At 53.3% G+C, this 69,882-nt stretch overlaps 2 protein-coding genes across 2 annotated transcripts; both read right to left on the bottom strand.

Annotated features, from left to right (window-relative positions):
- Positions 1 to 10,062: 10,062 nt before the first annotated feature.
- On the bottom strand, positions 10,063 to 27,177 carry ZNF316 (zinc finger protein 316). The gene is made up of 6 exons (XM_039226087.1): positions 27,074 to 27,177; positions 22,550 to 22,929; positions 22,191 to 22,321; positions 21,244 to 21,370; positions 20,546 to 20,659; positions 10,063 to 13,902 (listed from the first exon to the last, which is right to left on the bottom strand). The coding sequence occupies exons 2-6, from the start codon at positions 22,899 to 22,901 to the stop codon at positions 11,594 to 11,596; spliced, it is 3,033 nt and encodes a 1,010-aa protein (XP_039082018.1). The 5' UTR covers positions 22,902 to 22,929; positions 27,074 to 27,177; the 3' UTR covers positions 10,063 to 11,593.
- Positions 27,178 to 45,010: 17,833 nt separating this feature from the next.
- On the bottom strand, positions 45,011 to 51,628 carry ZNF853 (zinc finger protein 853). Its single transcript, XM_039226120.1, has 6 exons — positions 51,336 to 51,628; positions 50,489 to 50,606; positions 47,495 to 47,832; positions 47,021 to 47,263; positions 46,757 to 46,936; positions 45,011 to 46,108 (listed from the first exon to the last, which is right to left on the bottom strand). Exons 1-6 carry the CDS (start codon positions 51,345 to 51,347, stop codon positions 45,011 to 45,013), a joined length of 1,989 nt encoding a protein of 662 aa, XP_039082051.1. The 5' UTR covers positions 51,348 to 51,628.
- Positions 51,629 to 69,882: the final 18,254 nt, after the last annotated feature.

The raw sequence follows: 69,882 nt of genomic DNA on the forward strand, positions 1-69,882 counted from the left end.
GCAGCCATCCAGAAGGGAGAGGCCAGCTGACTCAGGCAACGAAACAGCCCAGCAGTCGTGATGTCTTCTTTCTTCCCTCTTCTTCCACCTAAGACACGAGAACAGAAACTGTTACAGACCGTTGCATTTGCACCCCTCGCCTTCTCTCATCTTTAAGGAGGAGAGGAAAATGCGGTCATTCCAGGAGGAAATCCACTGAGATCACTCCCAGGGACCCCTCTCTCCCTCCATCCTGATAAAGCTCCTCCACATTCATGGAATAAGCTGGGTCTCGGCCCAAAGGTTCGGTAATTGTGAGCGACCCTTCCCAGGGGAGTCCTGAGGATACTGGAAAGGGCAGAAATTCAGAACCAGAAGAAAAGCACCCATCCTCCCCGACAGGAGCTGAGTCGTGGGTGCCAGGAGGAAGGAAACAAGAAGGCAGCCGAAAGAAGGGGGGAAGAGTTTCACTGACTTAGCCAATCCCAAGGGAGCAGTTTGAGAAGTGGAAATCCTGTTTTAGCCAATCCCGAGAGAGTAGGGAGCGTGGAAAGCCAGTCTTAGCCAATCCTAAGGGAGCAGCCCCTTGTGCCAGCCAATCCCCTAAGGAAAAGAGGGCGTATTGGGTGAACCCTTCAGCCAATTAGGGAGCGTCATTCATCCCACCAACGTCTCTTTGCGGGAACCGTATTAGACCGTGGGAAGTTTTCTTTGGGGTTGCGGAAGTTGGTTTACGGAGCTTGGTTTAGGAAATGTAAGTTCTCAACTATTAATGTGAAACAGTAATATCGTCTGCACCAGAAGGACGCTTCTTTCTCATCCACACACCTGGGGACTCTCTCAGGATTCTCCAGAAGATTTAAACTATCACAAAATAAAAATTTTAAGGAATTTAAAAAATTATCATGCAAGCATAAGTAGTCAACACCTGAAGTTAGAATTGGTTTGGCTATCGATTGGATTTTTTGACTATTTGCATTTTTAAAGATAAACTTTTTTTAGAAATTAAAAAAAATCCAGGAAAACTAAGTAACAAATTTTACCTTTAGTTGCAAGGCATTTGATTCCTGTACTATTTTCCTTCCCATGTAGGAGGTAACATTTCCTGCTTAGTAGGAAATAAATAGCTTTCTTGTAACTCTCTTCTGAGCCATTGTGTTTGTTACAACACCAAGAAACAATGCTTTGTGAGAAATTATGCTAGGGTCAGAAGCTGTTTTAAGGTTTCCACTCATCTAATTCTCAGGTAGCCCTTGTGTTGAGATAACAGAAGTACAGTTTTATTGGGGGTAATAAGTGACATAGAGTGAACTGAACATGTGTGAAGTTTACGATTGGACAAGTTTTGGTGTATGAATATACCATAACTCCATCACCACAAGCAAGATAATGAACCTATTATACCCCCCAAAGTTTTCCCATGCTCCTTTAAAATCCCTGTCTCCCACTTCTTGCCCCCCCCCTAACTTCCAGGCAGTGCTTTCTGTCACTGTAGATGAGTTTGCATTTTCTAGAATTTTAGACTTTTACATAAAGCAAATTACATTCCTTTTGAATGGCTTCTTTAGGCCAAGGTAACTATTCTGAGAATCATCCATGATGTTGAGCGTATCAATACTGTTTTCCTTTTTATTGCCAAGTAGTGCATTGCATGAACAAATCATTTTTTGTTTACCCATGTTACTGGACATTTGGGTAGCTTCCAGTTCATTCCTTTTAGGTAAATACCTAGGAGTTGAATAGCTGAGTGAAGGGTAGATGTATATTTAACATTTTAAGAAATTTCCAAACTGGTTGACTGTTTTTCGTTCCCACCATCAATGAATGGGAGTTTAAGTAGTTTCCTGTGTTTGCCAACATTTGGGATGGTCAGTTTGTTTAAATATTTACAGTCATTTAAAATAGGTGTGTAGTATGTAGTAGAACCCTATCATGGCTTTAATTTGTTTTTCCCTTAGAATGATGGTGCTGAGTTCCTCTCTTGTACTCAGTTCCCATCAATATATCTACTTTAGTCATGTGTCCAAATATTTCGCCCATTTTTTTAAAAAAACTGGGGTTCTTTGTTATCTTACTATTGAACTTTCAGAGTTTTTCATGTTTTCTGGATACAACCCCTTTATCAGGTATGTGATTTGTATTATTTTCTTTCAGTCTTTTCATTTTCTTTACAGTGTCTTTTGAATTTCTTAATTTTAATAAAGCCTAATTTGTAATTTTTTCTTTTATGGATCTAGTTGTATCTCAAAAAACCCTATGCAGGTTCTTTGAAAATTTTTAGTTAAAACAAGGGCATTCGGTTTTACTCATCTGGTTGCCAAAGATCAAGAGGTTTGATAATACACACTGTTGGCGGTTCTGTTGGGAAATAGGGGCCCGTGTTGTTGATGAGTGTCCAGTGTTAGAAGGACTTCTGCAAAACTAAAAATCAGTATACCCTTTGACAGAGAAATTCCACTCTAGGAATTGGTCATACTAATCATATTAGCAGGTGTGTGCAAAGGGCATATATGCCTTCCCACACTGGTTGTAGTAGCAAAAAACAGAGAGCATCTAAATTGGAGAAACAGGAAGCATCTAAAATTTCCATTGGAGGGGAGCTGAGTGAATAAATATAACATTCATACAATGCAACTCTGTAGCATTAAAATGAAGAGGTAGATCCCCTTATACTGATATGAAAGTAACTTCAGGATACAAGGTTAAGAAGATGAAAAGCATCCTGTTTGGTATTCCAGCATTTGTTTAAAAAGAAGGTAGGGATACATATACATTTGAATATGTATATAGTTTCTCTGGGACACAAGAGATTAATAACAGCAGGTGCCTTTCAGGAAGGGAATAGCAAGTGGGTGTGACTCTGAGTAGGTATGAGAAAAAGAATCAACCTTTTTTTTTTTTCACTCTAAACTGAACCATTCTAATACATTTGAATTTGTAGAATATGTATTAATTTCTTTGAACAGATAAAAACATTTGTTTTTAAAAACAATGGTATTTTAATGTCCTTGTAATTCTTTTGTCTTGCTTTATCTCAGCAGCTGTTTCCAAAAAGGCAGTCTGTAGTTGCTTCTTTGAAGCTGAGGAGGTATGAGGCTTTGAAAGATTAAGAGGGGTAGAGGGGCTCCCCAACTCAATAGCAAATTGTCACTAGCTAGGGACCACGCCAGACCTGGTGTCTTTATGTCTAGATGTCACCTTTCACCCCTTTGCTTTCCCCCAAGCACATTTATTGCACAGATTCTTTTTATAGGCTCTGTGCTAGTCAGAGGAAGGGAACGAAATAAGCTGTCCCCGCCTTGTTGGATTGTACTGGCCCATGGAGGAGTCCGTCATTAAACCAGGAACACATGTAATCCTGTAATTTGTGCTGAGAACCATGAAAGACAGAAATGGGCATTGCTATAAGAGGGTGGAACAGGGAAATCTACATTAAATTAGGGGAGCAGAAGACCTGTCTAACAAGTGGACGGTTATGCTGGAGCTTTGCCACTTAGGACTCTTTCCGGTGCAAGTGCAGAAATCCAGTTCAAGTGAGCTTTAAGCCCAAAACAGAAAACTATTGTCTACAAGTAACCGAAGTGTCTAGGATAGACTCAGGGGAGGGAGCGTCACGAGTGACTATTCATGGAGCCACAAAAATGTTTGGGAACTCAGCAGAGGTGCTGGGTATACAACACCGGAAATGTACCAAGTGCCACTGAACCGGACACTTCAAAATAGTTAATTTCGTATCACTTATGTTTCACCTCAATAAAAAAAAAAAAAAGGAAAGAGTCTGCATGTGATTCTTCTACGGCAAGGATCCTGGAGCATTAGGAACAGCCTCTGTGGGTGAAGTAGTTAGTAGCATCCAGTGGGAGAAGGACAGATGTCTTCTGACCCCGTTCACTAAGGTTCCTTAATGCTCGGATGACACTCTAAGTCAGATACAGGAATGATGCACCCCTAGTCTCCTGAGATGACTCACGAAAACAGAGCAGAGCCATCTAGTTACCACCTTCTGTGTATGGAAGTCACGGTCTTTGGCAGATAGCTTCATCTGTGATCTGTGCCTGGCTGACACATTACAACATCGGGACCAGGCAGTGACAACCCACAAATCCTGGTGTGGGCAGGTAGCTTCCTGTGGGGTTCCCTGTTGATGGCAGGGCTTAACGATACGGTGAGTGGGCATGGGTACCCATTCTCATTTCCTTTGAAGTGTGCTTGCTGGGGCTGGAATGGCTGACTGCTGCATTTCCCAGGCTTCCTTGCTTCTAGGGTTCTGGACTCAAATTAGGCCCTTCCAGTTAGAGGCACTTGTCTAAAATTTGGCAGATGGAGGAAAGGAGGGCTCTTCTTCCTGATGCTTTGCATATTGTCAGCAAAAGCACTGGGTTTTTTGTTTGTTTCTTTTTGTTTGCTTTTTGTTTTTTATAGGCCGTCCAATGCCCAGATCCATAAAGGAGTGTAACACGTGGAAATAGGGACACCTGGGTGGCTTAGTTGGTTAAGCTTCCAACTTCTGATTTCGGTTCAGGTCACCATCTCACAGTTTGGAGGATCAAGCCCTGTGTTGGGCTCTGTACTGACAGCTCGAAGCCTGCTTGGAATTCCCTCTCTCTCCCTCTCTGTCTCTCCCCCTCCCCAGCTTGTGATCTCTCTCTCTCTCTCTCAAAATAAATAAGCATTAAAAAACACAAGTGGTGGGGCGCCTGGGTGGCTTAGTCGGTTAAGCGTCCGACTTTCGCTTAGGTCATGATCTCACGGTTCGTGGGTTCGAGCCACGCGTTGGGCTCTGTGCTGACTGCCAGCTCAGAGCCTGGAGCCTGTTTCAGAGTCTGTGACTCCCTCTCTCTCTGACCCTCCCCTGCTCACGCTGTCTCTCTCTCTCCTAGAAATAAATAAAAAATATTAAAAAAAAAAAAACACAAGTGGAAATAAAGCAAATTCACATTTTTGTCACCTGTCCTGCATGCTGTCATCTCTGCCTGGAAAGAAGCCCTAAAGGAGACAGGACACGAGGATCAGCATCTTGGCACAGTGATTCAGGGAGGCCCAGCCACTCCTAGGACTGTTCTCAGCTGACTAGGGGGGTGACACCTGGCCCATACCCTCTAAGAATGGGCTGATCATTTGGAAAGGAAATCATTGAAGGAACACTACAGCCAGGCCTGTGTGCATTGAGTGTTGTAAAGGGCTAGGTTTGGGATGGGAGCTGGGGACAGATGGCGAGATGAGATGGAGATAGAGCCCAGGGTGCCTCCAGCCAGGATCAAAGAAAGGAAGTTCCCCAGGATTTGCACAATAGCGACTGGATAATGGAGAATTTTAAAAAGCCTGGAAAGGCAGGATGCCTGCCCAGACCAGAACCCATCCCTGTGTTCTCTTTTGCATCCACTCTGGTAGTAGATAAAAAAAAAAGAGCCACAGCTCACCTGGTCAAGGGGAGGGATACTGGCCAAAGACCTCCCAATCTATCAGTTACTACAGGAGCACAGTGGATGTTATCCATGGTTTTTTGAGTCTCCAGGGAGGAATCCTTTGTGTGGGGCTCAGTGGGAGGCAGTGCCTGTGTCCCATTGTAGATGCCAAGGGGGCCAGGGATTCTCAACCTCCTGGTACCTGGGAAACGTCCCTGACCCAAGCTCAGCCAATCACATGCTTTCTTCCTTCTGGGATTTTGAATCTTCAGGAAATAATGCAAGTACAGAGGGTCTATTGAGAAATTACTTCTGGCAGCAGCAGCAGCAGCTGCTGGTCATCCCAACTGGAAAGTTCCTGGGGCAGGACCTTGGCTACATCTCCACTGCCCAGCCGACCTTGATCTGGCTCTTGGAGACCCCAGGCTCTGGCTGCTTTTCTGCTCAGCCATTCTCAGCGTGTGGCTGCCACCCTTGAAGTGACTTCATTTTCTCAAGATGACAGCTGAGCCGTACTCATCACATCTGCATTTCAGATACAAGAAAAGGGGAACCAAAAGGCAAAAAGGTATATACCTCCCAGCTGAATCATGCTCTTTTAAAGAACTTTCCTGGAAGCCCCCCATAATTATCTTTTCCTTACATTTTAATTGGGCACTTCTATCTACAAAGGAGGCTGGGAAATGTCGTTGGGGCACATCAACCCTCTTAGAGCAAAGGAAGAAGAGGATGGATACAGAGGGGACAACTAGGGGAGATAAAGGGAATAAAATTAAGGGGAAGTAATAAAAGTGACATTGATCTGGGTGAGGTAGCATAGCCAATCCTCAGTCAACACACTCCTTGTTTTGATCACATAGCAATGAAGGACAACATTTGTCAACAGATAATGAAAAAGACAGAGCCAGGATCCAAAAGCAGGGCAAACATCTCTTTGAACCAAAAAATGAGCAGAAACAATGTGAGTGGTGAGAGAAAAGGCCTCATGGGCTCTAGGTTTGGAGACTCAGCTCTGGGGGGAAAGGACACTTTAAGGGCTTTTGGTGAGAAAAGGACCCAAGGCAGGTTCACTAGGTGAAACAGAGCCTCGAACAAGGGCTGCCCACCTGTGGATTACAGGGAGCTGAGGGCACATTTCTTACCTCCATGGTAACCAACAAGTGGTGGACTCCTGGACAGGAAGGGGAGAGGGGGAGAGAGAGAGAGTGAGAGAGAGTGAGAGAGGGAGGGAGGAAGTCTGGAACCCAAATACTGGTCAAAGAAACAAACAAAAACCCTCCTACTCAAAATGAAACTGCCTGCAAAGTACGCTTCCAAAATTGGAAGAAATCTGCTCCTGGGTGGCTCAGTGGGTTGAGCATCCTGCTTTGGCTCAAGTCATGATCTTGCGGTCTGTGAAATCAAGCCCAGCATCAAGCTCTGTGCTGACAGCTCCCAACCAAAATTGGAAGAAATCTAATGCCAAGGAAAAGTCGACAGATTTACTAATCAAAGCATGATGTGAATTAAGCTTATGGAACAATAGGACAAAAACCTAAATAAGTAGGTCCAGGGTGGTCAGATATAAATAAAGACATAACTGCAAAATTGAAAAGCAAATTACAAAGCAAAAATTGCACGGAGACTTACAGTGGCAACTGCAGCCACCAGTTATGGGAAGTAGCATCGGCATTCAGTGTGTGTCTCCAGGTGGAAGCAAGACCCTGGTTCTTCCCCGACCCAAATCTTGCCTGGAGAGTTTACTTCATGGCCTGTGATGCGCCATGCTGGCTTTCCCAACCAAGGACCCTTCTTCTCCTCTGGCCTGACTTTCATCCACAGCCGCGGTCTTCCATGTCCAACGTCTCAGGCATATTTCTGACTCTACTGGTCTCACCCATTCCACAGAAACCTACTTCCTGAAGCTGTCCATCCTCATGCTCAGATTGGACCGATGCATAACTGTTGTCCTGGACAGCTCCTTCTCCCAGACTGGCTCCACTATTTCCTGCATCCCAGATCTTCCTCTTTCTAGGTTGATTCTTTCATTCTGTGACACACCTCCTAAGAATGGTTACAGGATGATCGATTTTCTGAATTCTTGCATACTAAAAATATCATTTGTTCTCATAGATGGAATAGTATGGCTGGATATAGAATTCTAAGCTGGAAAATTATTGTTTTCCTTAGGGAAAAAAAATCAGCCTCATAGCATTGAGCACCCCAGCACCAAATTGTGGTCCCTAAATATCATTTCCCACTAAAGGATTCCTGGCTCCTTGGAGAATTGGTTGATTACAGGTTTGGGGTAGGAAGTTTTCAAGGTAAACCTGAGAGATCTTGTCACACCAGAAAATAGGAAGGCTATCAACTTGGGCTGGGTGGGGATATTTTATAGTGACAGCCCAAGAAATACCTTAGCAAAGGCCATGAGTTGTTGTTTCTTTTAATAACCCATTTACATGTTTAAAAGAAATAAAAAATGCAAGCCATTCACCTCTATAAAATTAAGAGCAAAGATTAAAACAATCATGGATGCCCCGTGTTGGTGAGGCCATGGGCCAACAGCACTTTCTTCCTGCACTGGGAGAATATGCTGTTGGACTGCTTAGCCTTTCTCAGTGGCAATGTAGCTATATCCAAAATTTTAAACATACATACCTTTTGGCCCAGCAACATCACCTCTAGTACTTTTTCTCATTTGAACAGATAAAAATCTACAAAACTGCACAGAAATATGTACAAGAATCTACATTGCAGCATCATTTGTAATCGTGAGAAGGTGGAAACAACCAAATACCCATGTTGGAGATGTAGGTACATAAATGGTGGTGCGCCCACAAAGTGAAATGTTATGATGGACCAGTTAAAATGAGGTAGTTCTGTCCAGTAGGAAAGAAATGTCCTGATATGTTGTTAAATGAAAAAGGCAAGTTGCAAGGGGACACAAAGCAGTCCTCAGTTGTGAAACATTTTTGTGTACGCAGAAGAAATGTGTCCCCACACCCTCCTGCGTCAGCTGGTGCCTGATGGCGGGATGTAGTTGTGATGCTTTAGGAGATGAAATGTGTGCACATAACACACTTTGTACTGTTGGAATTGTGACAACTAGCATGTGTTTTATCATCAGGGAAAAAAAATAATGAACAAGGATCATAAAGCTTTATTTAATAAATATAACCAAAAATTTCAAAATACTTTATTCCATATGTGGCCAATTAGAGAAAGAAAAAAAGTTAGAGGGAAGTGTCTGAAGAGACCAAGTGGAAGGGTCAGGAGAAAGGAAGGACATTGGGGAAATGCAAGCAGTAGACAAACAGGAAAATAAAGGAAGGTGGAGGCCAGAGAGTTGCTCAGAGGCTCAAAATGCTCAGAGTACCCCCTTTCATGGGTCACATCTCATGGGGGCTTCCACTCCCTGGCAATGATTAAAGCTGATAAATTGATACTTAGGGGAATCGATCAGGGACTCCAGAAATCCAGAAATCCTCTCAAAACCAGAAGGGCTTTCTTTTCTTTTTTTCTACCACCGTCAGGATTGGGCCCCCACCCACCCATCCCCCAAATAAAAAAGAATTTGGCTGGATGTCTGTAAGCCCCTAATCAGGGAATAATTTACCTTTTCTGAATAGACTCCAAGATCCTCAAGGCTATCAATTTTTAACTTAGGTCTTAACATCCATTTGCCACTCAATGCTTTTTTTTTTTTTTAACTGAAATGTTGGGTTCGGTTCTGATGCTTCCAAATCACATATGAAAGAGAATCTACTTAATAGTTTATATTTTCCAAATGTGTGGGGGCGAGGGTGGGAGGTCAGAGCTGGTTGTGGGGACATCGTGTGGTGAGAAGGTGGTCAACAAATCAGCTCAGAGGAAGGTGTTTGGGGTCCTGGGGATGCATACTTCATCCTGACACAGACCAGGTGAGCCCGGATAAGCCCACGAAGCATTGGGGCCTCTGAGGAAATGTCTGTGATTCACTCGACTCACTCCTGGACCCCCAGGAAGGGGACATGGCCCCTCTCCTTTTACCACGGGAAGGCTGGAGCAAACAATCGTAAACACAAGAAGGTTCCAAGATAGGTGTATTACAGAGTATGTGGCAGTGTGGCTGGGGGACTCCCAGAAAGACGTGGCAGACACAGGCATCAGGGGCCAAAGCGCATCTTGAGCTGATTCCTCACGGACCAATTTTAGCTTCTGAAAGGAGAAACTCCTTTAAAAAAAACTTTTTTCTTCTTTTTCTGAGAAAAAAGGCCCAAGAGCTGCAGAGAGCCTCCCTGAGGGCAGCGAGGAGCGGCAACAACATGGAATCCAGTCAGAAAGCTCATGTCTCCACTCTTTATTAAAGCTAGGTCCTCCTGCCAATGGCTCCTCCGAGGCCAGGCAGAAGCAGCTGGGGCCCAGGAGGGGCTCCGCACGTACGTACTCTGAGGGGTGTGCAGGGAGGGCTGAGCCCGGAGCTGAACCCCGGCCATGCAGGGCTAGTCCGCCTCGCCCTTGGCCCCAGAGGCTCCCGTCCCACAAGGAGAGGAAAGAAACGGAGGGCAGGGAAGGCATCACCCAGCATTGCGGACGCCTCCTGGGACCCCTGCCCTCCTCGTCGCCCCGCCCCACCCCGTCACCTCCGCCAGCCAGGTGATCTCTTACCACCTCGGTCCACGCCCCCTCCCCACCCACCGACTACTGCGCCTCCTACCCCGCCCCCAGCCCCGGCAGCCTGGCCGCTGGCTCTCAGACCCCAAGGCCGTGCCTACACTAAAACAGAAGGAACTAGGTCTAAAAGGGAATGCAGTTGCTTCAGAGTCTGTTTTCTGGCCCCACTCACATTGGCCCAAAAGGCAAGATGGGAGAGAGGGATCTCACACGAGCCACACTTCAGCTGCCTGCCCAGTGGCTCCCAATGGCCCAACCCGGAGGGTGGGGGGCCCACCAGGTGCGGGCCTTGCATAGCTGGGTGCCTGGCTTGTCACTGAGCCACAGGCTCACGTCCACACCCCCCAGAGGTGGACTGCCACTGTGCAGACTGTCCATCTTGTGAAATGGGATTCTAAACTGAAACACTACTTGCTTCTAGTATAGAATAATGACAGAAGCAGAGTTAAAGGGCCCCAGGCCCAAAGGGATGTGAGAAATGATTTGCTGCCGACCTGTCGCTTTACAGTTGGTTATTAATTATAAAGAAGCATTGGGCTCAGAGGGCAGGGGCCCGTGTGTCCACTTGCCCCAGGGGAGGTGACAGCCCAGGCAGCTGAAGGCTGGGGCCGCAGCGACCATCAAAGAGCCCTGCAAGGATCTCTGAGTGTGCCGCCTCCGGGTGTCGGGGAGGGGGGACCAAAGGGCTCGAAGAGGAGGCTGAGACCAAAACCCACCCGGCAACACGAGTGCCTGCCTGATCTGGGTGCTCAAGTGGGGTGGGGAGAGTGGGTGACTCTCCCCCAGAACAAGGCTTCAAACTCCCTCAGGCCCCTGCGAACACCTGCAACCCCGCCTGGGGCCACAAATTTGGTTTCAGACGTTTTCTCCTCCCAGACTCTTCTGGCCACACAAGAGATGGAAATAAATATCCACAGTAGACAGAATAAAAGCTTTCCCAGCTGCATGTCTGCCTCCCGGGTAGGGAGGAACATCGTCCTCTGGAAACCCATAGGGCTTCCCCTTAGCCACGCGCAGTCCCTAAACCTTCCCGGACACACTCAAATGACCAGAAGGCCCTGAAGTCTCTCACTGAGGAATGGAAGAAGTCGTCAGCCAAACCCACGGGAGGAGGAGCCGGATGCTCTGCCTCGACCACCCCGCCCTCCCCTTGACGCAAGGGCATCCCCTCCCTCGCTGTACAACCCGCTCACAAACTCATCGGGCGCCGGTCCCCCGGGGCCACCCAAATCGGAATCCGAGTGAAATAAATAACATCGCCCGCCATCCCTACCGCTTGGCTTCACAGCACAGACCCAGGGATGCCGCAGTCTTGGTCGGGGTAGCCGCCCCCAGCCCTCGCCTCCTCCGCGCGCGGCTCTCCTCTCCCCGCGCGCCCCCTGCACGGCCGGACGGGCTTGGCGATCCGGTTTCCTCGGGGCCGGGCAGGAGGGGCGCCCAAGGCCGGGGTGGGGGCGGTGCGCCGGGGGCTGAGGGGAAGGCACCGCACCAGGACTGGGGCCCTCAGCACCCCGGGGACAGAGGAGCAAGGGGCCGGCGGCCCAGAGGGCTCCGCCTCCGTCGGCCTCGGCCCATCACAGGATGCTCTCCTCGTAGGCGCCCGAGGGCCCCGCGAAGGCGGCCGTGGGCTCGGAGCCGAAGCTCGTCCCGCCCGCGAACTCCAGCAGGGTGCTGCCGCGCTCCCCGGGCCCGCTGCCCGCCCCTGGCGGCCCCTTGGCGGGCGCCTCGGCCTTAGACGCGGGAGCCGCGCCCGCCGAGCCGGGCGCGCCCGCCGCGCTGCGGTGCGTCTTCATGTGGGTGAGCAGGTGCGAGCTCTGCGAGAAGCGGCGGCCGCAGTTGGCGCAGGCGTACGGCCGCTCGCCCGTGTGCGTGCGCTGGTGCGTGACGAGCACCGAGCGCTGCGAGAAGCGCTTGCCGCACTCGGGGCACGGGAAGGGCCGCTCGCCCGTGTGGCCGCGCCGGTGCTTGGCCAGGTTGGAGCGCTGCGCGAAGCCGCGGCCGCAGTCGGTGCAGCGGAAGGGCTTCTCGCCCGTGTGCGTGCGCCGGTGCCGCTTGAAGTCCGAGCTGTGGCCGAAGCCCTTGCCGCAGTCGGGGCAGCGGTGTGGCTTCTCCTCGGCGTGCGCCCACTGGTGCCGTGTCAGCGCCGCGCTCTGCCCGAAGCGGCGGCCGCACTCGCCGCACGCGTAGGGCCTCTCGCCCGTGTGCGCGCGCCCGTGCGCCGTCAGGTGCGCGCGCCGGCTGAAGCCCGCGCCGCACACGCCGCACACGAAGGGCTTTTCGCCCGTATGGCCGCGCACGTGCGCCGCCAGGTGCGAGCCGCGGGCAAAGCGCGCGCCGCACTCGGGGCACGGGAAGGGCCGCTCGCCGGTGTGAGTGCGGCGGTGGCGCGCCAGGTGCGAGCCGTATACGAAGCTCTTGCCGCAGTCCGCGCAGCGGTGCGGCCGCTCGCCCGCGTGGTAGCGCTGGTGCTTGGCCAGCGCCGCGCGGCGCCCGAAAGTCTTGCCGCAGTCGGAGCAGATCCACGGGCTCTCCTCCTCCGCCAGCGCGGCGGGTGCCGGCTCGGCCAGCAGTCCCCCGACGGCCGGCGCGAACGCGCGGAGCCCGCCGCCGCCGCCGCTCCCCGGCCCGCCGCCGCCGAAAGGGTCGCAGGCCAGCCCGGCGCTCTCCACCAAGGCGAGCCGGCCCCCCAGGGGTCCCGGCAGGGGGCGCCCGTCGCCCGACAGCCGGTCCCCGAAGTCCGGGAGGCCCAGGATCGGGAAGCCGTCCGGGTGGAGCCAGGACTTGGGGTGCACGGGAAAGTGGAAGCCAAGTGGGTGCGAGGAAGGGCCTTCGCCCTCCCCAAGGCCGTTGCCCAGCTCGAGGAACCGCCTGTCCGGCTCAGGGTCCTCCTTGCTCCCGGGGGTGGGCGCCACCGCCGCCGCCTCCTCTCTGGTCTCCACCTCGGCCTCTCCGTCCGCCTCGGCCTCCTCCGGCCCCTCCGGCCCGGCCTCGGCCTCCTCGGGCACCGCCGCAGGGACCGTGTCGCAGACCTCCCGCCGAGTGCCGTCGCCGCCGGGCTCCGTGCAACCGCCGCCGCGCCGGTGGCGCTGGAAGTCGGCGCGCAGGCGGAAGGCCTGGCCGCAGTCGGGGCAGCAGTGCGGCCGGTCGGCCGTGTGCACCGCCTGGTGCCTAGCGAGCGCCGAGCTCTGGCTGAAGCTGCGACCGCAGTGCGGGCACGGGTAGGGCCGCTCGCCGGTGTGCGTGCGCTGGTGCGTGACCAGGTAGGAGCGGCGCCCGAAGCCCGCACCGCAGAAGGCGCAGCGGTAGGGCCGCTCGCCAGTGTGGATGCGCCTGTGCGTGACCAGGTGCGACTTGTAGACGAAGCGCTTGCCGCAGTCCGGGCACGGGAAGGGCTTCTCGCCGGTGTGCGTGCGCTGGTGGATGGCCAGGTGCGAGCGGTACACGAAGCCCTTACCGCACTCGTCGCAGCCGAAGGGCTTGACGGCCGCGTGGTAGCGCTGGTGCTTGGCCAGCCGGGACCGGTGCGGGAACACTTTGCCGCAAACGTCGCACGTGGTCTCGGGCCGCCCTACTGGAGTGGCCACAGTAGCAGGGAAGGCCCAGGGTGCCAGCAGGTTCGCGCCAGGCTCCCGGCCCGGCAGGAAGGGCTTCGCCTCGGACCCCTCAGCCAGGACCCCGAGACCCCCAGGGTCGGGACCCCACCCCTCCGGAGTCTGTGCTGAATCCGAGTCATCGGGGCCCCAAGTCCCAGGCACGTCCCCCACGCCGTAGGCCGCTGACCAGAGCCCCGGGGGCTCGTTCTCCTCCTCGGCCACCTCCGCCAGGAAGTCCTCGTCGTCCTCCTCCTCGTGGTCCTCGATATCGTCGGTCCAGAACCAGGCCCCTGAAGGGGACAAAGGCCAGAAGAGGTGAGAGGCAGCTCCTTGCAGGCTCCTCCCCCTGAGAAATCGCGCGTTGGGCGGGACCCCAAGCTCCCCTCGCACTGAGCCTCCATCCCCGATCTGGGACAGGGTGCCTCCATTTCAGTAAAGCCACCACTTCCCCCGTGGGTGTCCCTCCTAGGGAAGCCGTGATTCCTTCACTTCTTGGACTGTTCTCAAATGGCATCAACTAATGCCCTTGCTCAGGAACAGGGATGCTCTACAAAGTTGGTGACCTTGCCTGCAGGTTCCTGTGAGAACATGACAGGGGGCCTGTGTTTAGAAAAACAGATTCCCGAGTTGTTTTCCCCAAAGCCCCTTGTGTTCTAGAGAATTCCACCCCCACCCTTGCTTGGCCCAAGGCAAGCAAGACTGTGGTGCCAGCACAGCCCCAGGCCCCTGACGCTGAGAACCTGCCCTCCTAAGCACCTAATAAGCTTTGCCTGGCGTCCCTTCCCCCTCTGAGTTCTTCACCAGCCTCAGGCTGGCCAGCAGCCACAGGTCTCGCACCCACACTCAAGGGCAGAACCAGAAAAGCTACCTTGAGTGAAGGAGACCCAGCTCTCTAAACTCATACTAACAGCCACCAGCAACTGTTCAGGTATAGCCCACGCTCCCCTGCTCAGCCTCCCCAAAGCTGGGGAACCATTCTCTGAGTGGCTGTGCATCTGGGAAACAGTCCCCAGTTGGCTAAGACTGGATGAACTGCAAACACTTTATCACAGAAGGCCAAGGACACCCCCAAGGTCCTGCAGTTCTGTACCTCCTCCACCAAACTGCACCTCGACCTCTCCCTTCAGTGCAGAGGATGATTATGGACTCAGGCCTGTAGAGTTTTCTGGTTTACATAATGGAGTCCTGATATACCTGCCATTGTGATACACCTGGGAGGGAACTAACACTTATGGAGCAGGCACGACATCACCAGGAGCAGAAGGGAAAAGCCTGACCCACGGTGGCCCCCGGTGTTCCAAAGTACCTGTGTGCCTACTTTCTCATGTATACTTTGCCTCATGAATGTCCACAGTGGCTGCACCCCATGCTGTAGCCCAGGTCAGAATCCTAGCATCTGGAAGGGTCAGACTCCGAGGCTGGTAATCTCTTCTTCTACTCCACCTGGGTCCACCACCAAAACTGTGGCCAGTGCCAGCCATCACCTGGCTGGATGAGTCAGATCACGAGTCCTGCCCCCCAGGGAAGGTCGGGGCCCCGGACGGCTGCCCACCCCGGCTCAGTCCTTGTTCTGTATTTCTGTATGCCACTCTACATGTATGGTGAGATGGTCACGCGGGCAAACCCAGCACAGCGCAGAGTGAAATAAAGCCAGACACAGGCATGATTTCAGCTGTGAAAAAAAACCACGCATCATGTAAAGGGATACAGAGATGGGTTATTTTATTTTTTCATAATTGGCAATCCTTTAGGTTTTCTACAGTTAGTAATATACTGTTGTAGTAAAAATAAGCTTTAAAATAAGAGACAAAAGTTCCCTGAACTAAGCTCAGTTTGCCTCCAGATGCCACCCAGAGCCATGAGGGGGTGCTGTGGAGTGGCCGGTGCCCTCAACAGCACAGAGCAGTACCCGCTCCTCACTGCGCGGCTGCAGCGCCCTTACGAGATCGGATTGTCCGTGGAAGGGTCAGGCAGGTGAGCTGAGATCACTTGGAAATTCTTTCCCTGAGTCTCAGAAGGAATTTTACCTCAAGACTCTGGCAAGGGTCTTGAGTAGTTTGAATGATAGACTCCCTAAGGCAGGGGGGAGTTCAAGCTGAGGAACAAGTGTGATGTCTCAGCGGGGTGCATGGGACCTAGACCCAGGGCAGCACTTGCTGGATCCAAAGCAGCCACTGAGGCCAAATGAGGGCTCACCAACAGGCGACCTCAGCCACTTAGAACTGGAAGGGGTGGGCCAGGTCCCAGTGACTCCCCCACCACACCTCTTCCTTGGGGTCCAGGAGCAGCAGAACGTTTCTGCTATGCACCCCAGGGGGTGCACCTCGAGCTTCTCTGAACAAGGCACTGCAGAGACCGTGATCATAGGAGGGACCTGGGGGACCTGGTCACTAGCCCTGGAGCTGGCACCGCCACTCATCCGAGAACGAGAGGACACTCAACACGCAGCCAGGTGGTGGAGAGCACCACTGACACCAAGTAAGGGACGGTAAGGGCAGCCACGTCCCTGGGCGGTCAGAGCCGGCTGCAGCCCGAGACAGGACCTCTGGAAGGCGTGGGCCACTGGAGGGACCCAGAGGAAGAGCAGCCTGCCCCGAGACTGGGCTTTGTTTCCTGGTCCTCCTGTCACCAAAGTGAGCCCTGGAATGGGGGTGTCCCATGTAAGGGTCATTCTGGGCTGCAATGGGGACAGGGTTCCCAGGGGGGTTGCTGGATCCAACTGAGCACCTGCCAGGTCTACTTGTGAGACAAGAGCCAGGGCAGAGAGGATGCTCTGACAGAGAGGGTGACAGGACATGTGCAACAGTGGCCTACGGGGTTAAGCACGGTTGCTTCTTCCAGAACCCACAGAGGGAGGGTAGAGGGGAAGACCCTGAGTGGAAGCTGGTGTTTGATCTCCTGGAGACATTTGCACCTAAGGAGTGTGCCCCTGGGTGATAAGCTAGGCTGGAACCAGCCCTTGGAGCCCAGTGATGATCCCAGGGGCTGACCAGTGGCCTCCTCAGCAGAGCCCCCAAGGAACTTCCAGGAAGTACCCTACCCAGGCCCTAATCGGAGGGCCTTGGGGAAGGTGAGGGCCTCTGGGCCACACACCTGGTGCCCTGCACCCCTGAGCTGCTCAGCGTGACCGACAAGACGCCCAGGGAACGGTGCCACCATTTTCTAGGACTCCTGCCCCCAAGCAGCCTCTGCCCTGTCCAGGGACCCAGTGGCCTGCCCCCAGGCCCGGCCCCACGGTAAGTCGGCCCTGGGTCTGCTCTGACTAAACACCTCTCTGCTGGGACCCTTGAGTAAAGTCATCACCTGCCCCTGACTCTCCCTCTAGACCCGGGGACTCAAGGTGGGTTTGGGGAGGGCCCCCCACCTGGGGACAGTTATCAGAGGAGAACGTGGACAAGGGCTGGTGTGCCCAAAGCTGCGGGTGGCTCCCTCCTCCAGGGCTGCTGGTCAGCTGTCCTGCCTGCCCCCTGAGCAGGAATTCAGTAATCAGGCCTATGCTTAAGTGTGGGGGAGGTGGCAGCTCCCACAAGGCCAGGTTTCTGAGCTGGGATCTGTCCTCCCATGAGGACACAGCCCACCACCCCCCACCCCCCATCGCTGGCCTCAATCTCCTCCTCTATACTGTGAGCTATAGTACCAAGGACCAGTTATTAGCAGGAGTTTGCGGCCGGGCTCCTTCCCCTTCTGCCCACACTGAGCCCCGGGGTCTGAGGCAAGATAGGACCTAAGTGCCTTCTCCATGGCTCAGACCAAAAAGGGGGATTCGGTGACATCCCAGGTCCCCTCGGAGGTGTGACAAAGGGAAGGCCCACACTGAGGACAGGCACCCCCTACCCCAGTTCTCCAGAGGACAGACAGGTGCTCATAGGCTGTGTGAGGTGGACACCACCTGCAGGCTGGCACCAGGATTGTGCCTCGGCTCCACAGGTGCTCTGCGTCTCTCCTCTCCAAAGACGCTGCCTGCGCTCACCCATTGTGGGAGTCACCCGCCTTAGTGTTGTACCTCTTACTGCTTTTAAATGTTATCTCTATCCTTTCCTGTGTCATCTTTAGGCAGGTTCAGCCCTGCACGCTGTACTCGTCTTTCACTTTCACGTGAGGGGCAGGAACAGCAGCCAAGGAGGGGGACCAGCAGCCGGCCCCGTGGGGTGCCAGGCCCGCCGGGTACCGTGGAGACAGCACAGGGTGGACAATACACAGTGCCAGCCCTCATGGAGCCTGCCAGAGGCAGCAGGCAGGAAATGAGGAAGCAAACATGCAGCCAGGACCATTTCAGACGGCGCTGTTTGCTGTAAGTCAGGACACGTCCTGGAGGGATACAGGAGGGGGTGCTCCTGAACGCTGTGTGGTCAGAGAACACGCGATTCAGTAGGCACCTAAGAGCTGAGCCAGCCACACAAAGGGCACTCTGGGCAGGGGAAACAGGAGGCACTGAGGCACGCGAGAGCCTGAAGAGAAGGGCTGTCTGTGGAGCTGGGCCCGGGGAGCTAAGGGTGTGTGAGATGGGTCTGGCAGGGCAGCAGGCCCCAAGGCCCCAGCGGAGAGCCCAGATGCTGTGCCAAGAGCACGGGGACGTTTCTGAAGAGTAAGGCAGATGGCAACTCAGGAACACCTGTACCTGACGGCCTCACGGCAGCATGGGACAGGGACCACTCGAACAGGCAGCCAGGCCCAGTCGGGTGCCCAGGACGCTGCATGAGGGGCCTGGGGTGGGACAAGCGGCGCCACTTCACGCTGCGGGGGGAGGGGTTCACTGTGAGATGCTCATCAGATAACTGAATGGAGATGTCAGGCAGACAAGGTCAGGGCTGGAGAAAGAAGCTGAGGATGAGCCGCAGAGATAGGAATGGTACCGGAAGCTCTGGCCCCGCCACCTAGAGAGGACAGAAAAGGACGCAGGACCGTCCTGGTTTCGCAGACAAGCGAGGGCAGATGGAGAAGCAGCCAGAAAGGCAGCTGAGAGCCCCGAGGCATGTGGGCTCCTGAGGCCAAGAGGGTCCGTATCTCAGAACAGAGAAGCCGGCCCCGCAAGGACCCCAGGCCGGCCTGGCAGGCCAGGCGGTGGCGGCGGCCGCAGGAGGGCTGTGCTCAGCCCGCAGGTATGCTGCTCTCCAGCCACCATCCCCGCTCCAGTGCACGCATGCGCAGGAAGGGGGTGCCGCCAGGGGCAGCGGTCTGCCAGGTGACTACACGGGGCACTCGCAGAGGGAGAGACGCCATCTAAGCTGGGTGAAAAGAAAGGCACAGGAAAGTGGGTGGGCTCAAAAGAGGTGAGGAGAGCGGGCACCCATGAGCTGGAGGTGGTGACCACAGGGCAACGCCAGAGCACAGGCATCAAGTCAGCACTGGACGGGTCACGGGGCGCCTGAGTGTGAGAAGGTGGAGAATGTGCCAGACCTCTAGGCCCCAGCATTCAAGAAACACAAGAGAGGAATACACTTGTGTCTCGCCAGACTACAATGTGGAAATCCAGAAACTGCTGGGCTCAGAAGAGTCAGCATCTGTACCCTCAGGCACAGTGACCCTCAGTTCTCAACGGACTCGGGTGCTCAGAAGTGAGTACAGAAAGGAAAGGGAAGGAGGCCATCTAGCAAACAGACTTCAGTTCTAGCTGAGAAGGACCTTAGGCGGATTTAGCCCACCCAGGCTGACCCCAGCCCTGGCTACCAGATTCCCAACCCCACCCCAGCACAGGGCCATGTCCAAGACTATGTGCCTGGTCCTGCCCCTAGCTCAGGCTCCCCAGACAAGTGGGGCAGGGTAGGGGAGCACTCCAGGCTCACGGGCCCTGGCACAACGACCACTGCCGCTGGGGAGGACAGAGGGGCAGTGGCCCAGCTAGCCAGCCTCCTCAGGGAGCTGCCACACCCACCCAGGGTCACAGGTCACCTTGTGGGGCACAAGGCTGCACCCCGGGACCCTCCAAGAAGCATGGACAATGGGGCCACATCTAGACCACGTGATGAGGCGTGTGGCCCCTTTACCTGCAGGTGGCTTTTCTGAGACATGCCACTAAACGCCCTCCCCCCCCCCACTAAGACCCCCTGGGAATCATCACGCACATCCAAGCCTCAGCCTGGGTGTAACTGCCATAGTGTCACCAGCTCGAGCCCTCCCCAGTCCACTACCCAGGAACAGGTCCCAGACCTGTCCCAGGGAGCGTGGACAGCTGGGGCAGGAAGGCCATTCTACAACACCGGGGACAGTGGGGCCTGGGGCCTGAGCCCACCTTGGGCTCTTAATCACCATGTTCGAGGCCAATTTCCTCATCTGCAAAGGGAGGCTGGTCTCTGCCCTGCCAGGTCCCGGGGTTGCGGAAGGACACAGTGAAGGGGAAAACACCACGAGGAGTACACGCGCAGGCCTAGCATGGTCGGCGGTTTTCTGTGTTTTTATTTGGAAACACGTCTATGAGCTACTCTGAGTCTATCCAGGCACGTGACTGGCAGGAGCCATCCAGTGCCCCTCCCTAAGGTGACATCGCTCCAGCCCAGAACTGGATACTCCTGCCGTGCAAGGACCCCCAGGGAACCCTGAGACACGGAGCCTAACTCACCCCTCACAGTCAGGACCACATGTGGCCACCTCCTGTCCCTCAGAGCCGAAGACTTAACAAGTAGCCCTCACTTACCCAAGAACACCCAAAACCAGAGAGGTTCCCAGGCAGGGACAGAGACGTTGTGAAAGGCTCCTAAGAGGAAGCTCGAGGTTCTGTCAGGACTCCCCAGCCTCGGACGACCAAGGGCTGGAATGGAAGGCAACCCACAAAGGCAGAGGCTGGCACACGGCAGCCTCCCTGTCTCCGCGCACCCACTCCACATCCCAGACCACCAGCACCAAAACTGCAGCAGAGAGCTAAGGTGAAGGCCAAGGTCCGGCAACTCTGAGGGGCTATGGAGGCCGAAACCACAGGAGAATCCATCTCATACTCACCTGTGTAGACGCCAGTGACAATGTCTCCTTCCTCAGGACGGGGGCTATCTGGAACCCAGGGTTCCTCCCCTTGTTCCAGCCGGAAGATCAGATCCGGCTTGGGGATTGGGTATCCTGGCCGGGAGAAGGACAGCCAGCAGCTGCAGGGCCGCTCTGCGCAGGCCCGCCCTCGCGCCACACAGGGCCACCCCAACATCCCAGCCGCTCCCCACTCACTCTCTCCCCTCTTCTCCAGCCTTCCGAGGACCAGCCCTCCAACCTCCTGGCCTCCACTCTGGGAAAGCCCACCTTCACTTCTGTAGAGCTCTGCCATGATATTCCCCAGCTTTCCTGCGGAGACTCCCCTCCCCACAACACCTTCCTCAGTGGCATGCCCACCTCTCTCCCCTGTCACCTGACTCCTCGCCCCTGGAGGCCTCTGGGGAGTATATAAAGCCGAGACCACAGCTCTGGGAGAGACCGGTGGCCACAAGACACCCTCACTTGGCTCAAGGCACCACTGGGCCACAGCAGGGACTCCAGAGCACGGCCCCACCCAGAAGTCAGAATGGTCCACAGGACCCCCCTCAGGAGGTGGGCTAGCTCAGGACCCCCTTCTCCTAGACCCTGGGGTTTCAGAAGCCACCCTCTCAAACAACTAAGCTGCTAGCAGCCATCACATAAGAAGGCCTCTTGAGGATGGAAGGCGACCTGCTTACCCAAGGACACCAGGATCCCATAGTTCTCCTGCATGACATCCTTGTAAAGGTCCCGCTCGCCTGCATCCAGCCTCTCCCACTCCTCCAGCGAGAAGTACACAGCCACATCCTCGAAGGTCACCAGTCCCTGGAAGACAAAGAGCCCTGGCCACTGCCCTGAGCTGCCCTGGCAGAGAGGCAAGGGAGCCCCTGGAAAGAACAACAGACAATTACTTCAGGAAGAACTGCCCGTGGACCTGCAATATGGAGCTCATGGGGACACAGCCCAGTGGCCCATTACCGACAGGCCTGCAAAGGCCCAACAGCACTGAGGGCTTCGGAGTCTGGCTGCAGCCCGAGAAGGCAAGGACCCCAGTTCCATTCAGAGGTGAGGAACCCAGGCTCAAAGAGGGTGGACACTCAGCTCATACAGAGGGGAGCCGAGATTCACACTGAGCCCAGGAGACAACAAAGCTCAAGTCCCTGGCCATGCTAAGAGGCTGTGGCCTCCCCTCCGATGTCCCTGTCCAGCCTAAGCCAGTAGTTGCATTAGCAACGTGAGGGCCCATGCCTGGGTGGGTAAGTGGCATTGACTAAGGTGACTGGGCTCGGCAGGAAACCGGAACCTGGCCAGGCGAGCGGCACTCCAGGTGAGGGGCCACAGCCCACACCCGGGGCAGAGCCAGTCCTCAGAAATACCAACGCACAGTGCAGCTGAGCACGTGGCAATCAGCACACTCAGGACACCCCAATGGCCGGGGAAGTCTCGGGCCCCAGGAAATTGGAACCACACCCCCATGGGCTTGGGGCTAGAGACCCCCAGACACTTCCTGCTCACAGGCTGAGCTCGCCCTGGCGACCACAGTGCCCCTGCCTTGCCAACAGGGCTCTCAACAGGGACAGCAAATGCCAAGTTGCCCCCTCCTAAAACCCTGCCCAGTTAACTCCCAATGGTGAGAGCAGCTCACCTGAGACCCAGCTGTCAGGGAATCGTCATCATCTTCCTCCTCCTCGTCCTCCTCGTCCTCCTCCTCGTCCTCTTCCTCCTCTTCCAGGCCCTCACCCCTAGGTGTGGCTCGAACCCTGGTGGCCTGCAAGGCTGAGGGGAGGATCTCTTAAGGGCCCGCCCTCACCCACAGGCCTCACGGCCACCTTGCCCAGACAGCAAGCAGGGTCAGGAGACTCCCTCCCCCCACCCCTGTTCCTCTGTTTCAAACCCTGGGTCCTAATGCTCCAGCTCCACCCTGTGGGGCCGAAGAAGAGCTCTCCAAACCTGCCCTCCCCAGCCCCCTCCCCCCCTCCCCCAATGCCAGCTCCTTTTTCTTACCCTTTTCCTGAAGAACTGAGGACTTAGCATCACCACCGCGGCTAAGGCGTTCCTGGGTCCCCAACGTAAGACTCTGCTCCTCTGCCACCACCTCCTCCACGTCCTCGTCCTCCTCCACCTCCACCTGCTCCACATGCCCTGCCTGCTCCCCCTCCTCCTCTTCCTCCTCCACCACCGCCTGATCCTCCTCGTCCTCCACTATGATCTCTTCCTCCTCCTCCTCCTCCATCTCCACCTCTTCCCCCTTTTCTTCTTCCTCTTCTTCCTCCTGAGCAGGACCACATTCCAGCCCATCCTCGGCCTTCGCCAGCTGCGTGGCAGGTGAGTCCGGGGTCGTACGAAGGGCTGCCATCCTCTCTGGAGGAGAGCCTCCACTCAGCCTGAAACACAGACAGGCAGCGGGGATGAGCCCCCCACCCCCCGGCTGCTCCCACGAGCTGCTCCTCGGGCCTCCCCCCGCCCTTGGGGAGGCACATGGTATCTCCCCCACTAGATGGTAATGGCTCCTGCGTCAAGGAAGGACCGAGGCTCTTCCCATGCTCTCACGTGGCACAAGTGGGATGTTCTGTACCCAGAAAACCTAACCACAGAGCCCCTCTCTGTGACCCCATTATGCAGCCTTAGCTCTTTCTTGCCAGCAATTACGTACAGGGTATGAACTGCTGTGCTTTCTTGGAGTAAATCAGGGATTTAGCCTAGGTCTTTATCCTCAGGGCCCATGGGAAGCAGGGGGTCCAGGCCACATGGCTGAGGGTGGCCCACCTTTGGCTGCAAGGGGCGAGTACGGCCTGTGAGGAACAGCCTGCCTACATCCAGGGGACCCGCCTCTGCACACCCCCCACTCTGCTGGCACAGGTGTGGAAGGAGAGGCCTGGGCACGGGCAGGGGTGAAAGGTAAGACTGGCAGGCTCATTCGCCACTGCCTGGAAGGCCAGCAGATCAGGTTCCTGCTTGCCAGAGGCGCCACACAGGAGGTCCTGGGTACATGCTACCCTCTGCAGCTCCCTGGCCCCTCATTCCGTGCAGGCCGTTTGGAAAAAGTGCAGCGTATCATGAAGATTTGCTTCATTGCTGGACCAGCAAAGACAGTCAAAATGCCCTGTGACATCTCTCCCAGTTTAAGGATCAGAGAATCCCAGGAGAGAACTGTCAAAGGCTCGGTGGCTTCCAGGCTGCTACTCACGCCAGTGTCACAGCTGGCTCAGCCCAGGTGCTCAGGAGAAAGAGAGCCGGCTGCTCAGCCCAGACCCGGGGGCAGGGGACTCGGAGGATGGAGGGGACAGGCTCAGGGGCCCTGCCTCCCTACCAGGTGGGCGCCCTCCCCCAGCCTCCCTGGAGACCCAAGGGCAGGACAGAGTCACGGTTTTGACAAGTCAGTTTCTGGGGCTCCTTTTTGAGTGAAAACTTGAGAAGGAGCCTACCACCCAGCCCCAGCCGCGTCTCAGACCTAACAGCCCGCTTCTGAAGTGATCCAAACCAACTACAAATGCAGCGACACAGCATCCTGAGATGAGAGCAGGACTGCCAGAAGGCTCCCGCAATGGCAGCCATGTGGGGCAGGTGGGCCCTGCACAGCTCCTTGGGCTCTAGCAGTGGACAGCATCTGCTGGTCCCACCGCCGGACCTCTGCACATGTCAGCCCCTCCCACGGGACAGGGGCGCCCCACATAGAGACGTGCACGGTCACCAGAACAGCTCGGAACACAGGGTACCCATGGGAAAACTGCTCAGTGATTAGCCCTTATTCCACAACTCAGCGCTTTTCTATTAAAAAGGCAGTACACAGCTCTCTGCTCTGCTCCAAGCTGCCGCTGCTGCTTCCATCCACACTTCCAGAGCTAGGCGCCTTGGCGCAGCCGTGAAAGCCTTCCAGAGACCAAGGCCCGGGTCCAAAGGCTGGGATGCACAGGCACCCAGAGGCTACCTTGGTCCTGCCCCTCAGGCTCCCCTCTAACCAACCAGACTGCGGATTCCCAGACACTGAATCCAAGCTCACAGGTGAAGAGCCATGCCTCTACAGGCCACCCCAGCCCCCAGCTGCTCCTGAAAGCCCACCTCCTGGGTCTCCCTGGCTCTCTGGGCATGTGAAGGTGCCCAGGTGTAGAAACACGCGTGCCGTGGATAACGCCAGCCACTTCTAGGAAGGTGCAGCCCTAACCGGCACTCAGGGCACTGAGAGTGCTCCGCAAAGGTTTCCCAACCACCACCCACCTCAGGGCCAGAGGAGGGCTTTTCTCACCCAGGCCTGGGGCTACAAATCCAGGCTAAGCCCAGACGCCACACCAAGCCCAGCAGAGCTGTCTCCTGCCTGGCCACCGTCCAGAGCAGACTCCCACAGGCCAGTCTGCCGTAGCCAAGGACCCACTCACAAAAGAAAACCCCAGGGCTTTGGAATAAAGTGGCCCCATGCTGGTCCCACCTCCGGACCTCTGCACATGTGATTCCCTTTCCCCGGAACTAGCTTCCCCTCTTCACTGATCCTCTGGAGGTAGCCTCCTGGGCCCCCTGTTTCACACAGTTCTCTGAACTCTGCCCTCACAGCACCTCATTCTTATATACTTACGGAACTGTTTGCTTAGTGCCCGTCTCCCCAAGCACACAGTCCGCTGCAGGAAGGCGAAGTTCCCTCTGCTCATCTCTGAACCTCCCCCCACCCCCCGCCCCGTGCCAGGCACAGAGTGAACACTCAAATATTTATTAAGGAAATGACTCTAAAGTCTGTAATCAACATGATAACATGAGATTTTAAAAACTCGGGGACACCTGGCTGGCTCAGTCAGTAGAGCATGCGACTCTTAATCTCGGGGTTGTGAGCTCAAGCCCTACATAGGGCACAGAGTCACTAAAAACAAAACTCTCAGTATTCTGGCCCCACTGCCACATTCCAGAACAGACTGACCGCTCTTCTGGATCCTTCAAAATGGAACTCATCCCAGAAGCACAACAGAATCTCTGCCTTCAAAGAGGCTGTGACCTGACGTCCCTTTTCCTCCAAAATGCACCTGCTAGTGACCAGAGAAGGGAGAGGTCAGCAGTCATTCTGCAGATGGAACCACAGCCTAGCACAGGACACCCCACATACCCCAACTCAGAATCCAGAACAGAATCATTCTAGGGAACAGACTTCTGTCACTCAGGCACCAGGTTCCTTCTGCTTCGCCAGGCAGCTGGGGGCTGGGCACACTCCCCCAGACCCACATGCTCTCCTCTCTTCTCTGCCCAACCCTCAGCCCACTGAAACTCACACTGCCCAATTCCTGGCATCTGATCCCAGGTCAGAAGCCACAGAGGGTCAGGTAAGCAGCCTCATCAACATAAATCCCCAGGGCATCCCAGACCCTTACTTCTCTTGGGGCCCTGCACCCTAGGATGCAGCACTGCAGACACTTTGAACTGAGGATAAGACATCCTCCATGAGAACATAAAGCAGCAGCAAAGTTTGGAAACTGTTGGAACTCTCCACAGAAGCCCCAAATCCAAGGAGCCTACATAGAGAAGAAGAAACGTGTGGGTATGTATATATCTAGACCCCTTCCTTTCCGCTAGGTGACCTTACTGTTCACACTCTTGTTATTCCTTCCACTTTTTTGCCTCCTTCAAGAAGCCTTCTTTCCTTGACTACTAAGATCCTCACTGTGTGTCCATGGATCCAGATGACCTACTCTCCAGGATTTGCTCCTGGTGCAGGCATACCCATGGGGCTACTCCCCTAGCTCCCCCAGGCCAGCTCTTCACTATGCTGGCCGGCTCCCCAGACCTGCCAACACTTGTTGAACCAAACCAAGTACCAAGGTGTCCCCGCACAGGTGCAACTAGAGGCCTGATCCTTCTGCACACCTCCCCTTCCCCCTACCCACTAGTTCTCTCCCAAAGGCCAGCCTCTCTCCCACCCCTGCGGCCACATGGGGCAGCCCAGACCCTGTCCAAGCCCAGGGATTAGTTCGCCTACCAGACCACCAGCAGTAGAAGACGGCATAGCAGCCCACCGGAGCCTCCATTTGCAGAGAGGGAGGACCCAGACGAGGCCCCCAAGGTCACGAAGCAAGCTCCTGGGGCGCCAGGCCAAGCCACTTACATGCCTCTGGGGAGCTTATCGGGCTTGGGTCTCCCGCAGACGCCCAGGCGGTGACAGCCCCTCTTGGATGGGTGTGTCCCCGGGGGCGGCCACGGCCCAACCCCCGGCCCTGGGGCCTAGCCGGCGGCGGGCACCTCCCGAGGAGTCCGCGCGTGTCCTCCCTAGCCCCGCCTGCTCCGCGCTGCCGGCCTCTACCCGTCCCGGGGGTCGGAGCCCGCCCCCATCGCGCGCGGCCGGGGCGGGGGTTCGCGGGCCGCGCCGGGCGTGGGCGCGGCCGCCAAGGGCCCTGCCGGCGCGCCGCTCGGCCCCACCAGGCCCAGGCCAGGCCCCGCCAGCCCCGCGGCCTCCCCGTGCCGGCGTGGAGGGGCGGCCCGACCCCCCGCCCCGGCCCCCGCGCCCGCCGCCCGCACCTGCTGCCCGCGCCGCCGCCCCCACCGCCGCCCACTCACCGCGCGCGCGCCGGGCGGGCAGAGCCGCCGCCGGACGCCGGGGCCGGGCCGGGCCTGCGCGCCCCGCGCTACACAAAGTGACGGCCCCGGAGCTGCGCGGCGGCGGCGCGTGGGCACCGGAAGTGCTGCCGCCGGGCCCCGCCCCGCCCGCGCCCACGGGGGGCCACTTCCGGTCACGCGGGGTCGAGCGCGGCTCCCAGAGGGGGCGTGCGTGGAGTGAAAGAAAGCGCTCCTCGTGCGCGGGAGGGCGCTCTGAGCCCTGGAGCCCGACGCTACCGCTGGGGACCCCGGTGCCATTGTCCCGCGACTCCGACCCAATCCCTGGGGACCGCAGCCCCACCCTTGGGGAACTCCAGCGCCTCCTACCCCGAAACCCCGATCCCACCCCCTAGACACCCCAGCGCCCTTTGCCTGGGAACCTCAGCGCCCCCTGCCCGGACGCGAGACCCCGACCCCACCCCCAGACACCCCATGACCCCCAACTCCGAGACCCTGGCCCCAACCCCGCCCTCTCCCCGCAGTCACCCGTGACATTCCTCTCACCTGCGAGCCCGTCCCCTCCCCAAGCCCAGTTAGGATTCCTAATTCAACCAAGATTTGGGGAGTGCCTCCTGAGTGCCAGACTGGAGGTAAGCCCACCCCAGCCTTGGGACCCTCTCCAGGTCCTGAGACCTGGAGGTAGGCGATGACCTACGAAGGAGCCTGGTGGAAGCATCCATCTGGCGGCGTGCCAGGACGCCAGACAAGGCGCTCCCTTGCAGGTGGTGGACAAGTGTGACTGTAGCAGGAGGCTCGGGTGGCCGCTGCCCACGGGCACTGCTTGCGGGACCACTGGTGCCTGTAGGACCAGCGCCGCTAAACGTGGGGGTTTTATCCAGAATGGGTGAGGGTGAGGACTGAAGGTGCGGTGGGCAGCGGCAGCTGTATGAATGCGTCACAGTCCTCGGATTGGAGCCTTCACATGGAAGGACTTGTAATCAGCACCGCGAGGAGCGCCTGCCTCTGAGAACGGAAGGGTCCTCCAAGCAGAGGGAGGTACAAACCAAAGGCGGCTGTAGGAGCTGTGAGGAGCTGAGGCCGTTGGACTCAGGGTCCACCTGCAGTCCTCCCCAAAACCTGTCTGCATCCATCCCCAGGGGCAAGGCTGGGGTCTGAGATCTTGGGCCCACAGAAGTCCAGGCCCTTTTCAGCCTGGCTCCAAACCCCCAGTGGGGAATGGTGTGGCCCCGCTCCTTCCCCTCAGGTAAAGGGGATCAGCAGGAATGGAGGCCCCAGAGACTGGCACCTGGACCTGAATGGGTGGGGCAGGGAAGGATGTCGTCCCCGCAGCCCCGGGGGGAGCTGGAGAAAGTGCAGATGGGATCTCCCAGTGGGAGCAGCAGATGTGTGGAGGGGTGAGCATACCCCAGCCTTGCCCTCCCCACCCTTCCCACCAGCACTGCCCATTGGTCAAATCCACTTGTACTGTGGGGGTTCAAGGGGGGCCCTGGGGCTGCAGCCACAGCCCAATGCCTAAAGCTAGGTGGAAAGCATATGGGGGTGGGGGTTAAACAGGAGCAATAGCTCAATCCCTGCCTTAGACACCCCCCCCCCTTGTCAGGCAGGGCCCCTGTAGCATCTTAGCATCTGCTCAGACTCTTCCTGGCCTGTCCCCACCTGATGACTAAACCAAGACTTGATTTCTTCCCCTCCCTTCTCTGAAGAGATTTGCAAAGGCCTGGAGTTCACCAGACTGTCCCCACTCAGCAGGCTCTGCCTGAGTCCCTGCTGTCCCCCACCCCTGGGGGGGACTCTCTATTTCCTCCCCTCTCTGAGGCTCTCTCTCCTCCCCACCCTCGGGAGCCTCTCCTTCCTCTTGCCCTGTAATGGGTACAGTCCCCCAAAGCTTGTCTGGCCCAGGACACCAAGTGGTACAGCCACACAAAGGCCCTGAAGTCCACCACCCAGTCGGCGTGTCTGAGGCCAAAGTTAGGCTTGGGACACTCCCCAGGGTACGCCCCCTCTGCCCCACACCTGCAGCTTCAGAAGCAAGGTGTGCTCAGGTAGACGGCCCGCTGTTGAATAAATAGAATCCCCTACTCTTAGGATCTCGCCTGACCTGGTTCCTTCCAGCTTAGCTCTCCGAGGATCCAGACTGGGTGCTCCGGTGTGGGCCTTGCCAGCTGCCTCAGACCGGCCACGCCTCTGCAGGGTCACCTTTGTGCATACTCAGGAGCAGTGTTCGGCTGTCCCATACAGGTTACACTGGGGACTCTCATGTCCTGAAGTCACCTGGCCTTGACCTTTCCTGCCATCTAAGCCCAGAGCTGCCGGAGTTTGGAGGTGGCTACCCCAGGGCCCGTAGGCATGGAACTCAGGCACACAGTAGGGCAGGACCCCTGCGAGGCAGGCCTCTCTTCACATGGGTGCTGGAGAGCCAGAGACCCAGGCGCCAGCCTTGACTCCCCTCTCCTCTCTCCTTTACTCCATCACGCAGTGATGTTTGAAAGCTGCTTGGGTTTTACGAACTCACAGTTCTGGTCAAGTCCTGGCCATTGGCCTTCTCTGGTCACCTCTTCCTGTGGGTTCTCAGGGCCTCAGTGGCACGCCTGCTCTGAGGCCAACAGTCTGATCCCTGCTTTTCTCTTATCCTCAGCGGGGATTCCTGATGGGATGTTCCCTCACACACCCTGACACCTGCCGCCGAGTTCAGGGCCCTGTGCTCACACCTGTTCTCTGAAGCACTCAGGCCCTGCCGGCTAGGTGGTGGGAAGGGCAAGGAGGCAGAGCCTTCACCTGGGCCCCTGGCTCAACAGTCCCCAAGAGTTAGGGCCACGGATTGAGGCATGGAAGCTGATGGGAGGTGCCAGGGCTGAGTGGGGAGAGAGACGAGCAGTGATGGGGACCAGCAAGAGCTTATATGGTACCCAGACTCCACTAAGGGACTGTCCCCACCCACCCAGAGAAGCCATTTAGGGATATTTGAATTTACCACAGGGGTTCTCAGAACTCAGAATTGCAATCCTCCATGGTGGTGACAGAGAACCCTGTCATAACAAGTATAAATGCAAACAAGGTGGCAGTATTCCATGTTAGAGGTAATTGGGGATCAAAAGGGATTTGGTGCCATTTTTTGTAAGATGGGCCGGGGTCTGCATATGCCTGCCAGTTGTCTGCAAGAGGCAGCTGGTGGACGGGGAATAGGAGGAACCTCAGATGAAGGGACCCAGTGCCAGTAGAGGCCTCTGCCAACATGAGTCACCTTCAGGGAGAGGTGAGGGGAGCAGGAGAGCAAGCAGGCCTGGATCAGGGGCCGGTCCGCCCTCCCAGCTGCTTACAAGCTGGAAGCAAAGAGAGGAGAGGTGGTTGGCAGTACGTCTCAGGGGAAAGGCCTGCCTGGGCACGGGCACCCTGAAAGAGCAGGAACAAGAACAGCAGAGACCCAAACTGGACGTTGCTGCTCAGCGCAACCAGCGACTGACCTACTGTCAGCAGCTCTTTCCCCGGAGGGCACGGGGAAGGGGCTGGCGGAGGTGAGCTGGGCGCAGGGGGAGCCGCAGCCCCTCCCAGACACGTCGGGCTAGCCTCAGCTTGAGCTTCTCCTGCAGCAGGGGGCCTGCACTGGTCTCAGGGGACAGCAGTCAGGGACGCCGAGCCTCCAGGCGCAGAGGAGAGGAAGTCATCAGCAAGAGATGCAGCCTGCAGCCACGGCCAGGTACTGGGGGAAGCCAAGGTGGGACAGGTGGCATTTCAGCCACGCCTGAAAGACGGCCAGAAGCCAGGAGCCCATGGGGCAGAGAGACCTGATCTGAGCAAGTGGAGGTGGAGAGTTTGGGGCCAGTGGAGGAATCAGGGCCATCCTGTGGCTGGAGACTCAGACCTCAGTAAGGTCCTCATGGAGGCAAGCAGCCACCAAAGGCGGCAGGCAGAGGTGGGTCATGATTTACCAGGATGGGTGGGGGCCACTGCAGGGGTCCACGAAGTGTCTTAGTCTATTTAAGCTGTTATAACAAAGATACCACAGACTGGTTGGGGGTGAGGGGGCACTGAAACAACAAGCATTGATTTCTCACAGTTCTGGAGATGGGGGAGCCCAAGATCAAGGCGTTAGCAGGTTCAGTGTCTGATGAGAACCTGCTTCCTAGTTCATAGCTGGCACTCTGGCTGTGACCTTCTTCAGTGGAAGGGGTGAGGGAGCTCTCTGAAGACCCTTTTATAAGGACACTAATCCAGGGGCACCTGGGTGGTGCAGTCAGTTAAGCATCCGACTGTGGCTCAGGTCATGACCTTGAGGTTTGTGAGTTTGAGCCCCACTTCGGGCTCTGTGGTGACAGCTTGGAACCTGGAGCCTGCTTTGGATTCTGTGTTTCCCTCTCTCTCTCCCTTCCCCCACTTGTGCCCCCACACACCCCCGTGACATCTGATCACCCCCAGCCTGCCTTCAGCAAGAATCCTGTTGGGTCTGTTTAACCAGAATCCCCCTACCCCTGATGTTTCTTCCATCTTAGTCAATTTCCATCCACCAACTTCTCCCAACCCTGCTCCTTGGCTGTAAATCCTCACTTGTCCCTTGCTGAAACCGGATTTTGGTCCAGTGCTATTCTGAGGTCTCTTTTCCCCTATTGCATTAGGTCCTGAATAAAATCTGGTTTTACTGCTTTAACTTTTGGTTCTTTTCAGCGGTGGCACTTCTGCTCTCTCCCCATGCTGGGCATGTAGGGGCTGGGCAGGAACTTTGGTCAGCACCCCTCAGTGCCAGTCTCCTTGCCAGGAGGAGCCCAGGAGGGCTTCCCGCAGGAGGAGACACTTGAGCAAGTCCCGAGAGAGCCAAGTGGGGGTGAGCTCCGCCCAGACAAGGGACCAGTCCTGGAAGGCAGCAGCATGCCGACAGGTGGTCTGTGCAGCCCCCAGCGGCTGGGGACCTCACAGAATTCCATATGCACCCACATGCCATGTATCTTCCTCCCACACACCCATGGCCCTGCTGGTGAGCCACAGGAAGGCTGACACACAGAATGAGTTTCAATGACAATCACGGGGTACTGACAGCCTCCTCACAATCGTCATCCCCTTGGAGGGGTGCTGGTAAGCTCACCTTCAGGACTACATCTTTATAGGCACCCAAACTTATAGGTACATAACAGTAACATGGAAGCAAAAGTCTAGGATTTGGGGGACACCATTTGATTTCTTGCATCTTTTTTTTATGTGTTTTTATTTTTTTAATTTAAAAAAATTTAATGTTTTATTTATTTCTGAGAGAGAGAACATGAGCAGCGGAGGGTCAGAAAGAGAGGGAGACACAGAATCTGAAACAGGCTCCAGGCTCTGAGCTGTCAGCACAGAGCCTGACGCGGGGTTCGAACCCACGAACCACGAGATCATGACCTGAGCTGAAGCTGGACACTTAACCGACTGAGCCACCCAGGCGCCCCTTTTAATGTATTTTTAAATGAGTTACTTCTGGGGTACCTGGGTGGCTCAGTCGGTTAAGCACTCAACTTTGGTTCAGGTCATGATCTCGTGGTTCGCAGGTTTGAGCCCTGCACTGGGCTCTGTGCTGCTGGCTTGGAGCCTGGAGCCTGCTTAGGATTCTGTGCCTCCCTCTCTCTGTGCCCCTCCCCTGCTCATGCTCTGACTCTCTCAAAAAAAAAATATATATTTTTAAAATAAATTAGCTAGTTCCCCAGGTGGTTTGGGAATCTGTCAAGATTGAGTTCAGCAATGGGTAACAGGAAAGCCCGCCTAAGCAACAGTGTTTGCAAACCCGTCCTTAGGTCCAGGGATCCTAAGGCAGCCCTCCAAGGCCATGGATGACCTCCCCTCACCACCCCCACCTCCACCCATTCCTTCCCTCCCCTGCCCATACCGAGTCACTCAGCAGTCTTCTAAGCCACGCTGCTGAGGCAAGAGGCACAAACCATCAGAGTACAGATTAAATGGTGTTGTTCAAATTTGATTTGTCTTTATATGTTTATTTATTGCACCATTGTTTACTTATTCCTAAAACAGAAAGGTAAGTTGGGAGTAAACTGGGAAGGTAAGTCAAGTTTTAGGGTCTGGCAGAATGTGGTAGGAAGGAGCCTCAAAGATTTTTTTATTTTTATTTTATTTAGTTTTAAAATTTTTTAATGTTTATGTATTTTTGAGAGAGACAGAGCATCAGAGGGGGAGGGGCAGAGAGAGAGGGAGACACAGAATCCAAAGCAGGCTCTGGGCTCTGAGCTGAGCCTAACATGGGGCTGGAACTTCCAAACCCATGAGATCATAGCCTGAGGCAAAGTCTGACACTTAACCAACTGAGCTACTAAGGCGCCCCTCAAAGATTTTTTTAACAAGGCCAAAGAGAACCTGCAAAGCCTTTTGTTCTGAAGTAAGGAATTCGATGTCTCCGGTAGGGCATGTGGGACCAAGATGGTTTAAGGGGGGTGCTGGGGAAGGACTTCCTGTAACTCCGCATTCCGTGCTGGGTGGTCGTTACCTGGTGGCTTTTCCTGTGGCTTCCCCTCCATGTCCTCTGATGGCATCACGGAGGAGTCCCCTCTGCGGGCTGCGGGCCCCAACACCTCTCCCGCACTTGCTTGCGGCCCTTTAGACAAAGACAGAGCAGGCCTGGAGTTCAGAGCTTCCGCCAGGCACTGGGGTCTCCCCCTAATCTGACAACACCATTTATGTTTACAGCTGCTCTCTATCGATGTCATACTGACCCGGGTTTCCACTTGCTTGTTTATCTTTTTAAAATCCATGACCTGCACTCCAGTTTCCGGTCCAACCTGAAAGGGGCTTGCAGGCTACTGCTCCATCCTCGCAACAAGAAAAAAAAAAAGTGGAAATGAACGATTCATCTCAGATCCTTCAGAGAATCGAGGTCAAAGCTCAAACTGCTGCCCTGAAAATCAGAGACAGACGGCAGAAGCAGAAAATCACAGCTTCCCGGAGCAGAAACGGCCCTGGAGCCAGTGCCCGGACAGGGAGACTTAAACTGTACGTGATCAATGGTTAGAAGCTCAATCAGGACTCATCTCACACTTAAAAACTCCCCGGGGGGGGACAAAACAAAAAACTCCCCCTCCCTCAGGGGAGAGGGGTCCTGCTAGGAGAGCCCTGCACTTTCATAAGTTTTACCTCCAGGAGCACGAACAGGTTCTCACAGTGAAAGGATCAAAGAAAAATCTCAGACTTCCAGCAGGGGGAGGGGAAATGGGGCCATTTTATTTATTTAGGTATTTATTTATCTTTTACTTTTTTTTATTTCAGAGAGAGAGAAAGGGAGTGGGGGAGAGGGGCAGGGACAGAGAGAATCTCAAGCAGGCTCCAGGCTCAGCAAGGAGCCCAGGGCAGGGCTGGATCCCATGACCCTGGGATCATGACCTGAGTCAGACACTCAACCTACTGAGCCACCCAGGATCCCTGAAGCTACCTTTAGGTACATCCAGAGCACTCCTTTCTTTTTGTTGTTGTTGTTTATTTATTCATTTTATTTTGAGAGAGAGAAAAAGAGAGTGTGTGTTTAGGAGGGGCAGACAGAGAGGGAGGGACAGAGAATCCCAAGCAGGCTCTGCAGCATCAGCACAGAGCCCAGTGCAGGGGTCGAGCTCACAAACTGAGATCATGACCTGGGCCAAAGTCAGTTGCCTAACTGACAGAGCCATCCAGGTACCCTGCACTCTGTTCTTCTTAACAGAGTCTGCTCTTGAAGGAAACAATTTTATAAGAGCAGAGGCAAACAAGTAGAAGGGAAATATCCAACTCCAGCCTCCTCTAGCCTTTGCATCCCAGGAGGGGGAAACCTGGCAAATATTTGTCAAGTTCACAGCCCACAGGCACATTTTCCCTAAAAGTCTGCGACTTAATCACCAAGGTCTAGAATACTTCCTCTCCCTGACACCACACCATCACATCAGTACAGATTCTCTATAACAACTTGGGAACACAACTAAGAGAACCACACGTCTCAGACCTTACTGTAAAAGAAATCTATAGGGGCTCCTGGGTGGCTCAATAGTTTAAGTGATGGACTTTGGCTTGGGTCATGATATCACCATTTGTGGGTTTGAGCCCTGCGTCAGGCTCCGTCCTGACCGCTCAGAGCCTGGAGCCTGCTTTGGATTCTGTGTCTCCTCCTCTCTCTGTGCCCATCACTTGCTCATGATCTGCCTTTCAAAAATGAATAAACGTAAAATGAATAAATGAATGAATGAATGAATGAATGAATAAAAGAAGTCTTCAGGAAAATCCAAAGACAATAGGAGAGAGAAAATAAGACCAGAGGAAATTTTCCCCTCTAACATCTACAGCACTGGCAACAGTAAGCAAAGAAGCAAAGCCTAGCTCCTAGCCAGCTAAGCATATAGCCTCACACCAAAGGCCTACTTAACTCAGTTCCTTTAACCTAGGACATCATGTTCACTTTTCAACAACAACAAAATTACAAGGTGTACAACAAAACAAAAGCACAGTTTGAAGAGGCAGATGCAAACAGGGTAGACAGATGAGAATCATCAGGCTCGGAATTTAAGACAAATATGGTGACTATCGGGGTGCCTGGGTGGCTTAGTCGGTTAAGCGTCCGACTTTCTCTCAGGTCATGATCTCGCGGTTCGTGGGTTCGAGCCCCGCGTTGGGCTCTGTGCTGACAGCCAGCTCAGAGCCTGGAGCCTGTTTCAGTCTGTGACTCTCTCTCTCTCTGACCCTCCCCTGCTCACGCTGTCTCTCGCTCTCTCTCTCTCCTAGAAATAAAAATATTAAAAAAAAATAAGACAAATATGGTGACTATGTTAAGGACAATAATGGAAAAAGTAGTGGACATTATAAAACAGATGAGTAATGTCAGCAGACAGATGGAAAGTCTAAGAAAGTATCAAAAGGAGGGGCACCTGAGTGGCTCAGTTGGTTAAGTGGCCAGCTCTTGGTTTCTGCTCAGGTCATGATCTCATGGTTCATGGGACGAGCCCCACATCAGGCTCTGTGCTGACAGTGCAGAGCCCACTTGAGATTCTCTCTCTGCCTCATCCCTGCTCTCTCTCTCAAAATAAATAAATAAACTTAAAAAATCATAACATCAAAAGGAAATGCTAGAAGCCAAAAATATTGTAACAGAAATGAAGAATGCCTTGATGGCCTTTTTAGTGGACTGAACACAACTGGGGGGGGGGGGATTCAGTGAGCTTGAAGAAACAATAGAAACTTCCAAAATGGAATGCAAGGAGAAAAAAGGATTTTAATAAATGGAATAGAATATCCAAGGACAATGACAAAAGACGCATAAGGGGAATACCAGAAGAAGAAGAAAGAGAAAAGAACACAAGAAATATTGCAAGTAATAATAGCTGAGAATTTTCCAAAATTAAGGGCAGATGCCAAGACATGGATCCAGGAAGCTCAGAAAATATCAAGCAGGATAAATACCAGAGGATCAACACCTGGGCATAGTCTACTCAAATTGCAGAAAACCGAGGACAAGAAGAAAATCTTGAGAGAAGCCTGAGGAAGAAAACACCTTACCCACAGAAGAGCAAGGATCGGTAGCCCATCGGACTTCTCTTTGGAAATCACGCAGACACGAAGGGTGTGGAGCGAACTATTTAAAATGTTGAAAGAAAAACACCCACCAGCCTAGTGAGGAGCCTGAAATTAAGTCCTCCATTAAGAGCAACCTCGGGCTGCAGTAGCCCCAGTTCTAGGAAAAGCTTCAGCTGAAGCCACCCTCGGACCACCCTCAGGTTGGCCAATCAAAAGAAATGTGTAACATTCCTGTGGTCTGAGTCAGGGCTGGGAACTGAAGGTAGTTACTTTGTACAAACTAGCCAATCACTCACCGCTTGCCTAAACCCCTTTGAGCTCACCTCATAATTGGTCATTTTCAAAGGATTCTCAAAGGTCATGATTGGGTCCTGCCAAAAGTAACGGACACCTCACAGATACTGATTGGTCAAAACTGTTACCATGGGTGTTGTACAATTATGATTGGTGCTTATGTGATGATGCTATATGTACAACGTGTGCACTGTAACACCCCCATCCCTTACCCCATAAAAACCCTGCTCGCTATTGTTCGGGGCTTCACCCTGCTGCCGCTACGCCAGGTGAGCCCCTGCTTGAGCTTGTAATAAAGACCCTTATGTACTTGCATCGGTGTCGGCTCCATGGAGGTCTCAGGGGACTCGTGATTCGGGCACAACACTAGAATCTTGTATCCAGTGAAATCACCCCTCAAAAGTGAAGGAAATTACTGCTTTTCTCAGACACACAAACATGGAGAGAATTTGTCACCAGCAGACCTGCTTTGCAATATGTGTTCAGAGAAGTTCTTCAGAAGGAAGATTATATAGGTTAGAGACTCAGATCTACAAAAAGAAAGGAAAAGCTTTGGAGAAGAAATACATGAAGGTGAAACATACACAAAATCTTTTCTTTCTCTTATTCTTAACTGTTCTAACATAAAACACTTTGTTCAAGGGGTGCCTGGCTGGCTCAGTGTGTGACTCTCAATCTCAGGGTGGAGAGTTCAGGCCTGATGTTGGGTCATAGAGATTACCTAAAAAAAGAAAATCTTTAAAAATAATAATAGCAACAATGTATATGGTGCTCTAAGCACCAAGCAGATGAATGAAATGAGTGGCACAATGTTACAACTAATGAGAGGGAGGAATTGGTAACACTTTGTTATAAAGTACTTGCACTCTCCATGAAATAGTATAGTGTTATTTGAAAATACACCTGGGGGCTTCTGGGTGGCTCAGTAGGTTAAGTGTTCAATTTCAGCTCAGATCATGATCTCACAGTTTGGGAGTTCAAGCCCCATGTCAGGCTCTGTGCTGACAGCTCAGAGCCTGGAGCCTGCTTCAGATTCTGTGTCTCCCTCTCTCTCTGCCCCTCCCCTGCCTGCATTCTGTCTATCTCTGTCCCTCAAAAATGAATAAAAACATAAAAAAAAAAGAACTGGATGGACTGTAAGTTTATATTTTAAAGTTAGAGCACCCACTAAATTTTTAAAGTATGTTCAATATATCAAAAGAGGAGGAAAAAAATGAAATAACATGAAATACTCAAGTAACATGAGTGCAGAAAAAGAGTAGAAGACAAAAAAGATTCAAAGAACAAGGGCAAAACACAGAAAATGGTAGTGAATATAGTAGCTATTAATCCAATGATATCAATAATCACTTTAAAACAAATTTATTTGGGGGCACCTGGGTGGCTCGGTTGGTTAAGCATTCGATTCTTGGTTTCTGCTCAGTTCATGATCTCACAGTTCATGAGTTCAAACCCCACATTGGACTCTGTGCTGACAGTGCGGAGCCTGCTTGGGATTCTCTCTCTCTCCCTCTCTCTGACCCTCCTCTCTAAATAAATAAATAAATAAACTTTAAAATAAAATAAAATAAATTTGTTTCAGCTAAAAAGGGACCAGATTTGGGATTCCTAGCTGGCTCAGTCAGTAGAGTATGCAACTCTTAATCTCCGGGTTGTGAGTTCGAGCCCCACATTTGGTGTAGAGATTACTTGAAAATAAAATCTTTCAATAAATAAATAGTGATCAGATTTAAAGAAAACTGCTAAGTAATTGGTAGTACACATGGTAGGTCCATATGGCAAACATAACTGAAGTCACAAAGCATTGGTCCGGGGGCCAAAGACCGAGCTTAACCAGAGGGGGGAATATTGAATTAGCATTTTAGGACCATCGTCATGACAGTGATCGAGAAGATGGATTGGAAGGGGCCAGAAGCTGAAGGCAGGTATTTCCCATTGAACACAGGGAACTGATGTGGTGCATTTATAGCATTTCCATCCCAGAATGCCCCAGAAGAGGGGGAAAGGATATCCATCCATAAGGAACCATCAGATCAGTGGACGAGCAGCTCCAGCACATGGGTGGTGGACAGAGGTGAGAAGGGAGGCCTGACCCAATCGAGCAGCTGTGGGATGGGGACCCCAGATGCCCACAGAGAAGCAGAGACCTGCGGTTATTGCTTTTAGCACAATTATCAGTGATTCTTGAATACTGAAGAAATGGCATGCCAGGAAGGAGTTGGGATGAAAATTGGGGCCTTAATTTCAAAGCAAAACTTGGTCCATAACTAAACGAGTATATGGTAGATAAAAGATGGCTGGAAATTGCTTGCAGCCCCTCTCACAGCGAGGCAGAACCTATTTCCCTCCCCTTGATCTGGGCGGGGATTGAGACTTGGTCTGATCAATGGTATCTGGCATAAGTGACACTATACAACTTCTAAGCCTCCATCCTAAAAAGCCTTGTCAGTCCCAAGCTCCGGTCTCTTGGGACCCAGACCCTCTGCTGAGAGACATCGAGGTCACATGGAGAGGTTATGTGTAGGTGCTCCAGGGGACAGCCCCACTGAGCTCCCAGCTGATCGCCAGTATCGACCACCAGCCTCATGACAAACCTGTGTCTCAGCCCCACTCAGCCATCAGATCTCATCATACGAACACAAGAGCCACCCAGCTGAGCCCAAGCAACCTGCAGAACCACGAGAAATAACAAAGTATCTTTTGTTTTTAGCCACTGTTTCAGGGTGGAATATGGCACAATAGTTCACTGAGGCAGAGGGTGTTAGGAAAAAGCAGGGAACATCTAGAAGGACTCCTGGGTTTGCGTCTCAGTGCCTCCAGGCAGATGGTGTGGCCAGCCAGTGAAGGGAGGAATCAGAAGATGCAGGCTTGGCCAGGGACTGAGGGCTCTGCGTGGTCTCACTAAGCCTTAGATTCTTGTAACATCCAAGTCTGGGAGACCAATGGGTCCTCAGGTCCGAGAGACATGCCTGCATGGGGTCTGATGTTATAGGCTGGGATGGAGTTGGCTGAGGACCCTACCACATCCCACCTGCAGGGGAGGATCCTAAGGGCATAAGTATGGTCTTCTACCATCTGGGGGTCTCACAATCTTCATTTCTAGTGTCTAAATGTTTTAACATTGGAATATTAGAAAGCCTTATCTCAGAGAACGTCCAACCAGAGAAAAGAGTTTGCATTCAAATCTTCCTTGCTTTATTTTTAAAAAATTTTTAATGTTTATTTATTTTTGAGAATGCACATGAGAGAGAGAGAGGGAGACAGAGCATGAGTGGGGGAGGGGCAGAGAGAGAGGGAGACACAGAATCTGAAACAAGCTCCAGGCTCCTAGCTGTCAGTACAGAGTCTGACGCGGGGCTTGAACTCCCAAACCATTAGATCATGACCTGAGCTGCAGCCAGACTGAGCCTCCCAGGCACCCCAAATGTTCCTTGCTTGAGGTGCAACATATTCCAGAGGTCTAACATGCGCTGAGCCCGTTTACACATATTATCTCACCTATTGCATTGGACACACAACAGCCCAGAACCACTGGCACTCTGGCTCTCGTCTTACAGGCAAGGAAAGTTGTCACATAACAACTGGTGGCAGGAATTCCAATCCCCAAGTCCTCCCTGGAGGAACATCCCTATTTTGTAAAAGATGCCTGACTCAATCCAGGCGAAGACCAAGAATAAGCATCAGGCTCCGTTCTGTTTTATAGATTGGATTTTATTTTATTCCCTGGAGGTTTTCCATTTTAGAGACTTCTGAGCTTAGAATTCTCCTTCCAGCTCCTGATGTAGCACAGATACAGCCCAAGGGTCAGCCCAAAGAGAGATTTACCTAATTGCTAAGAACGCAAAGTGACACCCTGTTCTACTGTTATTGTTGTGACTGACACATCACAAAGAGACAGGAAGGATTTCACACCAAGGTCCCTCCGTCTCGCACTAGTTCCTAAAATGCAGGAGATGTGGAGCTCTTTACTGACCCCCTCACAAAAACAACCTGCTCCCTATCTTTTGCAAACCCTTGCAGATAGGATCGTTGTATGAAAAATTAAGACTAGTTGTATTCTTGGTAATTTTGTGAGGTTTTTTTTTTTTTTTTTTTTTTTAATTCATATTGTGTTTTTTCACCTGATATGCCAGCCTTGAGTCTGGACCCCTTTAAAAGATTCCCAGGCATTAAGAAATTTCTTTTGTTTTAAGTTCATTTATTTATTTTGAGAGAGAGGGAGGAGGGAGACAGCACAATGGGGAGGGACAGAGAGAGAGAGAGGGAGGGAGGGAGAGAGAATCCCAAGCAGGCACCATGCTGTCAGTGCAGAGTCTGAGTTGGGGCCCAATCTCACAAACCGTGAGATCATGACCTGAGCCTAAATCAAGAGTCAGATGCTTCACCGATGGAGCCACCCAGGTGCCCCAAGAAATTTCTTTTCTTAACGGTCATGTCTCTGCATTTCCCTTTCATGTCTCCCAACACATACGACTTAGGCCCAGCTGGCTGCCAGCACAGATTGGCAGAAGAGGGATCGAAACACTGAAAAGCAGAGTCTCCCACAAGGAGTGAGGGCACAGGTAAGGTGAGTGTGGCAACTACTGATCCAAGTCGAAGAACCACCAGACATGGCTGAAATTACACGTAGCAGGTGGAGGGGAGCCCTTGCCACAGCCGAGGAGAGGAGGAGCCTACCTCCCCGACACACAGCCCAGGGCCCTGGCACATATCATGTGTCTCTGGAACTGGGATCCCCCCACTCCTGACACAGGAATCCAAGTCTGGGACACAGCCCTGGGAGCTGGGAATGGGGATGAGCTGAGGGTGGCCTCCTAGCTCCACACCCAGGGGCTCAGGTTGTGGGGATGCTGGGGTGCGGGCAGCAGGCAGGGGCCCTAGGAATTCTGGGAAGGGCAGGTGGGTGGGGAGCCCCATGGCCCCCAGCAAGGATCTGCCCCTGATGTTTGTTCTTGGCAAAAGTACAGGGGTGAGAGATGATTCAGGTGCCACGGCCCCTGTCCCCCTGGGGCGTCGAGGAGGATGCCTATTCTTTTCTCTGCTTCTCAGACTGCTGCTAAGGGCAGGAGCGGGTGGTGGCAAGGACTGGGGACTAGGGCTGGCTTGTGGTTAGGTGGCAAAAGCAAAGTGGGGGAGAGTCAGGTGATGAGGGCAGGGATCGGGGTGGGCAGGCCCCCCAGCGGACAGCGCCTGACTGATGGGGCCCTCCAGGGGCCATATTTGGCTGGACTTAGATGCCTATTGGAATGGAGAAGTCAAGTAGAGGTGACAGAGATGCTGAAAAGTTCTGGGGAGAAGTCAGGGCTATATGGGAAGAATGTGGGAGTCTGGGGCCAATGGATTCCACAAAATCGAGTCCCCTAGCTCTCCCTTTCATTCCACCAGCTGTCTCCCGTAGCACCTACCTCCCAGCCATCCCCAGAATCACTGTCCCTAATCACAACAGGCCACCTCTGGGTCAGATCCATTGCACAGTGTGACTTCCGCCCTCACTGCCCACCTCCCCCCCACCCCTCAGTGCCTCCAGGCCTCACCTTGGAAATGCCTGATGACCCAGCAAGACTTCTGTGAGGTCACTTGGCTCCCACATAGGGAGCCTGTTGCTCTGTCCCCCCACAGCTCATCCCATTGTGTGACCATTTAGGTGTGTCTCTCTCTCCTCCTGGGCTGTGAGCTCTTCCGGGATAACTGTCAACACCTGGGGCCTGCCTGCCCTGCACCCAGAGCAAGCTCTTCCCAAGACACAGCCTCCCCAACCAAGCCCCTGTCTTACGGTTCCCAGAGGCGGACTGCAGAAGAGCAGGTATGTGCCAGCGGCCACTCAAGGAAAGGGCCAGGGGAAGCTGGTGGCGGCAGGCGTGCGGCATAGGAGGCAGGTGGAAGGAGAGGTCTCAGGCAAAGCCCCACAGAAGGAAGGAAGCTTCCACCGCATCCTGGGGCTCCTCAGGAATGGAAGTGGTACCCCAAAGTCATCCCAAAGGGAGGCAGGGAGCTGGGCTTTCCCAAGTCTTCAGAGTTGGCTTAAGGCCACTTCACCTTCCCTGAGACAGTGGACAATGGAAGAGCCACGGGCGCCTCTGGAGGAAGCCAGCCAGGATGGCGGGAGCCCACACGGCTGTAGAAGAATTCGCCCAAGGACAGGTGGGCAGAGGATCAATGTCTGCCCAGGCCGCTCCTTGCCTTGCACAGATCCACTCACACCCCACACGGATTCTACTTGGCGAAGAACACAGAGGAAGACAGAGGCCTGAGGGTATCACCTAACGCCCCTGCTGCTGCGGTTGGGTTTAAGGCCCTAGCTTATGTTCCAGACCCCCTTGCCTTCAACACCTCTGCTGCTCTAGGGGGACCGTCTGATGAGATGACCCAGACCTTCACCTCGGAGGAGAAAGAGCCCTAGTGGAAAGATCTGACGTCCCATCCCCTTAGTGAATGGTTAGTCAGGGAATTGGCTCTGGTCCGTCACTGGAAAGACTGCGGAAATCACTATCGTACACAAACAATGTAAATAGAGGCAGAGTGAAGGGAGACGGGCCTCTTCTAAATTGATTTAAAGCTTGTCCTTAGGAGATGCCAAAACTGGCTACCCCAAGTGTCTGCCCTCTGGTCCCCATCCCTCCCAGCAAGGTTATACTGAATCCGCTGCTCTGAGGCCAAGGGACTCAGCTTAGAAGGAAGCGTGTGGGATGAGGAGCGCTGAGCATGGGACTTCATGAGCCGTCCCTTGCTCTGCAGCAACCAGGACAACGCTCCGTAGAAATCAAATGGTGGCCAGACACAAAACCCAGCAGGGCAAACACAGACGAGACAATGGGTTTCTTCACTTTAATTTATTTTTCAATTTTTGTTTCTCACTTACCAACACATTTGTAAAATGTAGCAGGCTGTGTTAGTAAAGGAGAAGCAGGGAGCAAAGAGAGGCGCAGGATCGAAGCAGCCGCACACGGGGCAAGTCAAGAGCAGGAAGCACTTGGGGGCAGGAGGGGCAGGCAGCCTCCACCAGCGTCCTGCTTTCCCGCGGGCGTGAGCATTGCCAATGCTCTTACACACCCGCAGATGATTGTGTAAACGTTGTAAAGAGCATTTCTGTTGCTTCCAAACATCGTCCCCCAATTTCTCCCTCTGCCTCCCCCTGCCACCCTCCCCACCACAGCGATGAGGCGGGTCTTCTCCGACCACACCCTTGCATAGCCTGGCCCAGGAGGACCCTGCCCCGGGGTCTCAGCGCCCCAATCCCATAGCCTCAGTCCCTGGGCAAGCTCTGAGAAGCCTAGAACAGGTGGGTCCTGGGGAGGTCATGGTGGGGCTACCTAGGAGCTCTTCCCGCCAGGGGAACACTCCCCTAGACCTTGGAGAGCATTCCCAAAATGCCCTCTGCTTCAGCCGCGGGCTCCTCTGCAAGAGGTCACTGCCAGGTCACCGTGGGCATGGGAACTTGGCAGCATGGAGGGCTACCGCACTTGCTGGAACCCTGGGTTGACCTGGAGGGAAGTTTTACCTTCCACCCAGAGAAGGGCTCCCCGGCATTTGTGCACTGACCCAGGGGACACTCTGACCCTGTGCTTATGAACACAAACGTTTTAATCAGGATGATATCCACCCTGATGAAATTTCATTCTAGGAAGTTACTTTCAAGGCAAATGCCATTGAGGACAATTTAATGCCTTGATCGGGTTTCTACAAAGTGCAGATAACTTTACTGTCTCCCCATTTCTTTTCCTTGAAGTAATTTTCACCAGGACCAAATCCTATTCGTGTGCATTTCACCACATAGATTTACCTTCCTGGTTAGTGTTCGATGCATGTCAAATGTCACCAACTGCCACACGTGTCACTAGCAGTTCTTTTCTCCCCTGTGGCTCTCACTTTTAGAAAGAGCCCTGGCAGACTCCTCGCGGATCGGTACCCAATAACGAATTTGTGCAGTGTGCTGTTTGTCCTGATGTGCAACACCTGTGCCTTTTGGCCTCGGCGCCTTTTCTGGAGGAGCGTCTCCAAGGGTCCGTGCGTAACCGTGGCCTCCCCTGGGCTAACCAGGGGCAGAGCCGGGGGCCCTTCCGCAGCCGGCTTCCAAGAGGCACGCACACACCGCGGGACAGCACCCCCACCCCGCGCCACCCACCCCCTCCCCGCCGGCCGCCGTCACGGAGCCTTGTCCGCCGCCTGCTCGGGGCGAGCGGGGCCGCCGGTGGCCGCGCGCGTGCTGCGGAGCAGGCCCAGGCCCCGCGATCGGCCGGCGCCGTGCAGCTGGCGCTCGTGGCGGCGGATCTGCACCTTGTGCCGGAAGCGCTCGCCACAGTCCTCGCAGACGTAGGGCCGCTCGCCCGAGTGCGTGCGCCGGTGGCGCAACAGGTTGGATGAGACGCTGAAGCGCTTGCCGCAGTCGCCGCAGGCGTACGGCCGCTCGCCCGTGTGCGTGCGCTGGTGCTGCACCAGCGCCGAGCTCTCGCTGAAGCGCTTGGCGCAGTAGGAGCAGGCGTAGGGCTTCTCGCCCGTGTGGATGCGCTGGTGCGTCACCAGGTTGGAGTGCTGCGAGAAGCCCTTCCCGCACTCGCCGCAGCGGTGCGGCCGCTCGCCCGTGTGCGTGGCCTGGTGCCGCACCAGGTCCGTGCTGCGGCTGAAGCCCTTGCCACACTCTCCGCAGATGGTCGGCCGGTCCCGGGCGCGCCGCCGCCGCCGCTGCCTGGCTGGAGTCAGGGCCGCGCTGCCTGCGGGGCCCGGGATGGCCACCACGGCAGGCGCGGCCACGGCCGGCAGCACCATGAGCTCCTGCAACACCACGTAGCCCGGGGGCGCCACCACGACAGCGGCTGGAGCCCCTGGGGCCGCAGCGCCGCCACCCCCTGCGGCAGGCACCAGCTCCAGCTGCAGCTCGGGCTGCACAGGGGTCAGCTCCAGCCGCACCTCCTGCTGCTGGGCCCCCAGTTCCACCGGCGTCAGCTCCAGGCGCACCTCCTGCTGCTCCTCCAGCTGCTGCCGCTCCAGCTGCTGCTGCTGCTGCTCCAGCTGCTGCTCCAGCTGCTGCAGCTGTTCCTGCAGTTTGAGCTGCAGCTGCCGCTGTTCCTGCTGCCTCTCCAGCTCCTGCTGCCGCTCCAGCTCCTGCTGCTGCTGCTCCAGTTCCTGCTCCGACCCCAGGTCAACTGGCATGAGCTCCAGCTCTACCTCTTCCTCCTCATCTGGTTCTAGCGGACGGGGCTCCTGCTGTTGCTGCAACGGCTCCTGCTGCTGCTGCAGCTCTAACTGTTGCTGCTGCAACAGCTGCTGTTGTAACAGTTCCTGCTGCTGCTGCAGGTGCTGCTGCTGTAACAGTTCCTGCTGCTGCTGCAGGTGCTGCTGTTGTACCTGTTCCTGCTGCTGCTGCTGCTGCTGCTGCAGGTGCTGCTGCTGTAACAGTTCCTGCTGCTGCTGCAGGTGCTGCTGTTGTACCTGTTCCTGCTGCTGCTGCTGCTGCTGCTGCAGGTGCTGCTGCTGTAACAGTTCCTGCTGCTGCTGCAGGTGCTGCTGCTGTAACAGTTCCTGCTGCTGCTGCAGGTGCTGCTGCTGTAACTGTTCCTGCTGCTGCTGCAGGTGCTGCTGTTGTACCTGTTCCTGCTGCTGCTGCTGCTGCTGCAGGTGGTGCTGCTGTAACAGTTCCTGCTGCTGCTGCAGGTGCTGCTGCTGTAACAGTTCCTGCTGCTGCTGCAGGTGCTGCTGCTGTAACTGTTCCTGCTGCTGCTGCAGGTGCTGCTGTTGTACCTGTTCCTGCTGCTGCTGCTGCTGCTGCAGGTGGTGCTGCTGTAACAGTTCCTGCTGCTGCTGCAGGTGCTGCTGCTGTAACAGTTCCTGCTGCTGCTGCAGGTGCTGCTGCTGTAACTGTTCCTGCTGCTGCTGCAGGTGCTGCTGTTGTACCTGTTCCTGCTGCTGCTGCTGTAACTGTTCCTGCTGCTGCTGCAGGTGCTGCTGCTGTAACAGTTCCTGCTGCTGCTGCAGGTGCTGCTGCTGTAACTGTTCCTGCTGCTGCTGCAGGTGCTGCTGTTGTACCTGTTCCTGCTGCTGCTGCTGTAACTGTTCCTGCTGCTGCTGCAGGTGCTGCTGCTGTAACTGTTCCTGCTGCTGCTGCAGGTGCTGCTGTTGTACCTGTTCCTGCTGCTGCTGCTTCAGGTGTTGTTGTACCTGTTCCTGCTGCTGTTGCAGGTGCTGTTGTTGCAACGGTTCCTGCTGCTGCTGCAAGTGCTGCTGTTGCACCTGTTCCTGCTGCTGCTGCAGGTGTTGTACCTGTTCCTGCTGCTGCTGCAGGTGCTGTTGTTGCACCTGTTCCTGCTGCTGCAAGTGCTGCTGTTGCACCTGTTCCTGCTGCTGCTGCAGGTGTTGCTGCTGCTGCAGGTGCTTCTGCTGTAACTGTTCCTGCTGCTGCAGGTGCTGCTGCTGTAACACTTCCTGCTGCTGTGACTGTTGCTGCTGCTGCAACGGTTCCTGCTGCTGCTGCAGGTGCTGCTGTTGGAACTGTTCCTCCTGCTGCTCCTGCTGCCGCGGTTCCTGCTGCTGCTGCTCCTGTAACTGCCGGCGCTGTCCTGATGGTTTCTGCTGTGGCTGCAACAGGTGTTGCTCTTTCATGTGCTGCTCCCGTGACTGTTCCTGTGGCGGCATCAGCTGCAGATGCGGTTTCAGCCGCCGAGGTGGCACAGGCTGCGGATGTTCCTGCAGGGGCTTCTGTCGTTGAGGCAGCTGCTTTTGGCCATCTTGCCTCTGCCGCTGCCGCTGCCGCTGCCGGCCAGGGGGTTGGTTTCGTCGTCGCTGCTCTTGCCGCAGCTGTGGTTGCAGCTCTGATTGCAGCTCTGCCTGCTGCAGTTGCGACTCCAGCAGCCCCTGCTGTGCTTCTGCAGCTGTTTCACTGACCCCCATCGGAGCTGAGCTTGTTGGCTGCCGTGTGCTGCTGTCCTCCTGAGCCTCTTCTTCCTCCTGACTCTCACTCCCACCGCGGCCACCTGTAGTGGGAATGGCAAGAAGCCAGGAGAGAAAGATCCGCGGGCAGATCTCAGGGGCAGACCCCCTGGCCCTCCCCACTCATCCTGCCCTATGGACAGCCATGCTAGGACACACTGTGAGTTCCCATCAGGGACCCAAAAGCACTGGCTCGGTTGACAATGGCAGCGTGGCAGAAACTGAAATGCCCAGGGGTGTGGCGTTGGCCTAGAAATGCGCCTGAAGGACTGCTGGTCACGGCACTCTGGACCCTGGCTGTCCGACCTCTCCTCTGGGCCTCCCTCCGCACAGGCTCCTCACTTGGATCTTGGCAGTAACCAAGCCTGGGTGCCTGGGGCTTCTCCCTGGGAAGTCTCTCATGCTTCATCACCATCCAGTGGGAACCCACCAACAGGCCGTTCGGACAGCTAAGCCACAACCCCGTGCTGAGCTCGGACCCCAGTTAGGGTCACGCCTTACATAAGTGAAACTTGCCTTCTCTGTAAATAATAAAGAATGTCTGTAAAGCCGCCTGGAAGTATCACCATTAGCGGTTCTAAAAGTCACAGAGGTGCCAGAGAGAGCACAAAGTTTCCAGCAGGAAGGCCTCCGTTCAGGCCCTAACTCTACCCCTTAGCAGCTGTCAACCTCCTGCAGCCACAGAGCCCCTCTTGTCCAGGACAGCTTCAGGGTACCCACACTTCCAGCTTCGCAGGCAAAGCCAGAAGGGCCCTGGCGCTTCCTCTAGAACCTGGTAGGTGCTTCAAAAATCCATCTCCCTGTGGGTTAGGAAATGAGTTTGCCAACTAACAAACAGTTTGGAAATACCAAAGATACAATTAGCTCCGTTTGAAACAGCCTGAAGACTGGAAGCCTTTGAGACTATTACTCAGGAATGGAAAGGACTAATTCCATAGCCCCGGGTCAACACGGGGACTGGCCACTTACATCACCTCTGGAAACCTGAGTTTCCGTGTCTGCAAAAGGAGATAACCCCTTCCCAGGGACACAGCGAGAATGCCAGGGGCGAAACATCTGGCCCGGTGTTGTACAGGAGTAGAGGAAGCCCCACTACATAAGAGTCGCTCCGTTGTCACATTTCACTTTCTGCACAACATCCACATGTCTGTCTCTCGCTTTTCTCATTTTGAGCATTCGTACTGTGTTCACGGAAAATCCAAAAGGGCTCTCTCCGTTTCCGAGTCTGATTGCAACATCTGTTCTATCTACAGCCTCGTATTTCAGTTTTGCAACGGAAAGCAGAGGTTCGACTTTATAAAATTTTGCTTTCTGGCCACTTGGCCAGGATTATATTGATTTCATAAGGCCAAGGAATATCCATGTGCAAATAACTTTCTTTCAGAAAGCTGTTCCTTTTTTAAAAAGTCTTTTAATGTTTTATTTCTGAGAGAGAGACACAGCATGAGCAGGGGAGGGTCAGAGAGAGAGGAAGACACAGAATCTGAAGCAGGCTCCAGGCTCTGAGCTGACTGTTAGCACAGAGCCCGATGCGGGGCTCGAACCCACGAACAGTGAGATCATGACCTGAGCCTTAGTCGGACACTCAAGCAACTGAGCCACCCAGGCACCCCTCAGAAAGCTATTCCTAATAACCTTTGCTTAGGCTCATGGACAAGTGAATGCATTTCTCATATACACACACCATCTAGGAGTATGCAGGTGGTGAGCAAAGAAGGCCATGAAAACCTGTCCCCCCAGCAAATTCAAGGTCCGAGACACTCTGGCCTCCCGCCACCTCTGGGAGCAGCAAGGACACACCATGCCTCGGTGTGAGGCCTCACATCTCTGGCACAGCACTCAGCCATGTGGCCAGTCCTGGCTTCTTACAGCAAAGCCAGCATTTTAAACAACGATGTTTTTAGTGAACATATTATTAAGTGTCACCTCATGTGGTGCCCTCGCAAGACTTCCCCCGTTAAACATTTGAGCCAGGAGAGTCCTTGTTGAGCCGCAGCTCCCTCCACAGCCCCTCTAATTCCCTTGGTCCTTTTCATGCTACTCAACCCTGGCCCAGCCCTCAGTCCATGCCCTCAAAGCCCAGAGGAAAGTGGTCCTAGGAGCACGACCCCCAGAGAAAGTTTCCCCAGAGTGCGTCCCAAAGGGAAAAGGCATCTTGGAAGGTTCTGCAGGGCCACGTTTGCCTCTGGGCAAAAGGGGAGAAAGATGGATGGAAGCATGGGTCAGGAAAAGTAGACAAGGTCAGAGAAGGCCACAGAAAAAAGAAAAGCGAGGGGGCCAATGCCTGAGGTACGAGGGGCAGAGGGAGAGAGCTCCTGAATTCAATCTGAGAACTTGAGTCTGGAGCCACGGACAGGTCGGGGACAGTGGAGGCTGCCTGACCGCCTGGGAAATAGCAGTAGCTCACAGCCAGCATGTGTCTGAGGTCTGGGCATGGACTGAGAATATCTGCACCGTCAGGGAGCCTGTCACCAGCAAACCACCAGCCTGATACAGCCAAAAACCCTGAGGGGAACCTGCAGGTGTCACTCCAGGCAGCTGAAGTCGGCTGCTGTGCACAGCTGCAGCCTGCACCCCCCTCCCCCCAGCCAGGTGAGCGCCCTGGCAGACAGCAGGCTGGCCCTCCGCCCAAAGATCCTCCGCAGGGTCTGAGGACTATCTCCGGCTCCAGGTGGGAGCCACCCCCCTCCAGTCCCTCACCTGAGAGGGTGCCAGGCCCCGGGCCCCCATCTTGGAGACACAGAAGCTCCAGCACACAGGTCTCCGTCGCCGGGCCCAGCTCCATCCTAGCGTTCAGACCAAGACTCTGGGGGGCCAGCTGTGCTGAGAGGGAGGAAGGAAGCTGTTCAGGTGGGCAGGAGGGCTGTGAGCCCCCGGCCCGGGGGGCACTGACTGCCATAAAGACCTCCACCTCCGTCCTGGGCCCCCAGAGCCAGCCTCCCCACTCCCCCACCCCCAGGCTGGAAAGGAGGCTAGTTGGAGCCATAGCTGGGGGAGGGAGGCACAGGGCAGCCTGGAGGCTCCGCTCCCAGGGCCCGCTCGGTGCCCCGCAGGGAGGCAGCCCCTCCATCCCCGAATTCTGGGATTCTGCGGGGCGCACTCAGCCCCAGCTGAGGGGCAGACCAGTGCATCTGCTCCACCAGGAAGGGAAGCTGGAGTCCCAGAAGGGACATTTGAGGAAGTTTGCAGAGAAGAGAGAGATGACTCACATTCCACGGCCCCCTTCAAAGCCCTGCCAAGCCTGTTCCCCTTCCTGGTCTCTCGCCTCCCAGACTGTTCTTGGGGCTTGGCCAGCCTTCCAAGGCCAGAGCACCTGCAACCCATGGAACCAGCCCTGGCCCAGGGGCTCCTGAATTCTGGAGGGTTCCCCACCTCTCTCCTGCATCCCTCCGCTCCGGCAGAGGTGTCCCCACATCAGTCGCTCCACCCCTCCTAACAGGTCAACTCCAGGTCTCCGTTTGGGCTCCAGCCCCAAAGACTGGAAGCGCCCCCAAGAGAAGCGCCCTTCAGGCTCGCCGGGCTGTCTGTCCCGCCCACTGGGCCTCACCTGGCGCAGCATTTCCTGCTCCTCACAGCGGCCTCTGCACTAGGGGAGGTGCGCTCATGGTCAGCCGCGGCTGGAAGGCGAAGGCCGAAGCGTCAGCCGGCTCCTTCCTGAGGCGCCTCCATCCAGAAAGAGCCGGGGAGGCGCCGGGCCACCCAGGGGCCTTTCTGGGCACTGCGGCGGCGGGCCTGTCGCTGTCAGGGCTGCCGAGGTCGCCCTGGGTCAAGAAAGGGGCAGAACGGAGTTCGCGAGCAGAAGTTGGTGTCGGGCCACCCCCCCCCTCCGGAGAGGGGGGTGGGGAGGAGGCTGGGGGCCGGCCGCGCGGGGGGGCCGGTCCGAGGTCGGCGGGGGGCCGGGCGACACCGGTCTCCGCCCGGCCGGGGGCAGCCCGGGTCCGGCCGGGGTCGGCCTGTGGCCACAGGTGCCCTGCGCCGGCGGGCGGGGGGCGGCCCGCTCGGGGTCCGGTTCGCTCGCCCGCCCCCCCCCCGGACCCCCCCGAGCGTGCGTCCGGCGGGCTGCGGGCGGCGGGCGGCGGGCCGGGCCGGGGGCGGGGGCGGCGGGGCCGGCACAGGAAGTCCCCCCGGCATCCGCATCCTGTCCCCCGCCCGCCACCCGCGCGCGCCCCGCGCCCCGGCCCCCGCGCCGCCGCCGCCGCCGCCGCTCTAGGCCGCCGCGAGCTCGGTGGGCTTAACCCTTCCCAGCCCGGCCGCGCACCCGCAGGGGTTGCGAGAGTGTCGCTGGCAAGAGGGGGGCGGGGCGGCTCCAGGCCCAGGTCCTGTCACCCCCACCCCCGCCCGGGGGACGCGTGCGGCCTCAGGGCGCCCCTGGCCTGAGTACTAGTTGTGGTTCATTAACGCTCAATTAGATGACGCTCACCTGATGGGGAGGGCCCATTCCAACCCCCAGCAGACCCTAAAGAGGCCTCCCCCTCCGCACCTTGAACCCCACCTCCTGGAGCCCAGGAAGGCAAAGGCAAGCCTGCAGCGGAGGCATGGTATTTGTGGCCGTTGGGACAGTGGGCTGGGACCCCAAAGGACCAGACTTTGTTAACTGAAGGGTAAACCTGACTCCATCCCTCTGTGCACAAGGCCAGTGATCAAGCCCCCCTTCGCCACCCCCAACCTCTGTACCCCCCAGGCCCCCAACCCGTGGCCAGTGCAGAGGCCTCCCTGGGCACACCAAGCTGACCCCTGCCTGGGTCAGGGGTCTCCTTCTCAGGGAAGCCTGACCATCTCCATCCATATCCTACCAGCTTTGCGGCGATGTCCTAACCTGGAGAGTTCACATTAGAATCAAAATACTCCAATCCTCTTGAAAACCCCAAAGACCTGGCCTTGGACAGCTGTTCCTGGGGTAGAGCCTGGGTTAGTCCCACCTGAGAGGGACACAGTTTGTCTTCCCTCCTTACTGTCTCCGTGCTCACTTAGCGGCCCCATTCATCCATTTTTGGGTACTTTCTGGCTCCACAGGCGATGGAGTTTGGGGCTTCTCCTCCAGCCCTCCTCTGAAAAGCTCCTCTCTCTGGCAGCTTCACCCCCAGACTAGGTGCTCCAGAGGACAGAGGGCCACCTCTGCCTCTTCGGGGGGACAAGTGCAGCAGGAGCCCAGCTTTGGAGGCAGAAAATTCTGGACCCACAATGACCTCTCCCAGCTGGGTAATGAGGCAAATTATGACCTTGCATCTGGGGAACAGGGACAGCACGCTGCTGGTCAGGAGTTGAAGGCTAAGTGAGTGTCTCCCCTCTGGCCGGGCAAGTGTGTACCTTCCCCTCCCCTGGGAGGCCGCTTCCTCCTTCCTCCCAGGAGACCTCACACCCAGACCATCCAGATGATCCACTCACTCCTTTAAACTTGAACCTCTCTCTCCGCTGGCTTCTTTCCAAGAGCATTTGCTCATCCTCAGGGCTCTCCCGTCTTAAAAATGGGCAGCCCCTTCTCTCTCCTGCCTTTGGTAGCCAAACTTCCTGGAAAGATGCCCCATTGCAGTTCTGTCCATATCTCCCTCTACCTATCCCTCTTTCCCCCTCTCCAGCTTAGCTTCAGCCCCATCACTCCACCTGGACAGCTGCCTCTCATGCCGCCAGTGAAGTGACCTCCATGTCACCAAATCTCTCATGCTATCCCACCTCTGGGTGGCTTTGGACATCTGTGGCTGCGGAGACCGACCACCCTTGGTTCCCCTTCCTCTGGGTCGGCTTCCTCTCTGATCCCTCCACAGGCTCTGTTTCCTTTACCAGGCACCTTGCTCGCCTTTACATAATCAAAACCTGCACAGGTGTCTTCCCACATCAACAGCTCCATCCGGAAGAGTCTTTCTCCCGTCCATGGTTGAGCACCTCACAAACAGCAGCCACCCTTTTTCTTCCTCTTTCTCCCTTTAACTTTTATCCAGGTAATACACAAAGCGAATTGAGTAAGTCAAATTGTTCTACAAGGCTTTAGCAACAACAAAAATGTCTCCTCACTTCTGAGTCCACTTTCTTCTGATATTTTTTTGCCATGTTTAAAAAAATTTTTTTTAATGTTTATTTATTTTTCAGAGGGAGAGAGACAGAGCGAGAGAGGGGCAGAGAGAGAGGGAGACACAGAATTGGAAGCAGGCTCCAGGCTCTGAGCTGTCAGCACAGAGAACACTGCGGGGCTCGAACCCATGCACTGGGAGACAAAATTGGACACTTAATCAACTGAACCACCCTAGTGCTCTTTGCCATATTTCTAAATAACATGCTCATAGTGTTATTACTTGGTTTTTCCATTTTAGGGTGGATCTATGGACAGCCTACTTTGGAGGATGCAGATTTAACTCTTTAAGCCACACATACACATGTCCACGTCCTGCCCACAATAATCAGTCTGGTCTTTATCCAGCTTTCTGTGAGAGAACTTCCACACTCCTGGAATTTCTCCAGTGAGAGGAATGTCTTCGGGGCTGGGGGCTGGATTAGCTTCAGGTTGGGGGCCGGTTGTACCAAAAAGACCAACCATGTGATTACAGGGTTGGGGCTCTGAGCTGGGTGATGTCAACCCAACCTCAGGGGCTAGAGATTGATGTTAGTCACATGGTCAATGATTCGATCAACGTATGAATGTAATGAAACACCGATAAAAACCGTGGATCCCAAGGTTCAGGCGAGCCTCCTGGTTGGTGACAGGTGCTCCGTTTCCAGAAAGAGGACACGGAAGTTGCACGTTCAGGACTCTCCCAGACCTTGGATCTCTTCAGGGACCAGCGCTGGTCTGGCTTTCTATCCTTTGTGGTAAAACTGCAATTATAAGTATAGCACTTATTGGAATTCTGTGAGTTGATCTAGTTCATTATTATCCAACCTGAGTAGGTCAAAGGAATCCCTGAATTTGTAGCCAGTTGGTCAGAAGTGCCAGGAGCCTGGGGACACCTGAAATTGCAGTTGACCTCTACAGGGGGCGGTCCTGCTAGGCGCGGTGCCCTTAACTTGTGGGGTCCGTAGGGACCCTGGTGGTCAGCTGCGGAACTGCAGGGCGGGACTGCACCTATCCATAAGGTTTTATCACAGTTTGGAGTAAATCCACATTTACTGTTTCCCCAATTACATCTCTGTAAATATCTTTCACTGCTGAGCCCGGTAATAGTATTTGTATTTGTTTCCTTCTTGTACAACTCCTAGTTCTTCCTGGAGTTAATTTCTCCTCTTTTTTTTTTTCCTTTTTAAAATTTTCTTTGATTCACTTTTAGAATCTCCTGAAAAGTCTTTGTACATCCTCCTACGGCTCTATAAATGCCTATGAACCCAACTTTCCGCCTGGTCAAACTAGTCAGAAAATCTGTTTGTTTTCATTTTGTTTCCAGACATCCCTTCTGGAGTCTCTTTCCGTTGGATCCAAATTAGGCAGTTGGCCTTGTGGAGTGCTGGTGCCAGCCCCAGGGGCCTAATGTCATCATCTGGGACTTTGTCTCTCTCTCTCTCTCTCTCTCTCTCTCTCTCTCTCCTGCATTAATCTCTGTGACCTCACACCACTTCTTTCTCCTTCTTGATTAGGTCATAATAGAGACACTTAGTGCTCACCAAATATGCCAAGTGCTCCCCTACATTCCCAAGTCTTACATGCAGTTCAAGTGGGGTTAAATGATCCCTCTGGCCAGGGGACTGTGAAAGGAAGCGACCTGTTGTATGTCTAAGCTAAAGCACTTAAGAGGTGGCGTGGCATCTCCATCTCACACCTCCCTTGCTGTGTCGCCTTGGAAGACATGTGTTCCTGTGGTGCAAGCGCAAGATGGTGGAGCCTTAGTCGCCTGAGCTGTCAGTCCATCAGGAAACCTCAGAACTCTTAAGTAATTACGCAGGACATTTAATAAGGGACAATGGCCACAAACATGTTAAAAAGGGCTACAGTATTATGCAGGGGACGATGGGACGGTCCAGAGATTAGAACCTCTAGGGCTAGAGGAGCAGGAAGGGAAGGTGATAGGGTGGAGAGGCACAACCGCTGTGTCAGGGAGGCTATTGTAGCCCCTCTTGGAGACTGGGGTGTATAAGCAAGAAACAACCAGCCCAGACTCACCAGCCAGCGAAGGCTCTGCCAGAAACAGGAAATGTCTTCTCTTCCATCCTGACTTCGGATCTCTCCTTGGTGCTTCCCATTAGCAGAATCTAGTCAGAGGCCAGCCGGCAAGGGAGCCTGGGAAATGTAGTTTTCCATCTCGCGGCCTCCCGCAATGGAGCACATGGCAGGTTGGGGACTGGGTCCAGATGCAACAGGCAAAGAGCTGGCATATTTGGTGACTCTGTAAAGCAGCCCCCCACCCCCCACCCCGCCAACCCATGTTGGAAGGGCAGACATTTATGAGCTAAGGCAGTGATTTGAATGTTGCAGCTCACATTAATTATCCTGACCTTCATTCTGGGGGAGCACATTCTTGAGTGGTCTTCCTGAGAAAAAGCATATGGCAAGTAAAATGTGGGGAGCCCTCATGTCTAAAAAGTTTCCATGTAACTGGGTATGGATTATAGAAGGGCAATGGCTTCTCCACAGATTTTATATTACTATTATTATTATTATTATTATTATTATTTAAAAGTAGGCTCCACATCCAGCATGGAGCCCAACACAGGACTTGAACTCATGACCCAGAGATCAAGACCTGAGCTGAGATCAAGAGTTGGACACTTAACCAACTGAGCCACCCAGGTGCCCCTGCTTCTCCTCAGACTCTGAAGACACAGCTTCCTTGTTTTTAGCCTCCAGTGTTGCTATTGAGGATGTCCAGTGTCATCCTGATCCCTGATCATAGGTCATCTTTCTAGAAGATTTTCTCATCACTATCCTCTAACATTCTGCTTTTGTTTCTGCAATCCTGTCTTTAATTTCGGAGTTTTCTTATTCTCAGACTGGGTCTTTTTCTTATGCGTGTTCTTGCTTCACGTTTGCAATGTTGGCTCCCACCTCCCTGAAGACAGCTACCTTTGTTTCCCCTTCCTTCATCATCCTTGTTTGCTCCAATTGCTTTAAACAACAGCAACCAAAACGTGTTTGTTTCATTGCTCTTGTTTGAGGATTTCCTAAGTGGCCAGGTGACCCTGGGCTGTTCAGTGATGGGTATGGAGTGAGTGAATTGGCGTGGGGGGGGGGGAGGGGGAGGTGGACAACGTGGAGAGGGGTGTCCTCCAACACCTCTTAGTATTTTCTCGCAGGCTGCTCAGGTTCTCTAGAAAGGACTTGTTTGATCACCTGCCTGGGCAAGTAACTTGGCCATGAGCATTGTAGGAGCCAAATTGGGGAGGGGGGGGGGAGACTGGGAAGAGAGGGCTCACATTTCAGAAAGCAGATTTCACTAAATCCCCATGGTTTCAAGAACTTCCTGCCTCTGGCTCTGCCCAGTGTCCCCAAAGCCAGAGCCTATTTAGTACCAAGCTTTTGCCAGAGCAGATGCAAAGTGGGAGGGGAGGTCTGGGGACAATCTTTCCGTTTCCAGCCCTACTGGGAGCCTTGGATTCTGAAGGCTTTCTGGGGAGGGGGAAGGGGGGGGAACAGATTGTTCTTGTTGCTTCTCCCTCTGATAGCTTAGCCTTGTGTGAAGTCAGGTCCACTAGTTCATCTGTGCTCCAGTTTCTAAAATCTTGTGCTTCTGTTTTATTTTTTTTCCTTACTGAGAGAGACACACAAGAGAAAGTAAGCAAAAGAGACAGAGAGAAGGAGAGACAAAGAAAAGACCATGGGCCAGGAGCAGGGTCCTCAGTAGGGGGTAGAATGTGACAGACTTGTACCCAGATGATGGCTTGGCTCTTCAGGAAGTTTCCTCTCCCATCCTGGTGGAGAAGGTTTGGAATATGATCCTGGGAAGAATGACAGGCTGGGGAGCAGCACTGATGGCTTGGAATGCATCTAAAGTATCCATGGTGGTGGCCCGGGGGGCAAATGTTGGGCATGGCTCCCTCAGGTCAACCTCCCCCCACCCCCGCCCCACCGCCCCGGTAGTGTTCCTTCTCAGAGTACCAGGAACCCATGGCACTTGCCTGATTCTGATTTTACAATCTGATTGGGGTCTTGCCAGCTGCAAGGGCAGAGTTTGGGTTGAGTACCCTTGTCTCCCCAATACTTCCTACAGTAGACACTCAATAAATATTTGTCAAATGAATTAATAAAATAACCAAATTGGGGGTGCTTTTTACACTCACTAGCATAGCAAAACCAATAGTATAATTGGTTTAATAATTGGCATAATAATCCAAACTTCAGCGGAGGGGGGGCTCTGACCCAACACCGGCAGATGCCCCCTCCCTCTCCCAGGGACCTGGAGCAGAGGCACACAGGAACCAAAGGTGGCTGGGTTGGATGCACCAAGGAGGTGCCATAGAGGAAGAGTCCCTTGGGTTCCCGATGCTGAGATCCCAGCACTCGGGGTCCCACCCTTGCTGTGACATGCTCTTGCATGCTCCCATGAAACCCCTTTTCCTTGCCTCACTCAGTGTTGGTTTCTGCAAACAGAGAACCCTCACAAGTGCAGAAACTTGTACTAGGAGTGGCACTGAGGCCCAGATACCCCAGGAAAATGTGGGATTTGAAACTGGCTATTGGGCCAAGATGTGGACAAGGCAAGGAGATTCCCAGACGTGTTGCAGGATGGGGGGAGGGGGGGCGGGGTGCGTTCTGTTAAAACAACTAGTCCAGGTACCAGCTAGGGCCACCTGAGACCACGAGTCCTCTGATGTTGAGGTACTGGAGGGTCCCTGGAAGGGGACAGGGATGCCAGACCACAGTATAGGATCGTTCTGTCTGATGGCATTCATTCCCTTCCAGTAAGATCTCAGCATTCCTTTGCTGAGGCCCGGATGGAAAGAGGGCCTCTGTGGGGCTGCTCTGAGAGCGTATGAGAGCGCTGGTAGCCACAGGCCAACACTTGGGTCTCAGATCGATCCCCGGGTCACCGGAAGGGAGCTCCACTAGGACTCTGAGTTTCCTGGGGTTGCCATGGCAAGTACCACACACTGGGCAGACACCACAGGGATGAACGTCAGGCAGCTCTGGAGGCCGGAAGTCTGAGATCAAGGTGTTGGAGAGGTTGATTCCTTCTGAGGTTGTGAGGGAGGGTATGTTCGGTGCGTCTCCCCCTGCTTCTGGCATGGCTGTCTGTCTGCCGCCTTCCTTCCCCTTAGAGGCATCATCCCCATCTGTCTGTACCTTCATCTTCACATGGTGTTCTCCCTGTGTGTGTGTCCAAATTTCCCCCTTTTATAAGGACACTTGTCACATCTGCCCACCCTGATGACTTCATTTTAACCAATGACTTCTGCAATACCCCATTTCCAAATAGGGTCGTGAGGGGCTGGAACTTCAGTAATATGAATAGGGGGGCGGGGAGTAGGGGTGGAAGGGACCTTGAGGAAAGTTGCGCACAAGGAGCACAATGTGGCTTCTTGGGTCGGGCTGAATGGGAGGATTAGACACAGATGGGAGCCTGTGTTTCCATGGCAGCTTGCCCACAGGGCATGGCGCAGCACTTTCCAGAGGAGCCAATGCCAACCTGAACCCAACACAGCTCTGTGCCTGGGGGCTCTGCCCTTGGCCTGGATTGAGGAAGGAATGCAGAGACTTTGGGGTTGGAGCCCTGGGCTGCACCGAACAGGGTCCTTCCGTCCCTGCCCCAGGTCCCGCTCTCCCTTCTACTGTCTCTCCCAAAGGGGCTCAGAGGGCTTCACTCCTTGATTTGAGAAATGGGCGAGTGATAGAAACACCAGAATCATTAGAAAGCTCTTTGTCAGCCAGGTGAGGTGCCACCAGGCCCCTGAAATGAACTTCCTAGTCTTGAGCAGGGATGGAAGGACATTGTACTGGCCGAGGCCGGAAGGCAGCAGTAATCCTCCAAGAGGCAAAGCGGGGAAGCTCTGCACGTTAGGTATTGTATGGGTGGCTTGGAAATCAGTTCTCAAGCAGGGGTCGGACACTCAGATCAGTGGCAACGGCTCAGGAAACCAGTGGGCAACCCAGAAAGAAGACATGTGATGCATGTAAGCTGCTCTTCTAGGGTCAGCTTGAGCCAGGCCTCCATGCTGCTGCTATGGCCTGTCACCCGGTGCCTGTCCCTGCACCTCGCATTCAGCACAGAGGACACAGCCTAGGCCTAGGGGCAGAGGAGGGCTCTGTTGCAGGTTTGGTTTCGTAGGACGCTGACTCTGGGATGGAGATTAACCTGCCTCATTCCAGAGCGCTTGGAACTGGGAGTGAGGAGCGGGGAGGGGGGGGCGGGGGGGGTTAGGGGGCAGGACCAGGCAGAGGCAGGCTTTGGACTGTGGTGTGGTGTCGGTGAAGCTCCCAGACAAATCGATGGGGACCTCTGAAGCCAAGAGGGTCTTCAGAGTTGTCACAAGCTGGGGGCAAGAGGGCCGGACTTCGTCTCAATCATTAGATACGAGGGAGGGGCCTGACCCCCGGGCAGGTGTTGCTCTTTAGCGGATGCAAGTCGGAAGATGGCCAGCAGGTAGGCACTGGCTGTGGCAGCCCAGGAGGGTACATCCTTCAATATTAAAGGGGGAGAAGGATCTGGATTCTACATTTTGGCATCCACTACAGGCTCTTGCCGTCCCACCCCAGCCTGGGGTTCCCCATCCTGCCCTTGGGTCAAGGCTGCTAGAGGGAGGATTCAGGACTTGGCAGTTAATCCACACCAAGCTGGGTCATCAGGGCAACATCTAGTCAAAGTGCTGTTGAGGGCTCAAGAGCGGCCCGGCCTGGGGCACCTGGGTGGCTCAGTCCATTAAGCGTCCAACTTCGGCTCAGGTCATGATATTGTGGTTTGTGGGTTCGAGCCCCACAATCAGGCTTTGTGCTGACAGATCAGAGCCTGGAGCCTGCTTCAGATTCTGTGTCTACTGCTCTCTTTCTGCCCCTCCCCGACTCATGCTCTGTCTGTCTCTCAAAAATAAACATTAAAAGAAAAACAAGAGTGGCTCAACCTTTGGAAATCACTGGTCACGGCCGATGTATAATTATGTCCCCAGAAATGAAATTAATTGGCAATCAACCTAGGTTTTCTAAGCTTGTATCACTAGAAAGCCCCCAAGCCTGGCATATAAGTGTCTGGAATTAGTTCTCTGCCTCTTGAATAATAATCCCCAGGCCTAATGAAAGAGCAATGGGCATCTGTGGGAAGGGTTTCTAAGGAGATAAAAGGGGACTCCTCTCCGGAGTCTGCTGATTACAACTGAAAACTGGAAAAACCCAGAAAGCAATGGCCTGAAGGCTGTGAAAAGTAAATACTAGCAGGCAGACTGGGAAAGAAAGTCAAAATATGAAGAGAAACCAGTATGGCAGAGGTGGTTCCTGTTTGTTTTTTTTAAATCTCCTTTATCTACTGGCCTTGGGCTGAGGGCCAGCTGAAGCACGAACTCGCATACCAGGTGGAGACAGTAAAACCTTCAAGAGAAACTAGTGTTTGTGGCCAGAAGACCAGGACAGTGGCCCCTGGGAGCAGGAGTGTGGGAGTGTGGGAGGACAGTCTCCACATTTTTCTTCTTTCCCCCCCAGTCCTACCCTGAGGCCAGAGCCATTCATGGAACCTCATTGTCACGGGGAGGGGGTGTGGACACCTTCCTCCTGAGAGATGAAGGAACGTGGATAAAGGGTCCACTGTGTGAAGAACAATTTGTTTCCCTGTCTTTTCTTTCTTCACTCCAGAGGAGGCTCAGAAATGTGCCTACAGTGGGGCTTGGGGATGGGACGGATATTCCTGGAGAATCTCATCTTCCTGAGGAATCTGGAAAAGGGCTCCTGGGAGTCAGGGAGTGTGGAGGAAATTCTGGAGAGAGGGAGTGGGGAATGGGTTCCCCTAACTCTGCGAATCAATGAATACATGTCCCAACAGTGCCTGCGTGGGGCGCACTCAGGTATGTAGCAAAGCCTTTGAAAGCTGAACTGGCATTGGAACCGCTGAACACAGGAGGAAGGAGCGAGTGATCTCAACCGGGTTGACCACCTGCTTTAAGCAAACAAAAAAGCACCATTCCTACATTCTCCAGGGAAGGTAACAGGCCCAGAGTCTCAAAGACAAAAATAAACAGAAAGCAGTATTGCAAATGTATAGCCTACAATCCAAAATTACTCAGCACACCAAGAACCAGGAAAATGTGACCAATTCACAAGGGAAGAGACTAATCATCATTTACCAGCCGTGAGATGACCCGGATGTTGAAATTATCAAAGACTCTAAGGCAGCTACTGTAACTATTCCCCATGAGGGAAAGGTAAGCATGCTTGAAATGAATGAAACATGTTTTCAGCAGATAAATATAAAAAAGACTTTAGAACTTCAACAACAACAACAACCCAATATTTGAAATCTAAAAACCAAATCACTGAATGGGCTTAATAACAGAATAGAGATGACAAATGAAAGAGTCAGTAAGATTGAGAACAGGTAGATAGAAATTACAGGTAAAGAACAGGTAGATAGGGTGAAGAGGACTGAGAAAATAAATAGCCTCAGAGATGTCTGGAGGAGTATCAAAAGGCTGAACATCCATGCTATGAGATCCTGATGGAGAGGAGAAACAGATGATGCAGAGAAAATACCTGAAGAAATAATGACTGAAGACATCCTAAATTCAGTTAAAGACTTAAATTTATGGATTCAAGAATCTCTGAAAACCCCAAACAAGGAGAAGCTTAAAACACACACACACACACACACACACCCAAACACTCCATAATCAAACTGATGAAAACCAAAGATAAGGGGAAAAAGTCTTGAAAGCAGGCAGAGAAAAACTTCACATTACAAATAGAGAGATAACAATTCAAATAATTGAATTTCTCATCTGGAAACCAGGGATGCCTGGGTGGCTCATTTGGTTGAGTGTCAGACTTTGGCTCAGGTCATGATCTCACAGTTCATGGGTTTGAGCCCTGCATCGGGCTCTGTGCTGACAGCTCAGAGCCTTGAGCCTACTTTGGATTCTGTGTCTCCTTCTCTCTGCCCCTTCCCCGCTTACACTTTGTCTCTCAAAAAATAAAATGTTAAAAAAAAAAAAAAAGAAATTATGGAGGCCAGAAAACAGTGGAACTTAAAAAAATATTTTATTTATTTATTTTTCATGTTTATTTATTTTTGAGAGAGAGAGAGAATGAGCAAGGGAGGACCAGAGAGAGGGAAGCAGAGGATCCAAAGTGGGCTCTGTGCTGATAGCAGCAAGCCTGATGTGGGGCTTGAACTCACGAACCATAAGATCATGACCTGAAGTGAAGATGGATGCTTAACTGACTGAGCCACCTGGATGCCCCAAGATTTTATTTTTAAGTAGTCTCTACACCCAATGTGGGGCTTAAACTCACAATTCTGAGATCAAGAGTCACATGCTCCACCGACTGAGCCCTTCAGGCACCTCATCAGGGGCACAACATTTTCAAAGTGCTTAAGTAGAAGAAATATCAAGCCAGGAGGTAATGTCGGGCAAAAATACCTTTCAGGGAGGAAGGTGAAAGAAAGACATTCTCAGATCAAAGAGAATTAAGAGAATTAATCACTAGCAGACCTGCTCTAAAAGAAATGCTAAATGGAGGTGTTCAGGCAGAAGAGAAATGATACCAGAGGGAAGTTTAGAACTTAAGGAATGAAGCAAGAGCAACAGAAATGATAAATATACGAATAAATGTAATAGATGAATCCTCTCCTCTTAAGTTCTTTAAAATACGTATAATGTTGCGGTAAGGTTGTAAGGTTTGTACACCTTGCTCGAAGTGTTAAAATACTAATTCTAAGTAGACTGTGATAAGTTAGGCACCTGTAATTACAAATCTTAAAAAAACCATTTTAAAAAACCCACACACCAAAAAAACAAACAAACAAAACCCAAATTCTGAGATACAGCTAAAACATCAAAGGATAAATTCAAAATGGGATGCTAAGGAATTAAGGTTAATGAAAATCATGGAGTAAGGGATACCAAAGTCAGCCCCTTCCTAAAAGCAATAAAACATTAGCAAGAACTATAAGAATCAACCTTTTTGGAACTCTAGAAATGAAATAAAAGCTTGTAGCAACCCAAGAAGTACTTACTTTAAAAAGTGGCTGGTCTTGGTAAGAGCAGTATGCTTTGTGGCTTTCACCTTACGCTACCCCTACCTTACCCTGCCCTGGGAGCAGGCTCTGAAGTAGCCTTGAAAATAGCAACTGAATTCCTGGCACCAGTGATGAGGTTTTTGGGGTGATGGTGGGGTGGTCCGGAGCTGATAGCCAAGAAAGAATTCTTGAAGACATCATTGGTGCAAAAAGGCGATTTTATTAAAGCATGGGGATGGGACCTGTGGGCAGGAAGGGCTGCACTGGGGTTGTGATGGATAACTCATTATACACCCTCAGGTTGGGTGGGGGCCAGGGATACAGTAAGTATCTAAGGAAATTTGGAAGCAAGTTTTGCAGGACCTCGAGGGGCTAGCTGTTGCTAGGGAAACACCATTTATTACCATTTAATAAAACCTCAGTCATGAGACCCTTCAGATGTAAGAGGGGCCATAAGCTCAGAGTAGGATTGCCAGCCTATATCTCGGGACAGTTGAGATAAAGGAAGTAGACTCACAGGATCCTCGAGATTGGGATAATGTTAAGATTCTCTTTGCCCCCAGCAAAGTGCCATTATCAAGGCAGCTGAGCTCCTAGAGGGAGGTCAGTCTGCTGGTCCCAAGGCTTGTCATTGGGCTGCAGGCAGTAAGGGAATTTAATTTTTCATTTGCCTTAGTTTCCCACATCACCACGGCAAGCACTAACTCTTTCCTTTGTTCCTGGGTAGCTGGGGATGTCCGAGGAATATCACACATATTCCACCCTGTGGGGGGTCGGGGTGGGGTGGGGTGCCGGCCTATATTTTGCCCTCAGGTTGCCTCATGCTCCCTCATTACCAGTGCCAAAAAGGAGACCAGAACAGACTTAATTTGCAAAGAAATGTTCTTGTTGATCTGATGGCTTCTTGGAAGACCCACTCAAAAGGCTTGTTTTCTTTCTCCCAACTTGGAACGTTCCCACCACTAAAGCTGTTACTGAGGGGCATTTACGAAAAATGTTTATAGGAGGGGTGCCCAGCTGGCTCAATTGGTTAAGTGTCCGACTTCGGCTCAGGTCATGATCTCACGGTTCGTGGGTTCCAGCCCCGCGTCAGGTTCTGTGCTGACAGCTCGGAACCAGGAGACTGCTTCGCATTCTATGTCTCCCTCTCTCTCTGGTCTCCCACACTTCTGCTCTGTCTCTCTCTCTCTCAAAAATAAACATTTAAAAATATTTATAGGAGGGGCGCCCGGGTGGCTTAGTCGGTTAAGCATCCGACTTTCGCTCAGGCCATGATCTCGCGGTTCGTGGGTTCGGGCCCCGCGTCGGGCTCTGTGCTGACTGCCAGCTCAGAGCCTGGAGCCTGTTTCAGTCTGTGACTCCCTCTCTCTCTGACCCTCCCCTGCTCACGCTGTCTCTCTCTCCTAGAAATAAATAAAACATTTGAAAAAAAAATATTTATAGGAAAATGTTGTTCTGCTGGAGGCAGGTACTAAATGGTTGGGGCAAACAATATACTAACTAAAAAGCTGAGGAGGAAAGCCTTGAGAATGAAATTCTTCGGAACAATCAGGGCTTTGAGAAGCTCTGACATATTCCTACAAATCTAGAAGGCTGTGTGCATGCCAAGGCTGTGAATATGCTCAGAAGAGACCTGAAAAGGCTTGAAGCTTTCCCCTCTGTCTGTATGCAGGCAGGAAGTGAGAGCTAAGGCAGAGTAGTTAACTGCCTGGCCGTGAGCATTGAAAGTGTGCCCCAGTACTCGCATTTAGGTCTTCACTTCATTTTGAGGTAATATTTCTTTAAAAAAATTTTTTTTAATGTTTTATTTATTTCTAGGAGAGAGAGAGACAGCATGAGCAGGGGAGGGTCAGAGAGAGAGGGAGTCACAGACTGAAACAGGCTCCAGGATCTGAGCTGGCAGTCAGCACACAGCCCGACGTAGGGCTCGAACCCACGAACCGCGAGATCATGACCTGAGCGAAAGTCGGACGCTTAACCGACTAAGCCACCCAGGTGCCCCTTGAGGTAATATTTCTATATGGTGTGAGGTAGGGGTCCAGCGAGACCCAGCTGGCCCAGCACCATTTGTTGAAAAGACTATTCTTTTCCCTTTGAATGGTCTTGGCATCCTTGCTGAAATATAATTGACCAAAGACATGAGGGTCCATTTCTGAACTCCTATTCTGTTTCACTGGTCTATGTCTGTTTTTACACCAGTGCCATGCTGTTTTTATTTCTGCAGCTTTGTAGTCAGTTTTGAAATTAGGAAATGTGAGTTGTCGATGTGGTTCTTTTTTCCCCCCCAAGATTGTTTTGAGTATCTGGACTCCCTTGTAATTCCATGTAAATTTTAGGATCAGCTCGTTCATTTCTATAAAAAAGACACTTAGAATTTTGAAAGGTAGCGCATTGAATCTGTTAATCAATTTGGAGGGTGTTACCATCTTAATGATATGAAGTCATAGGATGTTTCCCCATTAATTTAGGTCTTTCATTTCTTTCAACAACTTTTGTAGTTTTCAGTGTACAAGTCTTTCATTTCCTTAGGTAAATTTATTCCTAAATGCCAATTCCTTAGGAAAGAATAGAGTTACCATCGTATGACCCAGCCTATTTCACTCTTAGGTGTATACCCAGGCAAATTGAAAGCAGGTGTTCAAACAAGCACACATACACAACTGTTCACAGCAGCACTGTTCATATTGGCCAAAAAGTGGAAACCACCCAAATGTCCATCAAATGATGAATGGATAAGGAAAATGTGGTATATCCATGCAATGGAATATTATTCAGCCATTAAAATAAACAGAGTACTGCTACTTACTATAACATGGATAAACCCCTGAAAAACACAATATGAAGTGAAAGAAGCCAGTCTAAAAGACGACATATTATATGATTCCATTTATATGAAACATCGAGAATAAGCAAGTCTATGGAGACTTGTGGTTTCCAAGGGCTGGGAAGTGAATAGTGAGAGGTCCGGGGTTTCTTTCTGGGATGACAGACATGATCCTGGAGTCAGATAATGGTGATAGTTGCATAACATTATGAGTATTCTAAAAACCACTTCCGTGTACACTTTAAAACAGTGAGTTTTAAGTTCTGTAAATTTTCTCTTTAAAAAAATTTGTTTTAATGTTTATTTATTTTTGAGAGAGAGAGAATCAGTGTGTGAATGTGGGAGGGGCAGAGAGAGAGGGAGACACAGGATCTGAAGCAGGCTCCAGGCTCTGAGCTGTCAGCACAAAGACTGATGTGGGGCTTGAACCCACAAACCACAAGATCAGGACCTGAGCCGAAGTCGGATGTTTAACTGACCAAGTCACCTAGGTGCCCCCATGAGTCTCATTTTTAACAAGCAACGAGCTGATCCTTTGACAAGGCAAACTCGCACAACATGGATTCAGCCCTGGAACCAGCACATCAGGGAGAAGGCCCCTGCACAATTCCTGTTTTGCACATGCAGTGACGCCAAAGTCCAGTCCTAATGAGAAGCAGATGCCAGGATGCCTAAAGATGCCTAAAGAGGGGGGTAAGAAAGGGGAAGGGGGCTGGGTAGGAAAAGCCTCAGGCCTCAGAGCCTCAGTGCGGCTCAGATCATCTCTGCCAGGCTGATGGGGAGCCTATGGATCAAATCACTCATTAGTGGCACTCCCTGTTCTGTGAGAAGGGCCTATGCTGGTGTCCCCACATGCTCGCCCTTGGCCGAGAGCAGTCTGGGGACAGCATAACTCTGGTGTAGGACCCGAGAGGGAGCCGCAGGGGCTGAAAGTCAGCTACGTTCCCCACAGAGCAAGTTATGCGAGGTGTATTTTCTTGGCCACCATAACTAGATTCCTAGGAAATTCTGATGGCTCGGGTGTCCAATCCACACTCCCCAAGAGTGAGGCTGGGGGAAGGAATCTGGCAGTGGGTTCAACTACCATCTTGTTATGGTAGAATGAGAGAATGGATCTGGTGGACAGCTACCCAATCTCAGCTCCGCAAAGGTAGGGGGAAAGTGATTCCAAGTTAGGGGTCAGTGGGAGCAGAAGACAGAGGAACACAGAGGCAGAAGGTTCTGCCTTCAGACACCTTGGTCAAGCTACACGTATGGACAAACATGTGTTTAACCCCATTTTGTACCTGGAGAAGCCAGGGCTCAGATGGTTAAATTAACTCACCCAAGGTCACAAAGAGACAGGGCTGGAGTCAGATCCTGGAATGCCAAAGCCCATGTTCTTGACCCCTCCCCTGAACTAATTCCCAGCCCTCCGGTGAATGCAAAATCCCAGGGACGCAGTTGAGGTCACTATGCAATTCTTGGCAACTGTATGAAACATTTCCAAACTTGGGTTTCTCTGATTACAAAGTTAATACTGCGTGTTGCAAACATTTTAAACAGCATACGCATTCAGTGAATACTTACAGGTTGGCTGCACATGCACCCTATACCAGCGCTAATGGAAATAGAATGCAAGCCAGGAACATAATTTAAATAAATTTTGGTAGCCACATCTAGAAGAGTGAAAAGGTATAGGTGAAACTAAATTGGGTGATGTATTTTTTTAACTCAGTATATCAAAAATAGTCTCATTTCAACATGTAATTGATTTAAAAAGTTAACCAGAAATTTACATTTTTTTTAATATGTCTTCTACACATACAGCATGTTTTCATTCAGCCAAGCCACGCTTCAAGCCCTCAATAGTCACATGTGGCTACAGGTTTCCATTGGACAGCATAACTCTGTACTTGAGAAAGGTTACATCTCCTAAAATCCCAACCTCCAGACACAACCACTTTAATGGCCAAGCGCAGTCTTCCAGATGTCTCCTATAAAAATAACAATGGGTGCCTGGGTGGCTCCGTCCGTTAAGGGTCCGACTTCGGCTCAGGCCATGATCTCACAGTTTATGGGTTCAAGCCCCACATGGGGCTCTGTGCTGACAGCTCAGGGTCTGGAGCCTGCTTCAGATTCTATGTCTCCTTTCTCTCTGTCCCTCCCTGCTCGCACTCTCTCTTTCAAAAATAAATAATAAATGTTTTTTAAAAATTAAAAATAAATTAAAAATAAAAAATACCTAGATGCATATATTTGTGAATTAATCAGGAATCTTTCAGTTGCAGGGGCGCCCAGGTGGCTTAGTCGGTTAAGCGTCCGACTTTCGCTCAGGTCATGATCTCACGGTTCGTGGGTTCGAGCCCCGCGTCGGGCTCTGTGCTGACTCTCTCTCTCTCTCTCTCCTAGAAAAAAAAAAAACATTAAAAAAAAAAAAAAAAAAGGAATCTTTCAGTTGCAGACGAGAGAAAATCACCTTAAACCAGCTTGGAGGGGAGGGGAAAGGTTGGGAAGCATCTTTTGACTCATAATTTAAAAGCCCAGGATATAGAGACCGTCCCTAGGCACACCAAGATCCAGTGCTCCAACAGCTTCAGGACTCGGAATTGCCTGTATTTCTCAGCTGCGGGTTCCTCTGTGACAGCACCCTCTCAGTGTGATTGCCCTCTACCCCATCAACTGATCAACTGCAGACCTGCATCCTTCCAGCCTCAGGTGGAAAGACAGATTTCTCTTTCCAGAAGATCTAAAGTCATAGGTTTCCTTAGGGGTCCCTGGGTTTGGGTGTTCATCTTCAGCCAATTGCTGTGCACGGCTGTGCCAGGCCTGGGTCATGTGTCTCTGCCCCCCTCTGTCAGGGATGGAGCCAGGGCCTAGAGAGAAACCAGGACGCTATCACTTTTAGAGGGGCTGGATTTGGGGCGGGCAGAAGCAACAGAGAGCCATTATCACTGCAATATGTTATGTATGATTTGTTTACACAGTTGAGATCATAATGTACATGTTGACTTACAACAACTTGCTTTTTTAAAAAAAAAATGTTTACTCATTTTTGAGAGAGAGAGAGAAAGAGATAAAGCACAAGCGGGGGAGGAGTAGAGAGAAGAGACACAATCTGAAGCAGGCTCCAGGCTCTGAGCTGTCAGCACAGACCCTGATGCAGGGGTTGAGCCTACAAACAAGATCATGACCTGAGCCAAAGTCAGATGTTTAAC

This window comes from Hyaena hyaena, unplaced genomic scaffold (assembly GCF_003009895.1).
Source record: "Hyaena hyaena isolate Hyena2069 unplaced genomic scaffold, ASM300989v1 scaffold_20, whole genome shotgun sequence".
Classification (NCBI taxonomy): domain Eukaryota; kingdom Metazoa; phylum Chordata; class Mammalia; order Carnivora; family Hyaenidae; genus Hyaena; species Hyaena hyaena.

Excerpts from the sequence above, each read along its gene's own strand:
- ZNF316 (XM_039226087.1), bottom strand. The coding sequence starts at position 22,901 with ATGGCAGCCCTTCGTACGACCCCGGACTCACCTGCCACGCAGCTGGCG. Across the intron at positions 21,371-22,190 it reads CCCTGACAGCTGGGTCTCAG|GGACTGGTGACCTTCGAGGA; the intron begins GTGAGCTGCTCT and ends TTTGTCTTCCAG. Across the intron at positions 20,660-21,243 it reads TGGGATCCTGGTGTCCTTGG|GATACCCAATCCCCAAGCCG; the intron begins GTAAGCAGGTCG and ends TCTCCCGGCCAG.
- ZNF853 (XM_039226120.1), bottom strand. Across the intron at positions 47,833-50,488 it reads GGGGCCTGGCACCCTCTCAG|GTGGCCGCGGTGGGAGTGAG; the intron begins GTGAGGGACTGG and ends TTCCCACTACAG. Across the intron at positions 47,264-47,494 it reads TGAAACCGCATCTGCAGCTG|CTGCAGCAGCAGGAACAGTT; the intron begins ATGCCGCCACAG and ends CAGCAGCAGCAC.